General features: G+C 51.5%; 3 protein-coding genes across 5 annotated transcripts; 1 reads left to right on the top strand and 2 right to left on the bottom strand.

Annotated features, from left to right (window-relative positions):
• Nucleotides 1–28513: 28513 nt before the first annotated feature.
• Nucleotides 28514–36909, bottom strand: TSPAN17 (tetraspanin 17; the record flags this gene model as incomplete). Its single annotated transcript, XM_084243938.1, has 9 exons — nt 28514–28550; nt 29050–29111; nt 29192–29308; nt 29914–29961; nt 30583–30708; nt 32357–32527; nt 33320–33466; nt 33552–33602; nt 36823–36909. The coding sequence occupies 9 exons, from the start codon at nt 36907–36909 to the stop codon at nt 28514–28516; spliced, it is 846 nt and encodes a 281-aa protein (XP_084100064.1).
• A 4218-nt stretch (nt 36910–41127) lies between these two features.
• On the bottom strand, nt 41128–44168 carry EIF4E1B (eukaryotic translation initiation factor 4E family member 1B; the record flags this gene model as incomplete). The annotated part of the gene is made up of 7 exons (XM_084242371.1): nt 41128–41242; nt 41555–41694; nt 41840–41953; nt 42741–42804; nt 43448–43543; nt 43863–44059; nt 44151–44168. The coding sequence occupies 7 exons, from the start codon at nt 44166–44168 to the stop codon at nt 41128–41130; spliced, it is 744 nt and encodes a 247-aa protein (XP_084098497.1).
• Nucleotides 44169–58505: 14337 nt separating this feature from the next.
• Nucleotides 58506–66568, top strand: SNCB (synuclein beta; the record flags this gene model as incomplete). 3 transcript variants are annotated; one of them, XM_084243625.1, is made up of 5 exons in its annotated part: nt 58506–58626; nt 61395–61436; nt 61656–61774; nt 65528–65617; nt 65935–66568. In XM_084243625.1, the coding sequence occupies 5 exons, from the start codon at nt 58506–58508 to the stop codon at nt 65965–65967; spliced, it is 405 nt and encodes a 134-aa protein (XP_084099751.1). In that variant the 3' UTR covers nt 65968–66568. The 3 variants fall into 3 exon arrangements, with proteins under 3 accessions (XP_084099751.1, XP_084099752.1, XP_084099753.1); XM_084243626.1 differs by lacking the exon at nt 61395–61436; XM_084243627.1 differs by lacking the exon at nt 65528–65617.
• Nucleotides 66569–70855: the final 4287 nt, after the last annotated feature.

Here is a 70855-nt window from a genome sequence, read left to right as displayed (position 1 = left end):
GATGCTGGGCAAGAATCCAAACATATTATCCAAAGATCCCTTGCCTAGAAAACAGGGACAATTCTAGGAGTGTGGCAAGGCTGAGACACAATAATGACTATAAAACCCTTTATCTCAGGGGGGCCTCCCCGGTGGTGCAGCAGTTGAGTGCTAGGCTGCGAAGCTGCCCGCAGCCTCTGCAGCACTGGTTCCATCCCCCGCCAGCCCCGCTGCTCCCCTCAGCAGTGTATTTCGTCAGTCTATCTGTTCTGCTCCCCACTCTGGCTCTGGTGAATTCTCTCACCCTCCCACGCTTCTGACTGTACCCAGTGCTTGTATAAATAAATAAATAAATCTTAAAAAAAAAAAACAACAAAAAACCTTCATCTCAGGACCCAGGACATAGTAAGTGCTCAAGAAATGATAGCTACTCTTGGTGTTATTACTACATTTTTGTTGCAGGCAAAGTTTTCTAATGGCAAAATGTAGAGAAGGACTTTGACTATATTAAACAAAAGGAAAGGTATAGTTGGGGCTGCCAAAATCCACAGGTACTGGAGGTTCCTGTTCCTGAGGCACCCAGGTCTAGAGGGCCCAGAGACTGAAGACTGGGTTGAGGTTCACTATTGAGTCTTTCCCAAGCCCATTAGCTCTCCTAAGCTCCCACTGCAGGAGACCGGCTCCACTAATGTCTTCCCACAAAGATTGCGCTTACTGGGGACCTCTCCAGAGGAAAATGGGGGCTAATAAGCAAGAGTATGTAGAAATTCCCCCCCCAAAAAAAAAAAAAAAAAAAAAAAACTCTTCCCTCTTCCTGTAAGGGGGAAAAGGATGTCCTAAAGCTAATTCCATACAGGCTTTGTGGACTCCACCCCCACCCCAGGCCAAAGCCAAAGACACTGTGAACTTCAAATCCCATCACCGCCAAAGGGAAGGTGGCTGGGACCTGAGGGTGGGGTTAAGCAGCCAAGTTGGTATAAAGGCAGACACGTGGGCTTTGGAAGGGTCCCCCATTTTGACTCTCTGCCAGTTCGCAGCATCTGGCCAGCTCGGAGAGTGCTTTTTGGGTTTCCAGGTAGGCGGATCGGGTAGGACGCATTAAAGACTTTATTTCCCTATTTTCTCCCTGAGTTGTACATTTTCCTTATTTCCTTTTCCCTTGTAAATAAACCTTTTATTAACCTTTTGTGTATACCTGTAGTGGAGTATTAATAAGCTCCTTGTAAGCGCGTAGGTGAGGACCCACAGCCAGGCAACCCGTTCAATATCGGGGCTGCCCTATAACAGCTGGCGCCCAACGTGGTTTCCAAGCTCCACCCGTGGTTGACCAGCCCAAAGTAACCCGTTCAATATCGGGGCTGCCCTATAACATTCCCAGTTATAAAAGCACAGGTAATTAGCCTAAATCCTCTGTACCTTGGTTTTCTCACTTATGAAATAAAGCCAATAATCATCTGAACTGAAGATTTCATTCAATAATGTCAGAAAAAGGATTATGACTCAAGATCAGGCACTGAGCTAGTGCTCAATTATACTGCTTTATTGTCATTATTATTACTATTACATGTGGCTGATCATTCAATCCTCACAACCTGGGTGTTACTGAGCTAGAGAAGCTTTTAGAGCTGTGATAATGCAGCCAAGGCCATAGGTGGTGTTGCCACTAAAGCTGGCTTAATTCCCAACAAGACTTACCTGTCAAGGCGGGGCAGAGCGGACAGGGTACCATCAGCAGTGGAGAAAGCTCTCAGCATGTGTCCCTGAGGGGGATGGATGGGAGCCACACAGGGGCAGCGCTGGCCTGGCGGGTCTTGGGAGGGGTTGGGGAGAAGGGGCTTGTAATGAGGGGAGTGTAGAAGCCCCCTCCATCTGAGGTCCTGCATCTGGTGGAAACAGGGCTTTACTTGCTAGTGCAAAGTGTGTCTATCCTCAGCACAATCTGTCCTACTGCGTGCTTTTCTCATAAAAAGCATCAGTTATATGGATGAGGCTGTCAAATCTGCTTGGGAACCCACTCATGGACTGGGGGACAGGACAGGGACCCCTCAGCATCTGAGGCTCTGGCAGGAGAAGTCCTGGGCTCCTGGAGCACAGCTGGGTAGGGACCAGGGCTGGGCTGCCAGCAGGACAAATAGGGGCAGGGGAAACAAAGGGACCTGGTTGGGGCTGCTGTGGAGCAGGAGATGATGGCACTGTAGCTGGTGCCTTATTTTCTTTTCATTTTTTTCTCTTTTTTCTCCACTTAAGAAAAAGCTGTAACGAGACAGCCTATGGAACGGCAAGATTGATTGTGTCGTTCTGGCCTTTGAGGGAAGAAGGGGGGAAAAATCAAATTATTGGACAGGGTCCTTTTAAGGAGCTGCTGCTTTAATTTATTTTCTTATATTTTGTCAATAGCTGTTGTTTTTTTCTTAAACAAGTGCTGCACTTTATAAATGGATTTTGCTTGGGCAAAACAAACACAGGCGTTTCATACTTTTCCTTCCTTCTAAAACTTACTCAAAACCCCATGAGTGGCAAAGAGGGGTTCCTAGGGCCTGAGGGCCAGGGTAGCTCTAGAAAGACACCCAGTCCCCTGGTGGGGGCGCAGATGGTCACCTCCCAGCACACATTCTGGTTCTCAGGTTTAGTGAGGCTCCAGGCCCACCCCTCAGGATGACAACCTCATCCATATAACTGATGCTTTTTATGAGAAAAGCACACAGTAGGGCAGGGTGTGCTGAAGGTAGACACACTTTGTACAAGCAAGTAAAGCCCTGTTACCACTAGATGTATTTTTAAAAACACAGAGAGCCCTCCCACTTCCTTCAGCCGGACTGGGGTTGGCCCAGACTCTAGTTTATTTAAGCACAGGTGATTGAATACTACACCCCAGCTCCTCAGCTGCCTTCAGGCTCTCAGCCCCACCCACCTTAAGTACCTGGGACTCTTCCTGGGGTCTCCAGTCTGTCCTTCTGCTTCCTTGGCCTGCAGCACAGACTAACCCTGGATGGTTGTGACTGCTCTGGGCTCATTCATTCGCCTGCTCATTGAAAATGTATGTATTCAGCACCTTTGCATGCCAGGCACTGGACTTGGCATTACAATGAGTAATATGCAGAAATAAGAGAAAGGAAGAGAGAGTCCCTCCCTGCTGAAACCCACACGGCAGCTGAGGGTGGGGGAGGGGCCCTGACTTTCCGTCCTCTGCTGTATCATACCCTGAGCCCGGGTTTCAAACCCAGTCATCTCCTGGGGCTGAACGGCCCAGAGGTTGAGTTATGAGGCAGACAGGGTTGTGGTTAATGCCAGATCAGGCCCCTTCCACATGAGGCCCGCATATGGTGTGATATGACTGAGAAAGGCAGCTTAGTGTGGATCGACTAGTTTTTCCAGAAGCTGGAAATCCAGGTATGTATATGAAATCTCCTGGTTTTTCAGTGCAATTCTGTTTTTCTTTAAATCAGTCACCCTACGAGCACTCACAAAACCGGCCTGCCTTCCTGATGCCTGCCCGGCTTCCCCGCAGGCAGTGTTTGCCCCCTCTCAAACACTGCTGACACTCCCGCAGGGCCTGCCGAGGGGGAAGGGGCGTGGCTAAAATGCCCCCACCCTTCAAGGGGCCTCCCTAGGGGAAGAAGGGTGCTTGACCAGACCAGACATCCTGACCTGGAAGCAGGCTCCCGCATCCAGGGTTCTGGCTTGGCTCAGACACCTCCCTGGGACACCCCCACCCCTGGTCCCCACACCCTCAAGTTCAAGTCCAGGAGGCTGAGCCCAAGCCGCAAGGCGTCTCCCAGGAAGTCAGCTTCACCTCAGTTGCTCTGCGGACTTAAATAACAAATTGCAGCAGAGAGAAAAAAATTAAGCAATGCAGGGTGGGGAGGCGGGGGCTGGGGGCTGAGATGGAGCCTGACGAGGAGGCAATGAAGTGAAAAGGGGCTGGCAAGCCAGCGGGCCTCCACCCCTCTGCAGGGGCACTGGGCTGGTGGGTGGTGGGGTCTCTTCGCCGCCCCCCCCAGCTCCCGGCTCCCACAACTCCACCCTCCTCTCCACGACCCCGCCCCCAGCTTAGACCTGGAGCAGAGCTGCATTGCAGCCTCCAACTGTTGAAACCAAGAATCTACTTCTGTCCTGCAGCTACTTAAAGCAAGATGAAACTCCCTTCTCAGCCCTCCTCACCCCCTCACACTGCCTTGGTCAGCACACCCCCTGCACATTCCCTCAGTAGCAGCCTTGCTTCCTGAAGTCTTGGCACCCAGGACCTTCAGATTTATCTCCATCATGGTGCATCCTGAAAAGCAGGAGTGGAGGTGCCCCCCCACCTTCTGCTTTCTTCCTCACACCCCTTGCTCTCCCTTTATCTGTAATCCCCTCTTCTCTGAGTGTTACGGGGAGGGGAAAGGATGTCCTGAGCTAATTCCACACAGTCTTTGTGGACCCCACCCCCACTCCAGACGAAAGCCATCAAGACATTGGGAAAAACAAATCCCATCACCACCAAAGGGAAGGTTGCTGGGACCTGAGGGTGGAGTTAAGAAGACAGGTTTGGTATAAAAACCAGACACGTGGGCCTTGGGGTCTCTCTCCTCTAGGCTTCACGGCTCGTGGCTCGCGGCCAGCTCTCAGAGTGCCATTGGGATTCCAGGGCAGCGGAAAGGGTAGGACGCATTTAAGACTTTATTTCCCTCTTTTCTCCCTGAGTTGTACATTTACTTATTTCCCCTTCCCTTGTAAATAAACCTTTTATTAACCTTTTGTGTGTGCCTGCAGTAGAGTATTAGTAGGTCCTTTTTAAGCGCACAGGTGAGGCTCCACAGTCAGGCAACACGTTTTATATCGGGGCTGCCCTGTATCATGAGGATTATAGGGAACCCTGGATACCCCTAAGGCTCACCTTTCTGCCAACAGCAACAGGTCAGATCCTCCCAAACCCCCAGGGTTGGAGAGCCCTGGAGTGAGATAGGCGTGTTTCTGCCCCCTTCCAGTTGGGAGGGCTGGAGAAAAACCCCCTCACCCAGTGTGGAGTTGGGGGACCCAGGGCAGTGGGACTGTTCCTCACTTGTAAAGGGAGGCCTGGGGTTTAGTAAGGCTCACAGAGGCGCCCATCCACCCAGCCCTTCCACCAGCAAGACAAAAGAAACTCCTTTAGAAGGGCGTAGGGGGAAAAAAAAAGGGGGGGGGCTTAGGGCAGCTAGGCTTGGAGCAACTCAGAGGGCCACTGTGCCCCATGGAATGTTTGTCTTGGAGTAAGACCATCACCAGAGTGGCGTGGAATATGATTTGGGGAGCCCAGAGGCTGGAAAGGGACACATGATGGGAGATGAAGGCCAGACCAGGCAGGCTAAGGGGGCTCAGCAGGAGCCCATGTGCAGGCCAAGGGAACTCAGGGAATGTGGAGGCTGGAGGCTCACCCTCCACCCTGCCGTGGGCCCCTTCACCACCTTAATTGCACTCCTAGTGAGAAGGGAGAGGGCTTGAAAGTGACCAAGTGACAGAAGAGACTCAGAGTTAATGTGTTGTAGTAGTTGAGTGTGTTATAATGGGTGCTAAGATATAAGGTCAAGTTTAGAAAGCCTGGGAGCCAATTTTGCACCCCTGAGTTTCTAACACTGGAGACACTGCCCTGTGCTTGGCACAGAGTTCTCTATAAGTCTTTAGGGGGCAGGCAGGGACTCTACTTAGTGTCTGCTCCAGTCCAGGCTCTGTCCGGGTGCAGCAGTGAGCATACAACAGCAATCTGGACCCACAGGAACTGATACGGGAGAAGGGGGAAACCCCTAAGACAAAAAAGAAGGTAACCGGGAGAATCCATCTCGCATGGTGGTGAGTGCTGTTCAGAACAGTGAGCACGGACCCTGTGATAGACAGCCACTCAGGAGGGGGCCCAGGAGGGCTACTCTGCTCTGGGGCAGGAAACCAGGACTATGGAAGTGTTGCCTGACTGTGGGTCCTCACCCTCGCGCTTAAAGGGAACTTATTAATGCTAAGCTGTGGACACACACAAAAGGTTGATAAAAGGTTTATTTACAAGGGATGTGGAAATGGGGAAATGGATAACTCAGGGAGAAAAAGAGGGAAATAAGTTCGTAAATGCATCCTACCTGTTCCACTGATCTGGAATCCCAATAACCCTCCGAACTGGCGAAAAACCAAGTGAGGCCAAGAGAGCGCCTCCCCCACCCTCAGCCAAATGGCGGGTGAAATACTCAGAACAGAGTTGCTTAACTCCGCCCTCAGGTCCTTGCAACCTTCTCTTTGGTGGTCATGGGATTTGTAGTTCCCAGTGTCTTTAAGGGTGGAGTCCACAAAGCCTGTACGGAGTTTGCTCAGGACATCCTTTCCCCTAACAGAAGAAATAGAAGCTGAAGGTGAAGGTTAGTGCTGAGAAGGCACTCCAAGTGGAGGCAACAGCAGGGGCCAGAGGTCGGGCTAGGCTTACAGGAGAAACAGGGCCAGTAGGTGACAGGGTTGTGGGGTGGGGGGTGGACCCAGAAGGCCCGCGAGGGGTCTGCTCTTCATTCTCAGTGCCTTGGGAAGTGCAGCTTCGAGAAGATGAGGCCAGGAACACAGCTGATCTAGATTGCTCCTTTTAAAGGAAGTAAATCTGCAGTGAAGCACAAGCAGGCCGAGGGGTGGCCCGGCTCTTTTGGGCACCATCTGACTCAGCGTCCACACCAGCTATGTGGCTGCAGGCTTCACCTGCACAGATTTCCCAACACCAGTTAGCAAATCATCCAGGAACTGAATTTCCCAGGAGCCGAATGTCTCCAGTGTATGTCCTGGCTTCTTTCCTTTCTCCCCACTTGCCTGTCAGATTACACTTCCAGTTGTCCCATTACTATTTCTAGGCCTACATTCTCCCTCACCCTCAACCCTATTTGCCTTTTTCTGTCTTCTCCCCATTTTCTCCCATCAGCTTCCCCGCCCCCCCCCCATATTCAACATTTGTGCTTTCTCTCTAGGAATTGAATGAACACTTCCTCCCCCCACGCTGCATGCCAAAAACATACTTGCGCAGGTACCTCCCTGGTGGCACAGGCGGTTGAGCGCCGCGCTATGAGGCTGTCCGCAGCCTCTGCAGTGCGGGTTGGATCCTGGCCAGCCAGCGAGAATCCCACATGGCGAAGCAGACATCTCCTGTCTCGCCCGCTGCTCCCTTGGCAGTGTATTTCATCACTGTGCTGCTCCCGGCTCTGTCTCTGGTGAATCCTCTCACCCTCACATGCATCTGGCCTGTACCCCAGTTCTTGATTAGAAATAAAATCTTTAAAAAAAGCAAAAACAAAAACATGTGCTACTTCTACAACAGTTATCACAGAACTATCTCAGTTGCATGTCACAGAGACCCAAACCACATAGTCCTGGAATAGAATGGCTTGTGTAAGTGGCAAGTCCATGAGCAGGTCAAGTTTCAGACCAGGTGTGCAAACAGTGTTTCTAGGACTGTTCTGTATGGAATATTTGTCTCCCCCAAAACACACAATCATATTCTGGAGGCCCAGTCTCCACTGTGACTGTAGTTTGGAGATATGACCTTGATGGGGACAATTAAGGTTAAATGAGGTGATAAAGTTGGGTCCTAATCCACAGGATTAGCCTCCTTTTAAGAAGACACACCAGAGGGACCCTCCCTTCAATCCCCCCTCCCTCTCCTTTCTCTCCTGCCCTACCACATGAGGAGCCCACCTACAAGCCAAGAGAAGACGTTTCAGGATGAAACTACCTTGCCAGCACCTTGATCTTAGACTTCCCAGTCTCCAGTCTCCAGGGCTGTCAGACCTAAATGTTTGTGGTTGGAGTCACCATCCGTAGTATTTTGTTTCAGAAACCCAAGCTTAGACAGGAGGTGGGTTTTGTTGGCTAGACCCACCCACACCTGAAGCTAGCGATCAAGGTCAGCCCTACCAGACCAGCTAGGAGAGGAAGGCTGAGCACAGCACGGGGAGGGCATGGGTCAGGCAGAAACAGCAGCACCCGCTGTTCTGGGCAAGGAGCTGAGGATTCAGGTAGTTTAGAGACTTGCCAGGGATCAGGTCCCCAGGCCACTGGGTCTGCCCCACCCTGGGTCTACATAAGGACACCTTCTCCTACATCCCAGCAGCCTCCTCCAGAACCCTCCTATTACCAGTCAGGCCACCCAGGTCCCCTGCCCAAATTCCTCCCTCCTCATTGTAAGCCCCTGTCAGTCCCCTCACCAAACAGGACTCCAGGGGCCCTGGAAGATGGACGGCTCTGCTCTCCACTTTACCACTTTATTCCCCCAGAACCTGCATGCGCCAGATGGATGGGTCCTGAGGAGGCAGAGGGCACATTCAAGTCCACACCAGTGTCCATCTGCACGACCAGGGCTTAGAGGGATCCTTGCTTAGCTGCCTCTGACCCCTGGGGCATGCATTGTCCAGAATTAAGCTGTGGGTTGTGGGTATGAATATTCAGGCCACTAAACCCAAGTGTACCAAGATCACCACCATATATTCCAACTCTCTGTATTCTTCTTTATTCTGAACCCCCATTTTCTATTCAGCAGTAAATAAGTCTTGGTCAGTTCAACAATTTGGGTTTAAACTCAGTTGATTCAGAACCCCCCTTCCCCATCTCTTTGTCCCCAGATTCCAGAGAACAAGGATGATGTCACAACATAGGGGGGTAACAGATGGGTCACAGGTTGGTGTTGTCCCTACTGGCACCCCTTAAGACAAGCACGGGGACATCTGGTTCTTGGCTGTCACCTCCTTTCAGCACTGGCAGCTGATGAGGTGTCTGTGTCCCCATCTGGTCCCTGCTTGTAAGGGCCAAGTGGTTTTGGCCTCCCCTAATCACAACTGGGAGGCCCCTCTAGGACCTCCTGGAGAACTTGGCTGCTCCCTTCTGTGCTGTGGGACTGGAACACTCACTGGGTTGTCTTATGGGCTTGCTGCTGACCCCCCTCCCCACATCTTGTCTGCTGTCAACACCCCACACCCAGGAACCTCAGCCAGGAGATAGGGCTCAGTTGGCATCAGATCCCAACACTCCCTGGGGATTCACCCTCCCTACCCTCCCCGGTACACATAGGAAAGCCCCACAGACCCAGCTCATTCATTCTACTCCTTATTCAGGAACCTCAACCTCATCTCTAAGTGATGAGGACAAAAGACACGCTGGGCATTTACTGCTTATGATGAGACTTGGGGTTTTGAAAGCTCAGAGTTAAGATTTAGGTGCTGGGGGGGGCCTCCCCTGGTGGCGCAGCGGTTGAGCGCTGGACTGCGAAGTTGCCCGCAGCCTTTGCAGCACCGGTTCGATCCCCGGCTGCAGACGAGGGTCCCACATGGCACGCAGACCTCTCCTGCCGCCCGCTGCTCCCCTCAGCAGTGTACTTCAGTCCTTCTGCCTGTTCTGCTCCCCACTCTGGCTCTGGTGAATTCTCTCACCCTCCCGCTCTTCTGACTGTACCCAGTGCTTGTATAAATAAATAAATAAATCTTTAAAAAAAAAAAAAAGATTTAGCCGCTGAGGCCTCCCTGGTGGCACAAGGGGTTGAGCACAGCACTGTGAAGCTGTCCATAACCTCTGCAGCAAGGGTTCGGTCCAGGGAGCTACCCACATGGCACAGCAGACCTCTCCTGTCTCGCCCGCTGCTCCCCTCAGCAGTGTATTTCAGTCAGCCTACCTGTTCTACTCCCCACTCTATCTATGGTGAATCCTCTCACCCTCTGCACCACTGGCCTGTACCTCAGTTCTTGTATGCATAAGTAAATAAATCTTAAAAAAAAAAAAATTTAGCTGCTTTTTTCCCCATTCTGCTTCTCTATAGAGTTTGCATCCTGCCAGCAGAGGTCTGGCTGCTGTGGGTGGTGGGCAGTTTGCTGGGGTAAGAGGCTTTGCAGGCAATAGCAGCCCACACTGGGGAAGATCTCAATGTCACCCCATCCCAGGTGGGGGTGAAGCCACAACCACGGGGAGATAACGTCATTTTGGCATTTTGTACTTTTGGCATTTTGTACTGAGAGCTACACGTGGTGGGTGGAGGACAGCTGTAGGACCCTCCCTCTGGGGCAAGTCCATCAAGGCAATAAGATGCCCAGTGGGAGCTCCTGGCAGAGTCTAGAAGAGCTGTCCTGCCTGACATGCAGAAGCCATGCAGACCTGGAAATTGAAACCACCAGCCAGCAGTTGGTAAACGAGGCCCAGGGGCTAAGATCAGGCTGGAGATGCTGGCTGGGCCATGCCAGGATGGGTCTCTTGGGTTCTCTGTGTTTAAATACCTGTTGTTCTCCTTTGGCATTCAGGAAGCCTTTGTGCAGTCCCAGCAGAAACAAGGCTGTGCTCAGGGGACCCCAGATAAAGGACATTTGCGTGGGAGCCAGCACATAGAAAAGGACAGCACTTGCCCATCCCTGTGGGTGGGCAGCAGGAATCTGGGGGAGGGTGAGACTCAGGGAGCAGTGGCCCAGGTTTCATTAACGGTAGTCCCTTACAGGGGCTCCCCACTGGAAGGAAGGATTACAGACTCTAGACAAGAGACCCATTTGCCTAGTCACATCAGGGGGTATCATTTGGTCCCTGGTGGCCCCCCAAATCTGAGTCCCTCAAAAGTACTGATGTCACCTTAAAAGTATCTATCAGGTATCTTTTAGTTCCAAGTGACCGACGTCCCATTGTGACCATCTTAATCCCCAGAAAAATATGCTGACTCAGTTGATAGTTAAGAGGTAGCTGAGATGGCCATGGCAGCCTCTGCAAAGGTTAATTTTATATGTCTGCTTGATGGGGTCAAACATTATTCTTGGTATTTCTGTGAAGGGGTTTCTAAATGAGATTAATGTTTCAGTCGGTACCTTGAGTAAAGCAGATTGCCCTCCCCAGTGTAGGTGGGCAGTGTCCAACTGGCTGAAGGCTAATAAAACAAAAAGACTGGCCCTCCCCTGAGTAAGAGAGAAATCCTTCTCCCGCAACAATTTCAAACTGGGACATCAGTTTTCTTCGTGCCTGTTGACTCAAACTGAAATACCAGTTCAGCCCTGTCTTGAGCCCTGGTCTTTGGACTTGAACTGCCATGGCCACTCCTGGGTCTCCAGCTTCCACACTCATCCTGTAGTTCTTGGGACTTGTCAATCTTCATAATCATATGAACCGATTCCTTCAATATATATTCTATGTGTCAACTTGATGGGGCCACGGTGTCCAGATATTTAGTCAAACATTATTCTGGATGTTTCTGTGAAGGTGTTACTGGCTAAGAATAACATTAGCATGGGTAGACTTGAGTAAAGCAGTGTGCATGTAAACGCACATCCTATTGGATGTGTCTTTTGTTTCTCTGCATTGCCTTCACCAATACTGCCCCCTGGGGGGCCTTTGAGAGAAGGAGCCTCCAAGTTTGGATGAGGAAGTAATTGGAGAGGGCCTTTGCCCTTAACCCTTCTCCTCTTCGGTGGCCAGGCTCAGGCTGAGATGAAGCCAACTTGGAGAGAACAGAGCTGTGGATGGAGAGAGAGCCAGCCTTTCCCCTGGAGAAGCTCATGAAGGTCCTGGAGCCTGCAGCTGCATCAAGCTCATGCCACCAACTTCTGAAGTGGCCTCAAAAAGTATCTCCTACAAAATAGTTAGAGACAAAATGGACAATAACAAGTACTGGCAAGATACAGGACAAATCAGAACCTGCACAATGGTGGTCAGAATGGTAAAGGGTGCGGGCACTTTGGAAAACGGTCTAGGAGTTCTTCATACTCAGAGCTGCCGAAGGATCCAGCTATTCTGCTCCTAGGTACATACCCAAGAATAGTGGAAAATATGCCCATACTGAAACATCTACATGATTTTTGATAGCATTCATCATAATAATCTAAAAACAAGCGGAGACAACCCAAATATCTATCATGAATGAACAGATAAAAAAAGTATGGTCTGTCCTTGTGATGGAATATTATTCAGGCATGAAAACTAACACGTGCTCCAACATGGATGACCCTGGAAAACATTACACTAAGAGAAAGGAAACAGACCCATTAGGTCATATAGTGTAGGATTCCAGCCATATGACATGTCCAGGAGTGGGACATCTGCAGAGACAGAGTGTAGATTAGTGGTTGGCTAGAGTTGGGGAAATGGTGGGGACAGGGTGATGCTAGGGGTCTCTTTTGGAAATGATAAAAAAGTTCTAAATTGCCAGTGGTGACCATCGCATGTGTCTGTGAATATACTCTGTGGATGCTACACGTTAAGTAAATGAATTGTGTGCTTTGTGAATCTACAAAGCTGGGTTTTTTTAAGCAACTATTTCTTATAATCTTTGTAATGTGACTCCCTGTAGAATTCCAGAACTCAATTCTTTTTCCCAGGATAAAGAGCCTAGTTCCCAAAGACTGTTAACAGGTGGTGCCCTCTGGAGGGGGTTGCTGGTGAGGATAGATAGCCCTAGGGAAAATGCTAAAAATTATCACATTTTGAGGTGGAGACTCTGAGAAGAAATATAAGGGACTGCAGAAGCAGCCCCAAGGATTCAGTGTTTGGGATTCAGCGTTTGAATATTTGGATTCAGCATTTGAGCATTCAGTGTTAGGGATTCAGCATTTGTTTGGGATTCAGTGTTTTCAGATCTTCAGTGGTTCCAGGGTCAGTGATTTCAGCCCCCACCATGCCAATCTTCTAGAAGGCTGGTATGGGCCTCTGAAAGATGTGGAGAATACTCCAGCAGGCAGCCTCAGAGAGAAAAAGTTCAGAGGCTTTGCAAGTAACTGAGCGACTGAAATTGTTCCTGGTTTTGCTGCTGTTACAGCCTGGCGGGGAAGGTGAAGGCCCGGAGCCGGGCACCTTGCTGAGTTGCATGAGTGTGGCCATTTGTCGGGTCATTCAGCCACTGCAGCTGCTGTTTTGAGTGTCACTTGTGTGGTGCTGTGCTGGGGCATCTTGGCAGCTCCGGGAGCATCTCCTGTTGTGTCTTCAGTGGCGAGAAGATGCCATCTTAGATGCTTTTTGTTTAGAACTTGAAAACACTGGACACTGCTTCAGAAGAGGTAAATGGCCATTTTTGGCCTCAGTAACTCTTAGTCTTTCCCTAGTTTGTTAAATAAATCCCATTGTTATTGTTCTCTGAGCCTGAGTAGTCTTGCAATTGTGTGCACAGGTGAAGAACTCAGACAGTGACTAATAAACTATTTGTCAGTGTCTTTGGCCGGTTTTAGTGCCCCTTGCTGCCCTGTATCTGAAGAAGTTGGCTGGAACCCCACAGTGGCAACAGCAACATCGCCTGAAAATGCACATCCCTCTTTCACCTGCCAGAGTTCACTGCTTACCTGCCCTCACCTGGCACCTAGGAGGGGAGAAGGATTCCTGTGTGTTGCTCATTGTGAAAAGCTGGAAGACACCAGCACCCATCAAGAGGACATCAGTTCCTCTAACACAGTCTCATCCTGGAAGAGATACTCACAGGCCAGTTCTAGGAAGGATGGTGGCCCTCAAGGATCTACGTTCACAGAGCTTGAGAGCAATGCGTGTAAGAAACAAGAAACTGCACGATCCAGGATCACACAATTTAAGAATGGAAAAATTCACAGGCGTACTACCTCTTTTAAGGTACCTTTATATCTTTGCAAAATCAAGAAGAAAAAAATAATTTTAATAGTGGCTGCATCTGGGGAAGGCGGGCAGGGGTGAGGCGGGGACTGGTGGTCACCAGGGGCTCTACCTGCAATGTACTAATTGTTTCAAAAGGAGAATGGATTCTTGTATGACATGTGTAATTTATTATTACTGAAGAAAGACAAAGAACTACAGCTGGGCCACATGCCCCTGGTGTCAGCCTTCTCCAGGCTCTGCCAGCCCCCACTGCTCCTACCTTGTCCCCCCAGCCCGCAGGCCTGCCCTAGCCCCACCCCTCTCCCAGACCCAGAGCCTGATGCTGTTAGATCTTCCACTTAAAACACCTCTTCTGCATAGCACTGGGGAGTTTCTTATTCCCTTTCAGATGTAACTGTCTGTCACCAATAATAATCTTTTTTGATTTCATTTCCTTCAGCTCCTGCCAGCCACTCCAAGAGCCAGCTTCCCATTCCTGTGCCCTCCCAGCCTCAAGTCAGGGGGAAAAATACATTTTTGCCTTTACTATGATGTATGCGATCCCATAAAATAGTGAAACAGATATGAAAGGTTGAGAGAAGGTAGATAAATGGCTCCTATTATTCTACCAATCAAATGAAATACCTCTCCACATCCTCATTTGAATGATAATAAAACTCACAGAGGCTGCTGCTTTGCTGTTGTCATCGCTGGCAGCTGCTCCAGCCATGGAGCTACAGGCCAAGGTAACCTTGGGGTGTCCTCAGCAGCCGGCAGCCGGAAGGGCCTGCAACCCTCACTCCTTGCCCTTCCCCCACCCATAGCTTCCCCTACTCCCACCCTCATCCTTCTTTCCCTGCAGGGCAGCTCACCTACCAGGCAGTGGACAGCCATGCACCTGTAGCCCAGTCCCCTGCTCCCTCTAAGCCCCATAGTGTTCAGACAAGGAGTCCCAAAATGAAAAGCCAGAGTCCCGCTGGAAATGCCCTCCTTCTGTGACATTGTCTTCCACCACCTCCAGGCTTCTACCCTAAATATCTCCCCTTCAAAGGCCCTGACCTCCTAGCTAGGCTAACCACCCATCCTGGGCATTCCCTGGCACTGACCACACGCATCAGAGTCGGGCCTGTAGCCTTTCTCCTGTTCTGTCTCCAGTCCTGGCAGACATGGATCAGTGAAAGAATAGATGGGAACCCCTTCCTAAGGGTGGCCACTCTGTGGGTGCAGGAGAAGCCACCTCTCCTTCTGAGCTTGCAACACCAAAGCCTTCTGTGCACTTTCAGGGCCTCCCACAATCCTTGTCAACAACTAGGGGACACCTGTGGCTTCTGCCTTCCCTGATTTCCCCCAATCTTCAGAGAGCAGCACCTGAGACAACCCTTTCCCACCACAGGCAGTCCTGGTGAGGTGTCAGTCATAAGACCTACTGAGTTCTATCTTGCTGAGTCCTAAGCCAGATCCACGAAGCCAGGCAGAACTGTCCCCATGTTCTCACTACTCAGATCCCTAGCCCTGCCCTGATTTCTTCCCTTGCCTTCCTATAGATTCCCCTTTGCTTAAGAAAGTCAGTTTCTGGGCCAAGGACTGACCAAGGTCTGGAAAATGGCTTGAGTTGGCCTCCAGGACATTGGGGCACCCCAAAACCCCCAAACCTGCCCACTCTAAATAGGTTCTGCCATCTACTGCATCAAGTCAAAACATACTCTAGTGCAAAACACCTTGAATAGAAAGGAATTTTAATACAATTAGTGTGTAATACAGAAAAGACAAAGAATAAAGCTTCCAAAGCAAGCACCTGAAGTCACCCATACCCTCATGAGTAATTGCCCAGCCAAACAAGGTTGGCCCTAAGCAGGGCCACTAAGGCCCAAAAGCCTGCCACAAGTCTAAGGCCCCTTCCAGTGGGGATCCATAGCAAAGGGCAGACAGCCAGACTTATCAGAAATAGACAAATCTGGAAGGAAAAGAGCAAAATCAAGACAAAAGCTGCCACTGTTAACCTCCCCATGGGTCTCTCACCCACATCTGTTTCAGCCAGTCCAGGACCAAGAAGCAAGCACAGCTTCTTCATGTGTCTCTCTGCTCCACGTACCTCCTCCAGGGCTCCACCTGGCTCTCCATCCTCTCGTGGTCTCTTCTCTGGTCCTCCCCAGTCTCCTCTCCAGCTTCTTCTTCTCTTCCCTGCTCGGCTCCACCCTCCCTTGGGTGGGGCAGGGAACCTGGAACCTCCCAGTTCCTGGGCACCACCCCGTTACAATCTCATTCAGCCATCCCCACCCCAATTAGGGCAGAAGCCCCTCTGATATTCCTTCCTGATCTCCCCAGCAACACAGATAGTGCAGGCCATAGGTTGTGGTCAAGGACGATGTCAGAAATGGGTCCAGGTGCCCATTTCAGAGACGAGGAAGATGAGTCCCAGAGGGTGTCTGACAAATCAGGACCCAAACAGAAATCTTCTCAGCCTAAGCCTGGCACCCCTCCTTCTGCGCTGGTACCTGACTCTCCCTCTCCTGCATTTCCTCAAGCCCAGGTAAAGGCAGAGGAAGAGTTTCCCAAGGGACAAGCCCCTGCTGTGGCCTCAGGTCCATGACGGTGGGAAATAGCAAAGTCCAGGATGCCAGGTTAACTGATTGCAAACAAAGAAAGCTCCCAGAATGCACTGGAAGTTTTCTAGTCAACTGACTAATTAACAGCAGTTGGAACATCTAGGTCTGCAGAGAGCCAAGAGCGAGGCAGTCCTTCTGTCATGCCTCCCTCTGCTTAGGGCTCAGAGCCCCAGGACAGAGATGCCCACCCTGTCCTCCTTTGCCACGATCAGACCTTGATGGACCATCCCCACCAGACAGCACATGATGGAGGAGGAGGATCCCCAAAACAAGAATCCAGAACTATCACCTCTCACAAGGGGTGTGGACTCAGCAATGGAAGACTCACATACCAACAAGCCTGGCTACCTGGTCTCTGTCACTTCTGGTTCTGGTTCTTTTGGCCTCCCAAGGGCTGCTTTGGGCCTGGCCCCAGTTGCTCAGCTTTCCCGCAGGGTTCAGGTTAAGATCATGGACTTGGGAAGCAAGGGCTCCTTGGAGGGGACTGAAACTACACGTCTTACAGCTGGGAACCCTAAGGCCCATGGGGAGATGATGGCAGAGCCAAGCTCCTTCCCATCTTGGCACAAGCCAATCTGAAGGGGGGCCTTTAGGCCCCCACAGGGGAAGAGGCAATGTGGCTGGGGAATGGGTGCAGTGAGTCACTCTTAAGGTTGAATATGAGGCTGCTTCTCAGAGGCTATTATAAAGATTCAACAGCTCTGACATTTATTTGCTCCTATGAAAATACTTGGAATGGAAATGAAAACATATGTCCACATAAAGACTTGTCCATGAAAGTTCATGGCAGCGCTATTCATAATCACCCAAAACTGGGTACAATCCAAATGCGCCAGCAACTGGTGAATGAATAAAGAAGCGGAGGGGCACACCATGGCATAGTACTCAGCAGTAAAAAGAAGCTATGCCGACAGGCCCAACGACATGCACGACTCTCAAAAGCATCATGCAAGGCAGCAGAGCCAGACTAAGGAGCGGCATCTGTGGGCTGCAGCTTGGGCTGCAGCTTTGTCGGCACTTGCCGTTCGTTGTAGTTCTGTCTTAGGAAGTCTCAGCAGACACTGCCTTTGCAGATACTGAACCATCGCTGGGCCACTACAGGGCTGGAGTCCTGTAAGCCTCTGCGACATTTTCATCAACAGATCAATAGATAACTTCATGGTATATGCGTTTCTGTTTAAAGACACCTTATTTAAAATACACTGCGGATTCATTAACATTGACCTCATGGCCAGCAGCACTGTAACGTGGGCCTGCAGGAAGCTCATCTAAGATGATTTTTTCCATGAGGCAACCCCAGCCTTCCTGCATTTAGGACACGGTGCTGGCTGCATTCAGCGCCATGCTAGGGGGCATCTTAAATAGCAAAAGCACCAACAAAAAAGCACAAAGGTGAATCCCCCACCCCCTGGAAGTCACACTAAATAGACTGCAAAAGGGACACTGGTTGACCATATGAGATTGAATCAAGGTGTGTTGGGCCTCAACAGGGGGACGAGCTCATCAGTCTAATTAATTGTTGTGTTGCTCTGAGTCTGTCTAGGAACAAGCAGGAAAGCACAATGTGTGTTTAGCAAGTAGGCAAGTTCACAAATATGGAATCTGCAAATACTGAGGACTGATTATATATGAAACTCTAGAGGGCAAAATCTAACCCACAGTGACAGAAAGCAGATCAGCAGCTGTTGGGCAGCAGCCATCAGGCAGAGCTGAGACTAGAAGGAAGGGCCGCAGGGTAACCTTGGGCTCCCGGAAATGGCACCTGGATTTTCTCTGGGGAAGTTTCCTCTTGATCCATGTTCTTCAAGGAGAGGAACAGGACCCTGGATTAGCATTTGCTCTCTTGATTGTGGTGGGAATTATGTGGGGAAATCCATCTGTAAAACTCATTGAAATATGCACTTACAATGGGTATGTTTTATATATACTTCAATGATGTTGATTTTACAAAAACAACTTACCATGATGTCTGACCATTCTTCCAATCCCTCTGGGCTTTGTGGGGGGCAGGGGGTAAGGGGGTAGCCACCTTGAAAGTATCAATACAGGATGAAGGAAGTAGCCAGCTTGGACTCCATTTATTTGGAAGCTGTTTATATACCCCACATCCTCCATAGGTGACATGTATGACTAAGACCTTCAGTGTCTTCCACCCAGAAATTCTCATTCTCACAGTGTCAGCCATAACTCTTGGCTGCAGGTGACCCAAAACCAACTCAAACCGGTTTAGACCAAAAATGGGACAGGGGCTATTTATTTGCTCACGTCACTGGAAAGAGCAGGAAAGTTGAGTCATCAGACATGACTAGATCCAGGGGTTCCAGTGTGGTCACCAGGCTAAAACTGGTCACGCTCTCCAGATTTCTCTGTGTCAGTTTTACTCAGGGACCATGAGCAGGAACAGACCTGCAGCCCCAGAATTCCAAGGAGAGGGAATTTTTGTCTTAGCAAAGACTCAAGGGCAGGAGTCTTTTGTCAAAACCCATGGTCAAAGGGATGTAATATTCTTGGGTCCTGTCTTGCTCACCTTGAAGAACATGAACCAAAGGTGGAGGTGGAATCTCCCCCAAAGAAAATCCAGGTACCATTTCTGGAATATAAGGAAAGAGATGGAGACCAGGTAGAGATCTTCTCAGTCCCACACACCTCCACACCCAGTTCACTTTGAGTCAGGGCTATTTTTCCTGAGGATGTCATTGGTACATCAAGAACCTGAATCTGCTGGGGCATTGGTGGGAAGTAGGAATTAAACTCAGTGTCCTAAAATTTCATGGAAAACAGCAGAAAATTCCAACTCTAAATATCTCAGGAGAAAAAGTAAAATGATTTCCTGCAGTTCATACCTCTTATCCCTGCAGCTCCCACCTGATTTTTGGTCCTACCTCCCTGTTCTCAGTGCAGAATCCAGGGGTCACAGATTTCTCCTGCCACAAAGATGCCACTGACCTAAAATTCTTGTCCCTGTTTGGGAAGCAACATCAATTATTGCAAAAACCAAATATTTTCCTAACACTCCAAGAGCTCTCTCTCATTTGGTTCTGTCTGGTCTCAGGAAACTGTGCTTCCATCCTTTTTTATTTATTTATTTATTTTTTCATAAGACCATGATCATGGCTCCTTGAGCACTGGTGGATTCCCTCAGACTGTTGCCATTAAAGAATCAGTTCTACCTACACCACTTTTATTTTTTTTTTTTTTAAAAATATGGAACGCTTCACGAATTTGCGTGTCATCCTTGCGCAGGGGCCATGCTAATCTTCTCTGTATCGTTCCAATTTTAGTATATGTGCTGCCGAAGCGAGCACCCTACACCACTTTTAAGAACCTTTTTTGAGGACACTGAACTTCCCTTCAACTTAATAAAAATATATTAAGTCTGCATTTAATTGGAAACAAAATGAAAGACATTGTTTATGGCCTTGGTCTTTTTCTAATCTTTGTATATCTTATTTATTTTCTTGTGTTATTGCATTGGCAGGGTCTCCACTATAATCCTGAATGGTAGCACTGAAAGTCAGCACCCTTTGCCTATTTCTACTAATGTTTCAACATTAAGTTGTTCTACATGTCTGGTAGAGGCCCTTTACTCAGCTTTGAAAAAAATCCCTTTTATTTCTAGTAGCTAAGAAGTTCTGATTTTTTAAAAAGTCATAAATCAATGTTGACATTTGGCAAATGTTTTTTTCTAGATCATATGTTACTGGGATCTGGAACCCAAAAGCTAGCCACAGTGAGTTTTACTAAAGGGTAATAGAGGAAGGGGGGAAGGTGAATGGACAGTCAGGGAAATGAAGAAACATTTGAGTACACCCTTCAGGGATATGAGGAAACTGGCCAGGCACCGATGAGGGGAAGTTGCAGTATGCATTGAGTGGGGGAACAATATAAGCAAGGGTATGGGTTGTGGCTATGTCTTCAGAGAAGACAGATTATTACACTAATCTAGAGTGGTCTTTCCATGTGAGCTCCCTCCCCTGTTTATAAACACCAGCCCACTGTGGGCCCAGAACATGCCTCAGCCCTACAGGAAGGCTAACGGGTATTTGACAGTGAAGTCAGCACATATGGCAAAAATCAAGAGAACAGTCTAGATTACCCTTGGAAATTGCTTAAATTGCCCATAAAAAACATACGTGGGTTTTATGTCTAAAACCCTGTATGAATTCTAGAATACTCCTGCTTGTCTGCCAGGCTAACTCCAACACATTTCTGCGTTAAGCTTTATCCTAAAACATTAAGGCTCATTAATGGATTTGTTGGTTGCTGGGAAGATTGCCTGAGTTGTGTCTCAAATGAGCCAGAGGTTCAACAATGCAGTTGAACACATGAAGCAAGGACTGGACACCTTCACAAGGTCAGGCTGAGGCAGGTCCAGTCACCTCTGGGTGACCAGAGGGTGGCAGGACTCTTCCCAAGTCCAGCTGACCCAGTAAGACCTTACTCTGTGTCTTTGTGTGTGGTGAATACCACCTCAGGAAAGAGTCAGGTCCATGATGATCCCACACACCCAACAACTGAGCTTCTGGCCTTGACTGTGACCATTCTTGCTTTATTGCTACCCATTTCTCAACTCATCTCTTCATCACAGCCCTTCACAGCCCTCACCCCCTTCAGTCACACTGGCCCCCTCTCATTCCTCAAATGGCCCAAACTCATTCCCACCCCAGGACCTTTGCACTGCCTGTTCTCCTTGCCAGGAATGCTTTGTCTATTGCCATTTGGTTCACATGTTGCCTCCTTGGTGAGTCTTCCTGGGCCCCTTCCAAAAGTAGCACCTCCATTCAGACATTCCTATCACATAATTCTGCTTATTTTCTTCTGCGCATTTATCACCTCTTATTACAATATCATCTTCAAGATTCCTTTTCCTAATTCCTGCCTATCTCCCTATGCAAACATACACTCGTGAGAAGATCTTGACGGTCTTGGACACCTTGCAATTCCCCCGTGCCTAGCACACAGAAAGCACTTAGAACACTCGTAGACTAACTGTACAGTGAAATCGTTGTTCCTGTTTGGCCCCAAGGCTACCCAAGCCAACTTTGGAGTGTCTCCGTCCTGTCACTCATGACTAGTGAGAGACGCTAACTGCCTTTCCCTGCGGCTCCAAAGCTCTTAGCCTTCCTGGGATGGTACCTCCAGCAGGCAGCTGAATTCTAGACCCACTCTCCCAACTACCCCTGCCCCACAGTCCCAGTTGGAGGCCAGATGGCAGCCTGGGGGGCACAGGCAGAGAAAATTTCCAACTCCCCTGCTGAAACACAGGCCTGCTCAGTGCATTTCCTTCTCCTCTGCATCTCCGCCTGTGTGGGCCCCCGGGTGAGCAACCCTAGGAGGCACCTCCCGCCCCATTCGTCCCCATTAGCCGCTGTCCACACTGGGCCGGAGGGAGATCAATTACCAGCACTGGCCACTGAACCGTGCTAATGAGGATGTACGCTCCCCTGGCTGGTGGCAGGCACCGGAGGGAGGAACAGGGGAGGCAGAGGGGAGGGGAAGGGCCATGGGGGCTGCCTCACTAAAGGCTTGGCAGGGAGCATATCCTCTCTGGGGACTCTGGAGGGACACCTTGTGGGGTATAGACAACCCCCTTCTCACCCCTGCCCCCCCACCCCAGGATCAGACGTTTAGTTCAAGCTGTGCCAGGGAGGAGGAAATAGCCTGGTTGAGGATTAAGGAAGCAGGAAGCAGGAGCAACATAGTTGAGAAGAGGGACTGCCTCCATAGGCCCTCCTCCCACACCCCTGAACCTTTGCTCAGGTCCCCTCTGCCAAGGATGCCCTCCAGGCATCACCCCACACCCCAGAGGCCAGCTGGGACATCTTCACCTGCAAGGCTCCTGGGCCAACTCCACAGTCACTCCAGACAAAAAAAAAAAACACTCCAGTCTCTCGGACATTGCTCAGTGTAATTCTGATTGTATCAGATTGTACCAATCTGTACAGAAGGACGTGTCTACTTCTCTCATCAGGCAGCGCAAAGGAAAATCACAAGGAGCCATCATTCTTTTCTTTCAGATTGAAAAAGGTGACTCCAGCTGCAGGAGCTGGAGGGCAGGCGCCACCTGCGTCATCACCATCCCTGCGACTTCTTCAGAGGGCAATTTGGCAATAGCCATGCCAATTAAAAATGCACATGCCCTTTAACCCGGCAATTCTCTTAAAATATTTATCCTTCCAGATCTGTGCCCAAAGAGAAGAGAATTAGGATTTTCACAGCCTAGAAACTAACTACATGTCCATCAGGAGGGACCTGGAGCCCCTCCCTGGGCCCCCACATCCTCCTTGGCCTCCTGGCCTGTGGAGTACTTATTGTAAGGTCGAGGTGGGGGCAGAGATGGGGTTCAGAGGGGGGGACTTGAAACTGCTGCCACCTGCATCCCCGGAGCCAGCTCTGCCTGGTTTGCACGGGCCCTGACAAGCTGTGTTGAAAGAACAACCAGTTCTGAGAGAAAAAACTTCTTTGAAAAGCAACTTCGACTCAGCATTCTCCACCTACCTCCAAAGCCAGACCCCGCCCTATAAAAGCTTGCCCTTATCCCCCAACGGGTGAGCCTTCTCTGATCCCCGTGTGGGGTCGGCGAACTTCGCCCCAGAAGCCCAACAAATTTCTTGCCTGTGAGAAACTTATCCTGGCTCTCCTTTTCTTTACTGCGCCAATCCTTTCACTTATCTTGGAGTTGTTTGGGAGCGTAGGCCAGTTCATATACATAAGGTGCTAAGAGGTGCACCCAGCTCAGAGCAAGTGTAAGTTCTAGCTATTAATATGGGTTTGCTGTTGTGAAAAAGAATTGGTGGCTCTATACATACTGATATGTAATTATCTCCCAGAAATGCTGGTCAGTGAAAAATGCAGACTAAAAAGTGTGGGGAGAGACGTCTGGTCTGTGCTGTGTGCATTGGCTCCTGGCTGGCTGTGTTTCTGGAGCTATTGAATGCACAGGCCATTTCCGAGGAGGGGCAGAAGAGACCCGAGACCAGAGTGCGAGAGAATTTGTACGTATCCATCCATGCAGTGTGCGTGATTCACCACATGCCTGCACCATGAATTCAAACCAATAAATCGGTAGTGATTTGGCTGGCTGCCTCTCCCACCACACCTCAAGCCCCCTCGACAGGAGACAGGAAGTATGTTGGAGCCACTGCCCAATTCCTGGCACACAGGGGTACTTGGCAAATGTAGGCTACTGGGTGAGTTGCTGGAATTCCATGTGGCCCCTCTGCCAGGACCCCACCCCACCCCAGCTGTGATTCCCAAGAGTCTGCCACAGACTGGAGGTGGGGCACGCTGGAGCAGCCTGGGATGGTCTGGTCTGGGAAGGTAATAGGCCTGGTGAGCTAATTCACAGAGAGGATCCTCCCTGGAAGCAGGACCCAGCTGTTCAAGGGTGTCCAGGCCTCCTGTCAAGGCTAGGCCCTTGGGCTGCTGCTGAGGCCCCTCTATATTCGGGTGCTAAAGTTCCCCTCTGCATGACTGTACAAGGGACCACGGAGGTATCACCATGGCAACAGCCTTCACAGTGCCAAGAGGCTGCTAGTGTGGCTTTCACGCCTCTGAGGGGTTGAGTTCCAGGCCTCAGAGGTGTGGTAATGCTGCTCATCAGGCCAGTGCCAGGTGAGGCGTGGAAATGAGACCCCTCGGCCCAGGAAGGGACCCTTCTCCCCAGTAGGTCTTGCCTCCTGCCCAGCAAAGCCTGGTCTGTTTCAGCTGAAACCCAAGAGAGGGGGCTTAACTATGCCTCTAAGCAGAGCCTGGGGTTAGGAAGGACCCCAAAGGCAGAACAGCTGCACTGTCTGCCAGGCATTGCATAAGGCCAGGGAGGCAAAACTCAGCATACCCCTGAGGGGAAACACCCTGAGGTCGCACAAAATGAAGTAGTTTTACACGCATAAATGTGACTAGGTCTTCAAAACAAGCACGGCAAGATGGGGTGGAATCCTGCCACTTCAGATACAAAAAATGATACTGAACACTGCACACAGGCATGACATTAGTGCCAAGGCTGCAGGCTAAGTTGTGGATGGTACCGTGGCAGGAGGGGGACGGCATTTGATCCATCTTTATATCACCTTTAAAGTAATATCTTTAAGTTCTGTTGTACCTGCACTATCAAAATAATTGAAAATTTAAATTAAAAATCTTTGCTCCATCGATTTCTGGACCTACTAAACATAGAGCTTCCATATGATCCAGCAATTCCACTCCTAGGTATTTACCCAAAGGACACAGAAACATCAATTCCAAAGAACACCGGCACCCCTATGTTTATAGCAGCACTATTTACACTAGCTAAGCTTTGGAAACAGCCCAAATGCCCAAAAATAGATGACTGGATCAAGAAGATGTGGTACATATACACCGTGGAATATTACTCAGCATTCAAAAAAGATAAACACATGCAGTTTGCAGCAACATGGATGGCGCTGGAAGGGATCATGCTCAGCGAAATAAGCCAAAAAGAAAAATACCGGATGGTCTCACTCATAGCAGGAATCTAGAAAACTTAAATAAGGGACCAGGAAAATGAATATAAGAAAGTGAAAATCAAAATCAACAAAAACTATGAACCAGAGACACTTTTTTTTGGGGGGGGGGGCGGGAGGGGAGGGATTGGGGTCAGAATGGGGCGTTTGCAATTGTATGGGGGAATATAAAAATAAAATTTATTATTTAAAAAAAAAATCTTTGCTCCATCTCTCTTTCTCAGCCAGGTTCCCTCTGACCATCCCATATCCTACAGAGGCCCCCCTGTTATGCCCCCCTGTCATGCTCCCAACGCCCCTTATTCCAGCTATTTCCATAGCACTCATACCTGTCCCAGTTGAGGGCTCATCCCTGTGCTGAGTTTGTCTCTGCTTCCCTGGGCCTAGGTTGTAACTCCAACCTCTGAGACAAATTCAGTCTTTAGAGAGCACCAGAGCTAAAATGATCTTATGTTTTTTAACAGTTAAAAATCAAAAGAGAAATGGGCCTCCATGGTGATGCAAGGTATTAAGACACAACCTATGAAGCTATCTGCAGCCAAGGCAGCATAAGTTCGATCCCTGGCCAGGGAGATACCCACATGGCGGGGCAGACCTCTCCTGTCTCGCCTGCTGCTCCCCTCAGCAGTGTACTTCGGTCAATTTGCCTGTTCTGTTCCCCACTCTGTCTCTGGTGAATCCTCTCACGCCCCACACCTCTGGCTTGTACCCCAGTTCTTTCATGCATAAATAAATAAACCTTTAAAAAATAAAAAGAGAAATCCCATTTTGTGATCCATGAACATTAGGTGAAATTCAAGTTTCAATGTGCAGAAAATTTTATTGGAACACTGCCCTGCCCACTTGCTGCTCTAAAGACCCCCAAAGCCTGAAATATTCACCGAGGTCCTTTGCAGACAAAGCCTGCCCACCCTTGGTCTGGACTGAGCACCAGGAGGGTAGGGACGTGGTTTTGTTCCTTCATGTAACCCCAAATGCCTATGACAGTGGCACATAGTAGATGTTCAGTGAATCAGGTTGAATGAGTGAGTGGAAGGGAATGTGGAGGAGTGTGTGCATTGGCCTCTGGGAGCCCCTAGAAGAGAGAGGGCAGAGGGAGCAAGGCCTGGATTGGGCACCGATATAGTCTGAGCTTCCAGGTCCTAGACAGGTGGATGGTCTCTCCATCACAGGGGCCTCCCCCAACACCCCCCACATTCATAGCCCCTCCCTCTGATTCCTCCCCTCCTGCTGCCTACATGGACTGCACTTTGGTGCCCTCTGGTGGTCTCCAGGAATGACTCCCTCCAGGCTTGTACTACTTTAACCTCCCAGCCATCACCCGAGATGGAACCGAGGCTAGATCTCCTTAACTAACTCATCTGACCATCTCCTCACCCACAGATCCAGGGACTCACCTGCTAGGTTTTCTTGGTCCCTTCTGATTTTCCCCTATGACCCGCTCTCTGGTGTAGCCTGATGTCACACGCTGCCCTCCTGCAAGCCTCTCTTGTTAGAATGAGCAGCCAGGGTTCCTGGGGCTGGGGGAGAAGGCTCTCAGGCTGCCAGACAATGCCTATTCCTGTCAGTGTGCACCCCTCCCTGATAGGGTTGAAAGGTGACCTTGGTCTCCAAGCCCATGGATGCACCAGAGGAACTGGCAGGGGATGGACTTAGAAGCTTCCTGGTATTTCTACACATCTGGAGAGGTTTCCATCTGGGCAAAGACTCCTCTCAGTACAATTACTGTCCCATGTTCTACTCTGTGAAATAGGTCGTTTGTCTCTAGCCAGCTTGAAATACCACCTAGGAGTGATCATCCTGTGCTTACACCAGGTACACATTGCATTGCTGGTGGTTGCTCTGCCTCTGCCAAGAGACTATGGCCTCTGAGGCCTGGGGCAAATCTGAGCTGCCTCAATAATCCGTCTCCAGCCAGGGACTTCTGAGTGAATGACAGTGGGTGGGGATTAGTGGATGGATGAGTATGTGGATGGAGGGGTGGTAGGTGGGTGCACAGGAAGTGGATAGATGAATGGGTGGACGGGTAAGTGGAAAGGTAGACTGAAGTGAACTTTGGGGAACTCTGGGTCCCCAGCCAGGGCCACAACCTCTCCTACCAGTCATTCCTAGCTCATCTCATCAACCCTATTCCCAAACATTCTGCTCCCACCACTTTCTTCTACCCCTTGCCCACTCACACTTGAGCAACTTGTCTCATCAGGAAAGAATCTTCACCACACAGGGTATGAAGTTTGGGGGCAAATGAAAGGTGTTAGAAAACACAAAACACGCACACACTACCATGAGCTGCATTGGTTGTAGTGGGTATAGACCACAAACAGCCTGTGCCCGTCAGGGGCCCCAGCTTTTGTCTGGAAGCCATGGTGCTGGGTGTGTGCCTCACACCCTGCTCACTAGAGGCAGTTCCTAGCACCACTGAATAGCACAGCAACCAGGTCCTGGTGGGAATTATTGCAGCACAGGGGCCAAAGCTGGTCCCCAGGCCTTTCATTTCATTGACAGCATTTTAAAATCTTTCATTAATTACCAACAACTTAAAAATCGGATTGTGCAGGAAAATCTGGATGTCTGGATTCCCCAGATTTCTAGAATTAGATTTGCATTCCCCCATTACAGAAATGAGCTACAATTCACTGACAGCTGCCAACTTTAGATGGGGCTCTGTGCTTTGCCATAGTCCCCACCATGCCCTATTTTCTCTCAAAGCCAATTGTCATTTTTCAACTTGATAGTGCAAGTAGTTCTTTCTTCACAAAGCAGTGTCTGTGGCCTGCCTTTAGTTAACAGTAGGAAAGTCAAAATGGCACTTTATTGTAAAGGCCTTACAACCCAAAGTCCTACTTTATTAATTTATATAACCTACCTGGCCCAAAGCACATCAGTTTGAGATCTATGAACCAACACAAAGCCCTCCTTTCATCCACACAGGACAGTCCAGGGAGGGCAGAGCAGAGTCACTCCACACTCCCTCCCTGCTTCGTGCAGCTAAAAGGAAGAACTTGGCAACTCTGAGCCAGGCTGCTCCTTTCAAAATCAGAAAATGCAAGACACATGTACACCGTGAGCTTCATTTATTGTAGCATGTATAAATCACCATGGCCGGCGCCTGTGAGGGATCCCAGGGCACTGCCCAGCCTGTGTCCTTGAATTCCCCAAAGCACTAGTAAGCAAGGTGCACACACCAGGCACACAGCTGTACCAGCGGTACAGGGGTGAGGTTGCTGGAGCAAAGCAGCCAGCCAGAGAATGTTGTGCCGGCACGCCCTCTGGTGGGCATGAGGCAGCTCTGCAGGCCACTGGGGTGATTTTGAAATTGATCCCAAATGAGCCCAGGAGTCAACCACTGATGGCCCTCCAAACCGTATTTTCCCAGCTCCATGAAGGCCAAAGCTTGGATTCCAGTGGCTTCCTTCCAAAACCCTCCTGCCCTCCATCCCTTCCCTTGGCCACTTTCCTGGGCACCCTGGTATCCATCTTAGTCCCCAACAAGGCCAGACCCTGCCCAGGCCATGGTCTTTTGAATGCCTCCTCTCCACTTCATACCCTCGTGCTTCACCCCAGGCTTGGCCCCCAGCAGCCTTGAGAGTTTGCAGGAATAACCCTACAGAGGTGGGGGAGCTCAACTCCCAGTCTACAAGGGTCAGGCAGGGCACTTGGGTGAGCAGAAAGGGGAAGTGCAGGTCCCAGGAGAAGTTGCCACAGAAGAGCCGCTGTGGTCACATGGCCATTCTTCATGAGAAGCCGGGGACTGGACTTTTATGTGAAATATGCCAAGTTTTAAAGGTTGGCTCCAATGAATACACCACTCAGACCAAAGAAAGCACGCTGGCAAGGTGGGTCTGAGCCGGGGCCTTGGGTGGAGAGCTCTGCTGAGGCCCTGCAGCTGCCAGAACCTCCGAGATGGTGGGTTCAAGGTTTTGTTTATTTGAGTAGTTTGTAGCCATCATCATGTTTGATCCTGAGAGGCAAGCAAGGGAGAGAAAATTCTTGGACCCATTTTAGAGTCTGGGACATGGAGGCTGATGTGGGCTCCTAGAAGGCTCAAGGTCACAGCTAGTAGAGAAGTGAGCTCTAAGGCTGCAGGAGGCAGTGTCCAGGGCAACAATCCCAGAACCTGCCCCGCACAGCCATGGACAGACAAGTGTGTCCCAGCCTGGGCCATGGGCACTCCCGCTTCACCTGGCCTATATCCCTTTAGCTGTGCCCTTCCTAGTCCCATGGAGAGCCCGCCACTCCCCCCACCTCCACCCTCCTTGCACACAGCTCTAGGATGGGCTGCCCAGGCAGAGCTACACGGCTTTCTCCATGGGTACATAGCACACCCATACATAAGCTCCACATGGGGCTCAGGTCCAAGCAGAAACGCTCCTGCAGCCTTGCCCATCAGACACAGTTGGGGGAGGGGGGGGTCCCTGGGTAGGCCAGGCAGGTGGCCATGGCCAGCGTGGCAGCCTCACCAGTTGGCCTTCACTGCTTTGATGTCACTCACGAGGTTCTGGGCCAAGCAGATACCAAAGATCTGTAAGACAGATGGTAGGTGAGGGGAGGCATCTGGAGGGGCAGAAAGGCCAGTGCACAGGTAGGGGCAACCAGCAGTACCTGGAGGAGGGCGATGCCAACAAAGACGCCGGCCACCACGATCAGGTTGTCCTGCAGCCACTTCTCAAACTGGCCCACACAGCCTTTGGTGTGGATTGAGTCCTGCTGTTCCAGCTCCTGGGGACACAGAGGCCAGTCTGTGTCACACTGGCCTTGTCATCTCAGGTCTAAGCAGAAACGCTCCTGCAGTCTTGCCCATCAGACACAGTGGGTTGACAAGCTCACCTCCCCCAATCGCATTCCTGAGCGTGCGTGTCCTCCCACCTTGAACACCTGGCTCCTTAACGTGGGGGGGCATTGCACAAAATGCCCTCTCTTCCATGAAGCCTTCCCTGACTGCCCAACCCCAATCATATCCACTCCTTTTATTTTCTTCCAGGTCTAAGCTGAAATTATCATTTTACTGATCACATTAATTTATCCATGTCTTTCTCCCTCCACTAGAACGGGAACTCCTTAAGATCTGTCTGCCTGTCTAATTAGCATGAACCTGATGTTTCTGCCAACTCAGAGCACCCAGTGGGAGCTCAACAAAGAGTTGGAATGAGCAAACACACAGGAGACGATGCACAGGGATCCACCGTCCCCCACATTTGGCAGTACAAAGTGTACATGCCTGGATACTTTCCAGGACTTGGCAGCCCTCCCCTCAGAATGGTTGGGGCCTTCAGGAGCTATGAGAGGATCCCATTGCCCCAGCTATCCTGTCCCAGTCCCCTTACCAGTTTGAGTCGGACATCATAGCCACACTGGGTGTTGAGGACATCTTCCTGAGGAGACACAAAACAAGCAACTCAGTGCAGGGCCACCCACAGGGCCAGGTGCCCAGCACAGCATCAGTACTTCTGGGGGAAGCAGATGGAACCGGGGTTTCTGATGCAGGTCCCCTCCTCTTAAATAAGGATCCCTAAGGACTGACTGCCTCTTTCCCCGACACCCTCTCCACCAGGGAGCACACAGCTGCAAACATAATCCTGAGCTGCCTCCTGCTTAAGAATCCTGCAATCTTGTGTTTTTACAAGAACAGGCAGAACCTGGCCCACGATGTCCCAGGTGAACTGTGACTGTGAGAAGCTTCTACTCTGAGGTAAATCATAAAGGGGCGAAAATCCCCAAACCTACCCCGGTGCAGTGGCCCAGGGGTGTGGCGGCAGGCTGGCTCCTGACAGACAGGTTTTGCTGCCAAGGTACAGCCCCCACCACAATAAGCCTCAGTTCTGCCCACAGACACAAACTGCTCCCCTAGGAGGGGTTCTCCATGTAAACTGACCTTTGCCCCATCCATAGCCCCAGAGAGAGGCCAAGCCACAATGGCCCTATAGTGAGTTGTTCCCAGAACAACCTGGCTGCACAACGCACAGCCCCTGCCCTCCCCATCAGGCCTCACATACCTTAGGGTCCCTGACACAGCAGGAGAAAGGCACCCCGCAGCGCTCCCTGCTTGGGTTCAAGTCAGTGCAGTTGAAATAGATATTGAGGTTCCAGTCATTGGGCCCTCGGGCTCCACAGCAAGACCACTAGGGAGTGGGAGGAGAGCCCCCAGTAAGCCAGGCCCACCCAGGCAGCATCCTGTTTGGGGTGGGTCTGAGCTTGCAGGGCTGGGAGGAGGTCTAGAGGCAGCTAGACCAGTGGACACACCGCCCCACACACCCCGGAGACTTGGGGCCATGATGGCAGCTTTAGGCTCCTGCCTTGGATGATGGGAGTAAGGGGTACAAGGAAGGGGCTCCTGAGCTTCTCAGGCCAAGAAAGGCTGGAAAAGGGAAGGAGGGGACAAAAGGTTGGTGTAGGGTCGGTAGCACCCTGAGGAGCTGAGGTCAAGCCAACCCCTGAGGGGGAATCACCACTGAACCCCAGGTCTGTGCCAGGTCTCCCCACACTTGCCCCAGATTTTCTGATGACCTCCTTTCTTCCTCTCTGCAGGGACAGGAGGGTACTCCGGTCACCCTCACAATGGTCCCACTCCACTTCATACAGGCTGCTGTCAGCATCTGCATCCCTAAGACCCCTTCCCAGAACGTCATGGGCTACTCCCCAGGTAGGACCCTGATGAGCAGCGCAGGCTGCAGAGAAGCAGGAAGCTCAGGATGGAGCAGGGGACAGGGGCACACAGCCTTCACTCACTGACACAGCACAGGCCGCTGAAAAGTCATCCTTGAGGGGCCAGCTCAGTGGCACCAGGATGTGATCAGCTCAGCAGCACACAGGTGGGCTCATGGGCCCAGTGGGAGTGAGGTATGGCCAGCGGCTCTGGGCGGACGCTGCCCAGCCACCACCCGACGTCTGCCTGTTCCACATCGGTGCTCCCTCTCCTTCAAGACCACCCCCCAGAGGCCTTCTCCTTCCCCATGACAGCTCTTCCCACAATGGGTAACTTTACACACGTTTCTTTGTTTTGCTTGTTTATCATCCATCTTTCCTCCCAGCCTGCCATCCACACAAGGACTGGCCCCAGTTTTTGTCACCTTGAATCCCCAGCACCTGTCCCAGAGCTTGTGTGTGTTTAATAAACAAATCAATCCCATCCTGGGCGCCTGGCTACACTTCTGCCTCTGCTCTGGTTGAGAGCGTCACCTCCAGACCTTAGCACCGAAGGGGGGTGGGCAACACCAAAGGTCCGTGACTGAGCGTGCGTGTCAGTGTGCGAGCAGAAGTGCACAGGGTTTCATGCCCTGCTCAGGCTGTTTCTTCACAGGGATCAGGTTTGCAAATCTGAGAGCAGGGCTTCTGTCAGGGGCTTTTAACATGTTAAGGCCAAATAACAGCAACAAGAGAAGGCGGCCAATGGGTAGAATAAGATACAGAGATGTGGGGACAGCCACATCTGTTGCAGGGAACAGAGAGCCCCTGTACCGGCAAAGAGGGCAGTGGCAATGCCAGCCCCTGTTGATTCTGCGGACCCATGGTTTAGTAGGAGAAATCTATATTTCTATGTCAAATATCCTCACTTAAGTGTGTTAGGAGCTGCTGGGGCCTCTAGTCTGTTTTCCCATCCTGGGCCCCTGCAGCTTCCCCCCCAGACAGGGAGGCCCCTGGCCCTCTTCCCTGGGACCTGCCAGGCCTGGGTGAGCCAGGGAATGGTCCCGGCACACAGGGGACTTGCTCACTCCCTTAGCTGCCTGTAGGTACCTCCTACAGCTTGCCCATGATGGATACTGGACTCACGTATTCCTGAGCAAAGTCAATGAGGTTCTGGAGGTCAATGTCATCCCGATAGGCTTTGACATTGTTGTTGATGAAGAGGTTGAGCTGGTCTCGAATCCAGTCCTTGAAGACAAAGGCCAGGATCCCTGTTGCCAGCTCCAGGAAAAAGATGAGGCCAAGGAACACGGAGAACTAGGGTTGGGGGCACACAGCGGTAGGGAGTCAAGAGATGCAGGGCCTGAAGGTGTCCCAGAATCAAGCTCCCATCCCTACCCTAATGTAAGATGGCCCAGAGTCCCCATTTCTATTGTGTTCATATTATTTCTTATGATGCAAAAGAGCACCATCCTTACCTATCTACCAGTTCCCCTGTCTCTAGCCACCACCCCTTCACATACACCTTCAATTGCAGTGGTTTACAGGGAGCCAGCTCCGACTCTTCCAGATAAAGTGCTGAGACTGCACCAGGAGCTCACCAGTCCCAGCTCTATCTCCTCCTCCACACCCCAGACTACAGGCATGGGTCCAAAGATGGCCAATTAGAACTGAGGAGATACAATTAAAGGTCACTGGCAGTACAATCGGGAGGGAGCTTCAGCTTTTTCCAGTAGTTCCCGGGAGGGCAGCATGAAGGCAGCACCCAACTACTCCTGGGCACCCTTCCACCCCATGGGGAACAGAACCAACCCAAAGAGAAAGAGCTGAGAAACAGACACCAGGTCAGGTGACAGTGATGGCCCTGAATCCAAACATGCCTGAAGCCATCATATTTCTGGGCTTCTTTGTGAACCCAATAAATACCCTTTTCTGCTTAGGCCACTGAGTTTGTCATTGAGAGCAAAAATGATGTTATAAGTACAGATAACATGAAGCTGATGATTACTGCATTACTAAGCACAGACTATATCAAGTGATGCAAGAAGTGAAGGGGAGGAGGTTGGGTTCCCAAGCAGATCTAGATGGGGGCGCTTAGGGGGTACTCACAAACTTGAGCAGGAAGGTGTTCTCCCGGAGGGCTCCAATGCAGCCGGCAAAGCCCAGCACCGACATGACACCTCCGACCACCACAAACAGCCACACGGGGTCCAGACCGCCCAGATCTGTCAGTGCTGAGATGTTGGAGAGAACACCCTGTGGGGTGGGGGTAGCAGAGGCAATTGTGGGTGGAGGGCTGACTATCCTACCATCTTGACCCACAGGCAGCCCTACCCCTTACCTTCTCACCCCAGGCCCAGAGACCGATGGCCAGGAACAGGGCTCCCAGCACCTGCAAGAGCATCAGCAGAGTTGAGGGCTGGGGCACTTGCATAAGACCCTCCTCAGTCTTCCCCACCCCAGCTCAAATCCTCCCCCTCCCCCGCACTGAGTTTTCAGGAAGCCAGGGGAAGAGAGAGGAAGAGGGGTAGGGTTGTAAATGAGATCCTGGGACTTTCCACCTTGCAAAGAATACATCTCAGTGCTTCTTCCCCCTGGGACCTCATCTGGAAGACTGAACCCTCCCTAGTCCCAGGCTGGACATCAGAGATCTCTTCCTAAAAATCAGAAGCAGAGCAAGAGCAGCAGAGATGTTTCCACTGAGCGGCAGCAGTAGCATCCTGAACCTCTACACCCTTGACAGGCCAGTGCTGGGGTTCTGGGCCCTAGCCTACTCTCTGCCCCTTCCCTAGTCTGGCCATCCTGCTGCCCTGCACCTCTGTGACTGCCATCTACCCCACACTCTCAACCTCTATCCACCAGAATTCATTTTCGTAGCTCAAACCAAAGCCCCTCGATGACAAGGAATCCCAACACAGAGCAGGGCCCAGATCAGAGACCCCAGCCTGAACCAATGGCTATGCCTGGAAAACATGTGGCCACAGCTCTGCCTAGGCTTTCTGAACCCCCTCACCAGCCCTACTGCCCCACTGAGCGCACTGAGGACCAGACCAGCTGCATGACCAGGGCAGCCTCTTGGACATCTAGAGTGCACCCTCCTGCCTAGCCTAGGACTACCACCCCTCAGACCTCTCCCCTTCAGCACACAGCCAAGGTCAACTCCACTCCAGACCAAATTCCTTTCAATCCTCCCCTCCCACTGCTCCCACTGGCCCAAGCTCTACCCATTGCTATACTCTTTCTCTAAAAAAGTCTTTTCGCTCCCCAGGCAGTGTCTGGGATGTGAAACCAAATATCACTCCTGACTCAGCCCACCTGACTACGCTTTCTCCCTCCGGAACCCCTCATGGTTAATTCAGTGCCATTCCTCCTCTGTCACTTCTCAGCCTCCCTAGGAGGAGCCTCTGTTCCACCTGCCTCATGCACTTGACCTCCTGAGATTCCATCTCCAACATATGCCCTTCTTCCTCCTCACTCTCATTTTCCATCTCCCAGATGCCCCCCGCCCCAGACCTCTTCCTGACCCATACCCCTACATCTGCCTGCCTGCTGCAGAAACACCTCCATGTCTCAGGCTCTCTTCTAAATGCTCAGTTCCAAACCAATGAACAGGATTAGCTGACAGCCCTCATGGAGCATACCCTCCAGTGGCGGAAGTCCACTGTGAGCAGTCAAGGTAATTTCAGATCCCAAGATCTTTTACAGAAAGTCAAACAGGTGATGCAGGGGGAGTGACTGGGGACACTGGGGGCATTCTTCGAAGAGGGCGTTAGGGAAAGTAGTGACAATTCAGCTGAGATCTGAATGATGAAAAGGTGCAGTGAGAAGAGAATTCCAGGTGAAGGGACCTCAGGCAAAGGCCCCGAGAAAGGAGCATGTTTGGCAAGGGACAAAATGAAAAGTGGCAGGGGCACACTCCACCGGGTACAGAGACCTCAGGCAGAAATCTCGACCATATCCTAGTGAGAAACCACTAGAAGGTTCTGACCGGGAAAACAGCAATGTCCATTCCACATCCACTTTACCCTTATTACCAAAAAGTCTCGGGGCCAATTTCATAGGTGCCTCCCTCAGACTACCTTGACCCAAATCTTAAACCTTTCCTCCACCCCCAAGTGGTCCAGTGTTGTCAATTCAGCCCCCTCACTCCTCCTGGAACGTTCCTCCCCTTTTGCACCCTTCCATCACCACAAAGTTGCAGCAGCTCTCCACCCTTAGAGACCCTACCTCCAAATCCTGCCCCGGCCTCCCCATCCCAGCCAAACAAATGTGCCTCTAAAACAAAAGCCAGATCAGATCCACCTCCCTGCATTGAAGCCCTCACTGCCCTCAGGTAAAAGTAAAACTCAAGCTCTGGGCCCACAACCCCCTTCAAGCTGGTGGGGAAGGGGAGTAAAGGGGAGGGGCTGTGACAAGCTGAGTCCCTCAAGCTAGTCTTCCATTGGCATTAGGGGGCTCCCTCAGCTTAAAGCTCTGCCTCACTGACACCCTTTGCGCTTGGACAGTCAGTCACCTCTGCTTTGCACTTAGTGTGACTCTAAGTTAAATGACTTAACCTCTCTGTGCCTCTTCCCTCATCACTGAAATTTAGAGAATAAATTGCGAGAAGACAGTAAGTTAGAATTCATTTAACCTGCCTAACAACCCCAGGGGCAGGTTGCTTTATAGCCCCAACACCATCACTACCACTATCAGGCAAGGAAGCTGAAGCTCAGATTAGTCACTTGTGTACTAACTCACAGCCCAGGCCTCCAAATTTTCAGATCAGTGCTCTATGCACATTACCCACACCCTGGTGAGCAAAGCACTCACTGCTGTGGCCAAAGGACAACCCCCACTGCTGCAAGCAGCATGTGGGCAGAGGGCAGTCTCCCCAATCCTGTTGAAGGAAACTGAATGAACCTGGCATTTGGAGTAGATTGCAGAGGCAGCAGCCCGGGAGACGTGGGAGGGGGGAGGGAGCAGGGAAAGATGACTTGGCAGGGCTCAGGAGCACAGATGCCATCCTAGGAGGGGCACCAGCAGCTTCCTTCACCAAGCAGGGACAGCCCAGCCCTGGAGCCTCCGTTCTGTTAGCTGTGAAATGGTGAATTCCGTTCCCCAGGGTCAGTTCCGGGAGCCCCTCCTCCTCGTTCCCACCCTGGGCAATAGGCCGGTGCCTCTGGGCAAACCTCTCAGTGGGAGGCTTCCTCCCTCCCGGCCCTTCCCTTCCCGAAAACTCTCCCCAGGGGCTAAACAAGGGGTGGGGCTCCATGCGCACCCACACCCCAGGGTCAGAGGGGGCTGGGTGTGATAGGGTCGACCCATACCGAGCACACCCCTGTGGCCTGCAAGGAAACACCGTCCCTTTCTCCATCGGGCCATGAGAAAACAGAGGGGACTCCCCATTCCCTCCCTACACCCGCGGGGGCTGGGACCCGCCCCCTGCAACCCCGGCCTCTCTGGCCTCATCACGGTTCCGAGGGGGGGGGGGATGTGGCGCGGGGGGTGGGAGAAAGGTGTGAGGGGACGGCCTTAAGCCCAATGACAAGGGGTGGTCTTCACCAAGGAGGGGACAGAACCGCCATCTCCGCCACCCCCACCACAGGGCCCGGAACCCACCCCGCGCTCACCCAGAAGACAATGTTGAAGCCAAACAGGAAGTATTTCCCGCAGCAGCCGACCTCGGGTTCCTGGAAGTGCTGATGCTTGCCGGGCATGATGAGCCGCCGCCCACCGGCCCGGTGACCGGAGCCGGAGACCGGGCTCGGCCCTCCGCGGGCGGCCCTGGGCTGGAGCCGGCCGGGGCCTAGCCCGGCGGCTGCGGCTTCATGGCCGCAGCCACACAGCGCGTAGGTCGGACCCGCCGACCCCGCCCGCCCCGTAGGAACCGCCCCCGGCGCCGGGACCGCCCAGCCACTCGCCCCGCAGGGTCCCCTCGGCGCCCCTCGGCCTCTAGGCCTGACTCCGCCCCCTTCGTAGGCTCCGCCCCCCGACGACTCAAGCCCTCCAAGCCCCGCCCCCGAATCGGGATTTCGCCCCCGGCACCACCCCCAGCCCCCACTCATTCCCCTTTAGGCTGCGTCCACAGGGGCTCCGCCTCTGAGCCAAGCTCCGCCCCAGGCCTGACCCCCGGCAGGCCCCTCCCCATGATGCTCCGCCCCCGCCTTAGGCTCCGCCCCACGCGCCACCGCCCACTCCCCAGGGTGCTTTGACTCTTCTGAGATACTGCCAGAAGCTCAGCAAAACGCAGAGGCGAAGAACCCCCAGATCCCCGATCCCGCCAGGCTCTACCAGCAACCGCCAAACAGGGCCTTGCTGTCGAGGCCCATCTCTTGAGAGGAGGCAAACTGTGCTGGTGAGCGGATGAGGATGGTGCCAGGATTGTGGTTTTAACACAGGTGCAGTGTTCTGGTTGAGCCCATCATACGTGCGTTTCACTCGATGGGAATTCAACTCTACCTATACAGGTTCAGACCCTAGCCAAAGGAGTACCGCGCCTCCTGCTCCCTGTTCTGTCCATGTGCCAGGGTCATGCAGCCCACCACCTGGCTAACCCCTTTTAGTGGTGGACACCTCTAAGTCCTACCCCTCCCTCACCATGCCAGCTTGGGCCCTGACGGGGCTTCTTGGTACCTGGGAGTCTCACATGAGCCCTTACAAAGCAGGACAGTAGATCAAGGAGGGAGTGGGGGACAGGGGGAACCTGAATAGTACTCAACTTAAAAACCCTCCTTAAAAATCATTCCAGTTTTCGGGCCTCCCCGGTGGCGCAGCGGTTGAGCGCTGGGTTGCGAAACTGCGCGCGGCCTCTGCGCCGCCGGTTCGATCCCCGGCTGCTCCCCGGCCACCAGAGGAGGGTCCCACATGGCGTGCAGACCTCTCCTGCCGCCCGCTGCTCCCCTCAGCAGAGTACTTCGGTCCTTCTGCCTGCTCTGCTCCCCGCTCTGGCTCTGGTGAATTCTCTCACCCTCCCGCGCTTCTGACTGTACCCAGTGCATGTATAAACAAAACAAACAAACAAACCAGCAAACAAATAAATAAAAGCATGCCTCTATAAAAAAAAAAAAATCATTCCAGTTTTCACCAAAAACCCCGCCCGAATAGCCAAAGCTCTCCTGAAATAAAAAGAAGGGAATGGAGGCATCACACGCCCAGACTTCAAACTATACTACAAAGCCATAATCATCAAAACTACATGGTATTGGAACAAGGACAGACACTCAGACCAATGGAATCTGTGGACTTCTAGTGAGTCCAAACCTGGGACATGACAGTGAGGGAAATCAGACATGGGGGACTGTCATGTCCAGCATGCAGTAAATCTTTATTGTCTTAGTGCTCATTATATACTATTTTAATTGCAGCAGGTGTAACATCAAAGCATACCATATAACGATAACATGTATGAGTGATTAGTCTATTTTCTTACTATTATCTATTTACTTCAGACAGTAGGGTACCAGGTGGTTAGTTCTCACGCACATAATCTTATCGCCCCCTAGCCAGAGCCTGGGAAGTTCGCTCATTATTTTTGTTATTCTCAAACTGTGGAGATGTACGCAGGTCACTTCCAGGCTCTCAACACCAAGTCCTGTCACCCAGAGGTTTTCCTCCGAGATGCATGTGTTTTCACATGCCTTAAAGACTTGGGTCAAGGCCCTTCTGCTCACTGTGCAGGGTCTCTCCATTTTGTTATTTTCAAACCGTGGAGATGTAGAAGCCTGACTCCACGCAGGTCACTTTCCAGGCCCTCAATACCAAGTCCTGTCACTCAGAGGTTTTCCTCCGAGACACATGTGTTTTCACATGCCCTAGGGACGCGGGTCAAAGCCCTTCTTCTCACTACGCGGGGTGGCCACCTCCAACAGGAATCGAATAGAAAATCCAGAAATAAACCCACAGATTTACCGTCAACTAATCTTTGACAAAGGAGCAAAGGATATGCATTGGAGTAAAGAAAGTTTGTTCAATAAATGGTGCTGGGAAAACTGGGTCGCTACATGCAAAAGAATGAAGCTTGACTACTACCTAACACCATGCACAAAAACCAACTCAAAATGGATTAAAGAACTAGACATAAGACCTGAAACCATAAAATACATGAAGGAAATATAGGCGAAACACTACATGACATGCACCTCAAAGACATCTTTACAGACACATCACCCAAAGCAGTGATAGTGAAGGCAAAGATAAACAGCTGGGACTACATCAAATTAAAGAGCTTCTGCAAAGCAAAAGAGACAATAACCAAAACAAAGAGAAACCCCACCGACTGGGAGAACATTTTTGCACACAACACTGATGATAAAGGACTGATCACAAATATCTACAAAGAGCTGATGAGACTCAACAAAAACAAAGAAAATAATCCAATCAAAAAATGAGCAGAAGAGCTAGAAGAAACTTCTTTGAAGAGGAAATGCAAATGGCCAACAGGCATATGAAAAAATGTTCAACATCACTTGTAATCAGGGAAATGCAAATCAAAACTACCATGAGATACCATCTCACACCAGTGAGAATGGCACATATTAAAAAAACTAGCAACAACAAATGTTGGCGAGGTTGTGGAGAAAAAGGAACTCTCCTGCACTGCTGGTGGGAGTGCAAACTGGTCCAACCACTATGGAGAGCTGTGTGGAGATTTCTGGACCTACTAAACATAGAGCTTCCATATGATCCAGCAATTCCACTCCTAGGTATTCACCCAAAGGACACAGAAACATCAATTCCAAAGAACACCTGCACCCCTATGTTTATAGCAGCACTGTTTACAATAGCTAAGCTTTGAAAACAACCCAAATGCCCAAAAATAGATGACTGGATCAAAAAGATGTGGTACATATACACCGTGGAATATTACTCAGCATTCAAAAAAGATAAACACATGCAATTTGCAGCAACATGGATGGAGCTGGAAGGGATCATGCTCAGCGAAATAAGCCAGAAAGAAAAAGAAAAATACTGGATGGTCTCACTCATAGCAGGAATCTAGAAAACTTAAATAAGGGACCAGGAAAAAGAATAACTATAAGAAAGAAAATATCAAAATCAACAAACAACTATGAACCAGAGACATTCTATGGGGTTGGGGGGTGGGGAAAGGAGGGCTTGGGGTCAAAATAAGGGGGTTGTAATTGTATGGGGAATATAATAAAAAATAAAATTTAAATAAAATGTGAAAAAAAAACCACTCCAGTTTTATTCAAAAGTATTTATTTAGAACAGATCAGAAAGGGCTTATTAAACTTCATCTTCACATTAACCCGCCTCCGGCAGAACCAGGGTGAGGCCTGACTAGCCCCGCTCTCAACTGAGCCAAGGCCCTCATCTACCCACCTCCACTTCAGCCCCCGGCAAGGCCCAGACATCCCTGTACACAGCTGAGGAAAGGAGTGTTCTCACTTTCCCACATCTCCCCATATAGGATGATGATGTTCTGTCTCTAACCTTCCAGCCCTTGGGATGGGAAAAGAAAGGAGAGGAGGGGGACCCAAGGACCCGGAGACCCACCCACAGGGCGGGAAGGTACAGGAAACAGGGTGAGCTCCAAGACTGCACATCTCATGAGACGACTCACAAAGGTCTTTAAGCAGAATGACGACCAAGAGGAGCAGAACCCACTCCATCCCTGACCCCATCCAGTTCTGTGTCAGTGATCTCAAAACCCATCCCTTCCCAAAATGGAAATCTGGCCCTCAGGCCACCTAACCCTCTTACCAGGTGAGCAAAGAATAAGTGTGGAATCATAGAATTCTCTCGTCTCATCTTCCTACTTTCCCTAGTGATTCACCCCACCCTAGGGTGGAACCAGGGACTGTAAGAGCCAGGCTATCTGCCCCCCAGTCCCGCCTAGGATGGATGGTGCAGTCCAGTCCCTCAACACACACACACACACACACACAAAGAACAGTGAGAAACTCAGGGGCCCCTCACACCACAAACTTGTTCTTGGCTAGGGAGTTGCTCTTGGTGGCCGTGTCTGCGTGGGCCTGGTAGCCGATGATGGTCTTTGTGGAGAGGCCTAGATGGTCTTTATAGACACGCCTGGGTGGGGAGTAGAGAGGAAATGAGACAGCTGATCAGCGGGGGTCCTCAACAGGACCAGGGACCCTGGGTCCTTTACCCAGATCTCCTACCCAGTTCTAGCCATAGTCACTCCCGCTTTGTATCTTAACCAAAATACCACTGTTTAATGCCAAAAAGTTCTGCTAGAAGTTGGAATCTGATACCAAACCCTTTATACAGGTGCATAAGAGAGAAGAGGCAACATGAAGAGTTCCAGAGATTTCTACAGCCAAGTCACCCTCCACTCACCTTCTCTCCCAGCCCCCACCCGGTGCCAGAGGTACCCCTCACCCAATATGCAGCACGCCGGCCTGGTTCTCAGCCTCCCTCGTCCACACAGCAATCTTGTCCCCCTTGGTGCGAATGTTGATGACCGCCCCACAAACGTCCTGGCTGTACTCCTCAAAGCTCTCCCCGATCAGACACAGCAACTGGGGCCCAAAGGGGGGCATGGCAAGAGCTCCAGCCAGGGCACAGGGACTGGCCCACCAGCCTTGAGACCACTGCCATAAAGGGGCCCACCACAGCCCAGCCCCTTTCCTGCGGGGCCCACCTACCCCTGGCTCCCCCACTCACGGTCTCCAGCCACAGGTGGTCCAGCTCGATGTGGCGCTGCTGCTTGGCCAGGCTGACCAGCCAGCGGCCACCCCGCTTGTTCTTGCTGTCTTCCCACATGGGCTCAATGCCATCCTGGGGGACAGGAGGACAATCTACTGCCTCCCTTTGTTCAAAGAGCAGTGGGGGCCTACATGCCCTCCCTGGTCCTGCTCCAATCCCTCAATAGGCCTCCACAGGCCAGGTTCTCTCTTGCCTCTGTCCCCTCTGTACAAGTAGGTTCCACCACAAGGTACAGTTCCCCAGACCCTATTCTGAGATGTCACAGACCCATGAGCCTCAACATTTGTCACTTTTTATAGTCTTGCAGGAGTGTGTCCTTTACTGAACCAAGTTCCTTGAGACAAGAGTTCAACGGAAGTGATTAAGGAAGCCTCTGGACAGACCAAGCCTGGACATAGCAGCTGTGTAGGTGCAGCTGGGTGCATACACATCACCCAGAGAGATAGTGCAACACCAACGCCAGGGGCCCGTGTGCCCACCACAGGGTCAGCAAGTTCAGGGATGGGTCTGGACATTGCTGAGTATGCTTGTGCAATTCTGATGCATGTCCCTAGTTACAGAGCCAGGCCAGAAACCTAGGCTCCTTCCTTGACCCCCTTTTCCAGTAATCCCTCAACCTTCAACCCCTTCCAGATCCTTAAATGTCCTTCAAGGTGAAATTCAGTTCTGACACTTTGTCTAAGCTTCTGCATAGCCTGTCCTCCTGTCAGAAATCACACAGCTCTGAGGGAAGCTGTCCATGGTGCCCCACCCCCAAACCACCTGTCAGGAAAAGATGCAGCAGCAGCTGGGAAGAATCAAGCCTTCAGCGCCCCGTGGAGGCAGGGCAGGGGCGGGGGCACACAGAAGCAGAGCTTACCTTGAACAGGGCATAATCGCAGCCTGAAGAGAGCTTACTGGCCAGCTTGATATGGCTGTATATCCTGGAAAGAGGCCACCAGCCCAGGGTGAACATCTGCACATTTTAGGGCCTACTTCCAAATGGCATCACCCCTCAACTTTTTAGCAGCCTCCCACTGCTTTCCACCCACCTCAGACCTCCAAGCGTCTGTCACACTGAGCCCAGCTGAATTTCCATTCCTACTTCACAGACCCTCCCATTCCACCTTCTCCCTTGAGCCTTCCCTGACCATCGGAACCCTGAGAGGATTTTAGACCCCCATGAGGGGTTTGCCTCTGGAGCCCCAGGTGAGGGTTCTTCCAGCACTTTTCAGATTCCCTTCCTTGACCACCAGGGACACTCTGAAGCCATCTAATCCTCACTTTATGCTGAGACCAACTCAAAGAGGAGAAGCAGTTTGCCGGGGATCACGAAGCCATGGAGCAGCAGAGTCAAGATCAAGGTCTTGCTTCTCCCAAATCTGTAAGCCCCCAGAAGACTTCAAGGGGACCCATGACCCCTCACCTCAGACAGAGCCTACCAAGCCCCAATCTCAGCAAATGCTAAAAGAACTAAGAAAGGGCTGGGAAAACTGTGTCAGGAGCAGCCCTCTGGAGGGAGCCCACTGGGAAGGACCTCCAGCTCACAGCCTCCAGGCCCCAGCCTTTTGAGGGCCAGACACTCACGCCCAGAAGTCCTCTACGGTGTCAAATTTGGTGACCAGGTGCAGGTTTTCCCTCCAGGCCCGGGTGCGGTCATTCTTGGAGAACCACAGAGCCCACCTGGGAAGCGGTGGCAAACAGGAAGAAGAGGGTCTCCAGGCCCACCCCTGACACCACCTGGGCTGGCAGCCAGGGCCCTCCCTTCCAAAGACACACTGGGAAGTGGAATTTGGGAGCACAGGACACCCCCTCTTCCCCGCAAGTTGACTAGAGTCCTTTATCCTGAAGGACCAGTGTTTAACCTGGACTCTCAGCTGAGTTAAGGCCAGAAGGGCAAACAAAGACACAGTCTTAGGCCAACTCTGGCCTTTTTGGAAGGAGAGCCAGGGCCTAGAGAAGAAGGGGCCATCCAAGGCCACAAGGCAGGGGCCTGCCATACCTGGTCAGCAGTGGGTGCAGCTCCAGCTTGATTCCTGAGGGCCCCTCATCTCGGGCCTTCCTCAGGGACGGTGGATCCCAGGGAGAGTTTGCAGCCTGGGAGTCCTCTACTATGGACGCCCCCGCAACTGCCTGCTCTTCCTTTTCCTCTTTCTCCTCTTCCTTGCAGTCTTGGATTTTACCCTCAGCCTCCCTGACCTGACCAAAAAAAGAAGCGAGGTGGGGTTGCTGGGATCCTACCACCCTAGCCCTGTCCCTCACTACAGGAGAGGTAGGTAGGTGGTCTTACAGGGCTGGCGGCAGCCATGCTGGAGCTCCAAGGGAACCAACCTCCAAAGGGGCACCCAGCTGTAGGCTTTTAACCCTGGGCAGGGGAAGGGGGAGGAGTCAGCACAATGGTGGGGGCCCCGCTCAGAAGGGCCTACATTTGTCCTTCCATCAGCAAGCATTCAGTGAGCGCCATCTGCATGCAGGTCCAGGGCCGGGAACTCCGTTGTGGCCAGGCAGACCCAGCCCATGTCCACTGGGCTCTTGGTCATGTGCAGGCAGAGATGCCAAGGTCAGGGTCATTACATCCCACTGAGAGTGGACCCTAAATTTAGGACTGTCCCAGAGATGGCGGAAGTAGTGACTCTGACATAGCCAGGTTGTGGCAGGTCAGAGACCTTACACATTGTAGGGTAAGGTAAAAAACCAGGCTTTTCTGCCCTCCCGCCATCAGGATAGATGAGGGAACCCTGTGGTCCTGAATGCATGCCTGATGGCGGGCACCTGAAGTGGGTACACCTGGGCTAAGACTGTGCTTTTTAAGGGCGGTGTCACGGGGACGCCAGTAGAAGCCGAAAGAAGAAGCCCAAAGCAGAGAACGCCAGAGAGCCCAGATAGAGTGAAGATTTGCTGGGGGCTGGGAGGACTGCCAGCCTCCCAGCCCCCCAGCACCCCTGCCTGCCACGTACCCGCTGAACCCCAATAAAAGACCTGTAAAACCACTGAGGACTCTGACTCCTCCTTTACCCGGTCTGCATGGATCTGAAAAGCTGCTCTGCCCTTACACACATACTCTGTAGTATTGCCTTGCTTGTCTCTATTGCCATTTATCCCCTCAATTTGTCATCCATTGTCATCTGCCACAGGCAATATCTGGTCTCTAGAAGCACTTGGGTTTAAGAGACAGAGACTTTATATTAAAAATTCACTTTTCTGGTTTCTCTTGAAAAGTTGGGAAGGTCTGGCCACACTGAGTCTTCTACCTCACAGGCCCACTATCCACTTTGGCCAAGGCTGCCTGTTGGAAGGGCAGATGAGCTTCCACACATCCTTCTGGGCCCCTGCACACGTGTTTCTACTCTCCTGACCCACCTGAGTGTTCTTGCCTGGGCACTAATGACAAGGGGCATACAACCTGGGTGGAAATTCTCCTTGCCCTCACCTTGGCCATTGAATCTTGGTTTCCAATCTGTAAAATGGAAATGTTAATGATTCTCAACTCAGAAGCTCATTGTATTAAATTACACAAAACAGGTAAGCCCACAAACAAGGCCTGGTTCATCAGGAGTCCATAGGAATAAGTTGAGAGCTGCTCGGTGTGGGGGAGGGGCGGACTAAGGGGAAGCTCTGACTCTGACTAACCCCCTCGACCTAGCTGGACAGCTGCCTTTCTAGCAGGGGCTGAAGCCTCCCCAAGTTTCTTAAAATTTCTTACCTTCCCTTAGGCTACTTTTAGGATCCCAGATCTCCCAGTCCATTACCCTCCTGCCGTCCAGGGCAGGACAGCTCACTCCACTTGGAGGCTGACAGTCAATATTTATTTGTTCAACCTATATCCCTGTAGGGTAAGGAAAAAATGTCAGGCTTTTCTGCCCTCCCGCCATCAGGATAGATGATGGATCCTTGTCCTGAATGCATGCCTGATGGCGGGCACCTGGAGTAGGGTGTGGGCATAGGTAGATGGGATTCACCTGGGCTAAGACTGGGCTTTTAAGTGTGGCACCAGTAGAAGCTGAAAGAGAAGCCAAGAAAGAAGCAAAGAAGCAGAAGCAGAGATCACCGGAGAGCCCAGATAGAATGAGGATTTGCTGGGGGCTGGGAGGACTGCCAGCCTCCCGGCCCCCCAGCACCCTTGCCTGTTGTGTACTGGGTAAATCCCAATAAAAGACCTGCAAAAACCACTGAGGACTCTGACTCCTCCTTTACCCAGTCTTCTGGGTCATAGAAAACCTTCACTGTGTCATTCTTGACTTCACAATCCCCTAAGCTCCAGATGTAAGTCAGGCACACAGGAATGGGGAGCAGAAAGGAGCAAAAAATTAATGCCCCTGTGCTCTGGTCTACCAGGAGAGCCAGACACCGGATCATCTCACAAGACCAGTGTAATCAGAAATGCAGTTCTCTGAAGGCAAAGAATTCGCACTTGGAAGAAGAGAAAGTCCTGACCCAAACTGAGTATGTTGAGCAATAGTTCTCAAGTGCGTGAATCAGAACCACCTGTGGGGCTTGTTAAACACAGACTGCCAGCTCCTAAATTTCTGATTCCTTAACTTTGGGTTTGATCCTGAGACTTGGCATTTCCACTGACGCTGGGCAGGGACCCCATTTCAAGAACCACGACTTATAGGCAGCTCATGAAAGAGGTGACATTTGAGCTGAGACCTAAGTTAATGAGGTGGGTGGAGGGGGGCATCTCAGGGAGTGGGAGCAGCATGTGCAAAGGCACTTGGGCCATTAACAGGCAGACTGAGGGACACCCCAGGGACCCCAAACTTGTAGGATCTAAAGTAATTTTGCCAGCTGCCACATCAAAATAAAGCTTACTCTTAGGAAGAAAGATCTTTTGTAGAATGATTGTGCATAGAGAGGGAAGAAGTGAAAGGATGTAGTTTCCCAATAAAACACCCGAAGTTACCCATCGCCTCGTGGGTAAATGCCCAGCCAAACAGGCTTGGCCCCAAGCAGGGCCACTGAGGCCCGAAGTCTTGCCACAAGTCTCAGGCACCTTCTGGAGGAGAACCATAGAAAAGGGGCAGAAGGGGCCAGGTAAGTCTGGGATGAAAGAAGCAAAATCAAAATACCAATCAAATTAAAGTTTTCTGTTTTCATCCTCCCCACAGGTTTCTCACCCACGTCTCTTGCAAATGCCCTGACTCCAACTGTCTCCTCCGAGTTTCCCAAGTCCCTGGTGCAAGTCCAAGGCCCAGAAGCAAAGGCACCCTCCTTCACATGTCTCTCTGTTTCATGTGTCTCTCCCCATCTGTGTCTCTCCTTCCTGAGTCTCCTTTGTGTCAACTCCAAGTCTTCCATATCCTCAGCTGGCCACTCAGCCCCTCCACTCGGGAAGGTGGGGCAGGGAACCTTCCTTTTTATGAAGATTCCTCTGTTGCAGAGCAATGGGTACATGGGGCACTGTAGGAAGAGAAGAGTGGCCTGTGTAGTTGGCACCCAGAGTGGAGGGATGTTAGGAGAGTGGAGAACCACTGAGTGTTCAAGTGTGTACAAATGGATTGGGAAAAATCAGATGGACTTTCCAGCAAGTTCTCTGGAATGCCGTGTATGAAACAGATGCTGAGTGTCACGAGTGAGTGGGAGGAGATCTATTAGGATGCTAATGTTGTCCAGGTGACAGATGGGGCGGGAAGGAAGGTGGAGAGAAAATGATGGATTTCAGGGGTTTTTAGAAGGAAGACTCAGTGGTATCTGATGATGGATGGTTCTGGAGAGGTGAAACTTGGTGTCCCAGCTAACCACTGCTGTAGAATAAACCACCTCAAGCTTAAGTGACTTAAAGCAACAACAGTCTGATTTTGCTCACAGATCTGTAGTTTGGGCAGCAGTGGGTAGGGACAGCTCATTTCTCACTGTGGGCTGAGGTGACTCACATGTTGAGCAGAGTGATTTGCTTCCTCTGGGACAGTGGTGTTGGCTGTCAGCTGGAACCTCAGGTGGGGGTGTCAACTGAGACAACTCTACGAGGCCTCGGCCTCTTCTTGCAACCGTTTGGCTCCCTCACAGCCTGATGGCTGGGTTCCCAGAGCACACATCCCAGGAGACAGGAAGCAGAAGCTGCCAGTTTCTTAAGGCCTCGCCCTGAAATCTGGCCCAGCATCAGGTCCACTATGTTCTCTCAGAGGCCCACGGCCCAAGTTCAGGGACAGGGACCTAGGCCCACTTCTCAACTGGAGGAATGTCCAGGAATGTTGGACAGTGGAAGCACTGGAGAAGGCCTGAGGAGAGACCAGGAACCTAGATTTGCTGGAGGGAAAGAGAGAAAGGACCCTCTCCAAGTGCCAGACTTAGTCTAAGCTGCCTTAGGCCCCCAGCCCAGAGCCTGGCATGGAATGACCCTACCAGCCACAGCCCCCTTACCTACCAGCTTCTGGATCTCCTGGAGTCTGGAGTTGGGTGACTAAGGAAAAACTTTAAGAGCAACCTCCTCAACCCTCCTGGGGTCCTAGCCCCAAACCCCAAGACACTCCCAAGTCAGACTGTAGGGGACATCTTCACAATGGGGTTGAACAAGTAGGGCTCTTAGCTCCCCAAACTGCCATCCTCTTCCTAAAATATCTTGAATCCTCTCACTCCCCATTGGCTCCAACCTAGGCAAATTCAATCCCTCCTAACACTCTCCTGGCTGCCATGCCTACCTTCCTATAAGACATTCTCCAGAGGGAATCACTTAAAATATTAATTTGACCCCTTAATGCCTCTGTTTAAAACCCTCCAGGACACCTATGTTGTGATCCAAAGTCCTGGTATGGGGCCTTCAAGTTCCTACAAAATCCAGCCTCACAGTGATTCTCCAACACACCAGGTTGCTTCCTGCCTCAGGGACTTTGCACTAGTTCTTTCCTCCCTAACCCTTTATATGACTGACTTGTCTTCCTTTTCCTTCAGGGCTCAAAATTTCCCTTCTCAAAGAAGCCCTCCCTGAACACGTCTAGGAAGGAGACCATTCTCTCCCAATTTTATTTAACTCATCCCCCTGTTAGCACTTAGCACCACTTATTCATTCATTCTGCTATTTATTCAGTAAACACTCACATAGCATTACTTTGTACCAGTCATTGTTTGGGGCACTGGGGAAAACAGATGTGAACATTGATGGTATGGTACATCCTCTTTGCTGAAGAAGGACCCAGGACTAAACCTTGGACCTCATTTCTACTCTGACAATACTTGCTGCTTCATGATCTCATCCATTACATGTCATATATAAAATATACCTCTGGTGCCGACCTTAATCCAGGAAAGCATAGCCGACTGTGTGCTCACAGCTCCACCTGGGTGTCTATGGTGCTCAGGCTTATTGCACCTGAAGCCAAATTCCTGACCTTCCCCTGGACCTATAACTGACCTCCCCCTATTCCCAGATCAACCTTTCAGTGTCCAAAATTCTGGGATAATCTGGATGTCTCTCTTTCTGACTCATCAGCACATTCTATCTTTAGATCTACCTTCCAAATATATCCAGGACCCAGCCTCTTCTCTCTGTCTCCATTGCCACCATACTAGCCTAAGCAAGCAACTGTCATCTTCTCTGTTAACAAATCCTCAAATAACGTTTTATAATTCAAAGGCCTCCCTGGTGGTGCAAGGGGTTATGATGCAACCTATGAGGCTGCCCACAGCCACTGCAGCGCGGGTTCCATCCACGGCCAGAGAGCTACCCACATGGTGCAGCAGACCTCTCCCAACTCACCTGCTGCTCCCCTCAGCAGTGTATTTCAGTCAATCCACCTCTTCTGCTTCCTACTCTGTCTCTGGTGAATCCTCTCACCCCCCACACCTCTGGCCTGAACTCCAGTTCTTTTATGCATAAATAAATAAATCTTTTTAAAAAGTAACAGCTTTAAATTTTTTTTTTTCATTCAACACCGTTTTGTTGTAATGTTGATGAAAAAAAAAAATCAATTCCTAGCCAGGGTCACTGTCTATGTAGAGTTTGCACCTTCTCCCCATGTCGGCGTGTTTTCTCTGGGGTCTCCAGTTCCCTCCCACATCCTGAGGAGGTGGACATGATGCTCACTGGCGCGTCTCAGTTGTCCCAGTTGAAGTGGGAGTGGGTGTGATGTGCCCTATGATGGAAGGGCATCCTGTCTAGGGCTGTGTCCGGCCTTGATCCCCGAGCTGCAGGGACAGGCTCCAGCACAGGAATTCCTGAAAAGGAATAAGGAGGGCTTAAAAATGAGTGAATGCAAATTATTGTTTCCTAATAGATATATTTTGGGTCTTTATATATAGACATATGAGGGTGTGTAGGTGACCAGAAATAAGTGGTAGGAACATCAGTTAGCCTACATCATTTCACTTAGACTCAGTTTCCACAAACCTACCAATCGTGTTAAATGAGGACTTAATGCAGTGATAACATCTGAACTTGTCTCCAGCTTTGACCCTGTTTCCCAGGAACAAACTACTCCCTAACAGTGACCTTGAAAATGTAAGTTAAATCACTTTTCTCCTCTGCTGCGGCACAAGGGTCTGGATCATCTCTCAGCACTCCCCTCCAGCAACCCTTCCCCTCCCTCGTCTGCTCCAGCAACACTGGCGTCTCCCATCTTAGGGCTTTACACTGACTGTTTCCACGATTCCTAACTCAAGTGGGGCCTTCCCTGCCCACTGTATTTATGTGTCAAAGCCTCTCATGTCCTTTGTCTATTTTGCTTTCCCTCCTAGCATTTATCACCTACTGCCACTCCACATATTTTACTAACCTTACTTTACTTATCATCTGCCCTCATCATCCCGGTGGTCTATTTCATTCATTGCTGTGTCCTCCAGTACTTAGAACGGTTCCCCTCACTGTGATGGTTCAATTTATGGTTTTTTGACTTAATGATAATGTGAAAGCAATTTGCATTCACATTCAATAGAAACCATACATTGAGTTTTGAATGTTGATCTTTTCCTGGGTCAAAGAGGTGGTGTGGTCCTCACTCGTGATATGGTGCTGGGCAAGGGCAGCTGGGCAGCCGTCCCAGTCAGCCCCAGGATCATGTGGGAAACGACACCCTCAGGCTGCTTTTCACTTTCAACACAATAGTCAATAACGTATGTGACCTATTCCACACTTAATTATAAAATAAGCTTTGTGTTATATGATTTTGCCCAGCTGTAGGCTAATGTTATTATTCTGAGCAGGTTGAGGGCAGGAGAGGCTAAGCTAAGGTATTTGATAGCTTAGCAGTATTCAATGCATTTTTGACTTATGATATTTTTAACTTACAATGGACTTACCAAGGTGGAACCCTGTCATAAGTCCAGGAAGATCTGTACTCAAGGTTCAGAGGGAAAAGGAATAGTAGACCCTTAATCTAGCAAGGTGAGTGTGGCTGATTCTGACAGGAGCAACACAAACTAAGGCATCCTAGTTTGTTACTGGTTTATTGCCTGTCAGTTCCTCCGAGAACATTCTAGAATATTTTAGAGAGCAGGGTATTGTTCCTCCGCAAGTTCTTGTTTTCTGCTGAATCTCCAGCACTTAAGGAAAACAGATTGAAAACAATTGCTGCTAATGAGTGACTCTCTGGCTGGGTATCTTCTGTAAAGTGGGATGAAAAATGCCTTAAGGCCTTGTTTGTCGGGTTTAATGATAGAATGGATAGAATGGATGTAGTAGTCACTGGTTCGTACACAGTAGGTATTTGATAAATACCATGCATTCCTCTCTCCTGTTCTCAGTCCTGCCTGCCTGTCCTTCTCCCTGCCCTGAGTCCTCTGGACAGCAAGAAGATTGACACATGTTTAATCACACTGCCAGGCACCACACAGAGTTATAAAGCACAACTGGATTCTTGCAGAACCCAGGCAGGTCTGGGATCCCCAGAATCCTCTGAAGAGAAAGCCTTCTGCTGTAGCTGCTCCAGGTGCTCCAGGTGCTCCAGCTACAAGTTTCTCCCAACTCCTCCTCCACATTCTCCCACACTTCTCCCCAGAAGCTTCACTTGCCTTTCTCCTAGACATTCTAGGAAGGAGAGAGGGAAGAGAAGAATGGAGAAGCCCATTTTCCCAGGGGAGTGAGAACGGAAACAAGGAGAGGTCCCCGAGAACTCATTGATTGATGGTGTGGCCAGAAAGAGACACGGGGGCCTGGGCTTTACCATCCTGGGCCCCAAAGGGGGACCAGCAGTATGACATGGGGTAAAGAATCCACTGTCCTGGAAAATCACAACCCAATAACTGTGCCACTTTCTTCTGGGGACAGCACATATGGAAAGAATGTAGCAAACATTAGCAATTACTGAATCTAGGTGAGGGGCATCTGCATAGTCACTGTACTGGCATTATCAATTTTCTGGAAGTTTTGTTCATGTTCATGGTACTATTCTTGTAACTTCTCTCTAGGTTCGAAGCTTTTCAAAATACAAAATTTGGGAGAAGATAGAAACAGTGACAGAGATACTAGTGACCCACTCAGTGACCTTTCTCTCCCCCCCCCCCTTTTTTTAACATTTTATTTATTTTTTTAAAGATTTATTTATTTATTTATACAAGCACTGGGTACAGTCAGAAGCGTGGGAAGGTGAGAGGATTCACCAGAGCCAGAGCAGGGTACAGAACAGGCAGACTGATGAAATACACTGCTGAGGGGAGTAGCGGGCGCTTCAGGAGAGGTCTGCATGCCATGAGGGACCCTCACCCGGTGGCTGGGGACCGAACCCGGCACTGCAGAGGCTGCGGGCAGCTTCACAGCCCAGCGCTCAACTGTTGTGCCACCGCCACCGGGGAGGCCCACCTTTTTTTTTTTTTAACATTTTAAAAAGACAGATTTATTAGGAAACGGAGAAAGAAATAAGAGAGGTGCCTGCATAGTCACAGTCAGGCAAGAGAGCTGCCCATTGATTCATGGAAGTATATACCCAGCTAATGGACCACAGTTCTCCAAGCTCCCTATAGCTCATGGAAGCCAACAAGAGATGTGCAGAAGTAGTTGGCTTCTCAGGAAACTCTTTAAGAAAGAGACAGAGAAGTGGCAGGTGCTCCTTTTGCCCTGCTTCCCTCTTCCTGCTTTCTGCATAGATATGATGGCTGGAGCTGCAGCAGCCACCTTGGACCATGAGGTGACCTTGAAGGTGGAATCCCCATACCTAGAACAGTAGAGCAGGAAAATAGGAGTATGGGTCAGTGATGACTGTAAAGCCATCACACCAACTGCAGACTGCCACTGCTGGATTCTTTAAGTAAAAACAAAACACCTGCTTTAATTAAGCTTTTATACAATCAGCCAAATGAACTTCCTCCCTGATTCAGAATTCAACCTGTTTTCTGTTTCCTCGACACTCTGGACATTTCCTTCTTTCAAAACCCAGCTCAACTGTTACTTCCTCCTGGAAGCTTTTCCCTGAATGCTCCTACCCCACAGCCTCCTATGCTGCTCTTAAGTGCCCTAAAAGCCCACTTTCTGCCAATCCAAGAACTCTTCACTACTCATTGCTTTGGGCTCTTTATCCAGTTGTCCTCTAATGCCCTTGGTTCTCTGCTACCACTATCCATCTTCTCCTCCTATCCCAATGCTGCTCCCTCCTGGTCTTTCCCAGGTCCTCTGGTAACCACCATGCATGAAGGATGCAATGTCTCAGGATTCTGTTCTGGACCCTTTTGTCTTTTCTCTCTCCATGTTGCCCTGGGCAATCACACATCACTGTGGCTTTAGCCACCACCTCTGTGCTGATGACTTAAAATCCAGTGACCTACTGGGCTGTCTTGAACCTGAGCAATTATTAGTTTCAGGAGTTTTGTGAGCTAGTTGTTAAAGTCATTTATTAAACATTAAAAATAGTATAAATGTATGATTATATAAATTATACTAAGAACAAAGACATTATATACTCAAAACAAAACTTTCTAATTATATTACTAGTATCTATGCCCCTAAGATTATTTCTATCTATTTTGTCTGGATGATAAGAATACTTTATAAAGATTGCTACTAGCCATTATTTCTCAATTCTCTGCTCAGTGACATCACACAAACAGCTTGAAATCAACCACGGTGGGAGAATTTATACCATGAGTACAGGCAAACTCTGCAGATGGAGGTGTTTCCCTGCTTAGAGAGCCACATGTTGAAAAATTTCCCAGTATATCATTGAAATCTTGCCAATCTTGGACTGGCAAATCTGTACCAGAAGCCAACCTGCATGACTCCTTGAGCTCCGGGCGCAGGTATTCTATTTGCTAGATGCCTCTCCAGCTGTCTAACAGGCTTGGCACTTTCCTCACACACCAAACAAGCTCAGTGTCATCTCTGCAACACTGACCAACCTCCTGATGCCTATTTCATTTGCAGCAAGGCCATTCACCCTGTTGACTAAGAAAGAACAATCTCTAACACCCAATAAGTTACTTCCTAAATGATTCCCAAATCTCTCCATCCAGTCCTTTTCCAGCCTCACCCCAGCTTCTGTTTAGACTTTGTTGTCCTTCTTGTGGATTCTGCCCAGCCTCTTCACTGATCTCGCTGCTTGTCCCCTTCCAACCCACCTCCATTTGTCCCCATATAATGCAAATCTAAGGGCCTCCCTGGTGGCTCAAGGGGTTAAGCACAGCACTGTGAAGCTATCTGAAGCCTCTGCAGGCTGACTTCGATCCCCATCCAGCCAGGGAGCTACCCACATGGCGCAGCAGACCTCTCCTGTCTCACCTGCTGCTCCCCTCAGCAGTGTATTTCTGTCTGCCTATTCTATTTTCCCCTCTATCTCTGGTGAATCCTCTCACCCCCCACATTTCTGGCCTGTACCCCAGTTCTTGTACTCATAAATAAATAAAATATTTTTTAAAAATGCAAATCTGAGTCCTGGGGAGATATCATGGACAGCATGATGACTATAAAATCTTTCAGTGACTTCCTAGTTCCTACAAAAGGAAGTAGAGACACCCTTCACATTGTTTTTCTCTCCTCTCCTGCCTCCTTCTCTGTCCTTTTTCATCACTTACTCTAACATTCAGGAGTTCTTAGTTGTGAGCCACAGAAATCACTTCTGGTTAACTTAAGCAGGCAAGGAATTAATTAACCATTATTGGATATCTTGGAAACTCTTTGAAAGGACAAAGAATCTTCCTTGGAGACCACACAGCCTGAAATGATGCTTCAAATAACACTGTCGAGCAGGCCCAGGAGACTCCCCTGATGTGGCTGCCAAGTATGAATGGTGCAACCCTGTCCTGCCAGATGCTCCCCGAACCAGCACCATTGCAGCCCATGGTCCTGGCAGGGCCTGCCCTCACTGCCACTGCCACCTGTCCTCACCAGAGCAGACTCTGTCTAGTGCCTGCTCCCTCTGCCACTACCTTTGGGTTCAAAGCCCAGGAGTAGAGTGTCTAGGAATGAGGTCTCACGTCCAGGTGGTAAGGAAGTCTGGGAAAGCATTGCCAGCTCCTGGATAGGGACATGGGCTCTGTCTCAAAAGGCGGGGGATCCCCCAAATACACGAAGGGAGCAACTCCAATGCTGAGAAGCCAACAACAATGACCGGTGTCCCCAGGATAGCATTTAAATTTATACTAGTAAAATACTATGCAAGGTAAAACACAAGAATACCTCATTTTATTGTCCTTCGCCTTATTGTGCTTCACAGACACTGCATTTTTTACATATTAAAAGTTTGTGGTCACCCCACATTGACCAAGTCTACAGGTGACATGTTTCCAACAGCCTGTGCCCACTTTGTATTTCGTTGTCACATTTGGTAAGGTCTGCATGTTGTTTTTAGAAACACTGCTGCTGCACATGTAGTAGACTACAATACATTCTAAATGTGACTTTTATATGCTCTGGGAAACCAGAAAAGGCCTGTGACTCTTTCATGGCGATAGCTGCTTGATTGTGGTGATCTGGAACCGAACTGAGGTCTTCCTGAATTAAATGGCCTAAGAAGGGAGGATATGAAATGTGAAAACCTCACAGTCCCATTTGCTAGAGGTAACTACTGTTGAGGGTTTTTTTAATCCCTACAGAAGTGTTCTGTGTATATTCAGCTATAAACATTACATGTATGTGTTTGTATATAAGGTGTCTATATAATGTATATAGTATATGTTAAGTATGTGTGTGCCTATCTGTATTTCCTATGTATCAAAATTAGCCAGTTCCACACATTACAGTTTGGCATCTGCTTCTCTCACTTAAACACCATCTCTTGACACACTCCTATGTCAGCAGCATGCATCTAGCTCGTCCTTCCTAATGCCAGCACAGCAGTGCACTGGGGAGACCACAATTAACCAGCTGGCCCTCTACAAATGGACATTTAGATCATTTTCAGCATGTTTGTTTGTTTTTGTTGTTACTGTTTTTGTTGTTGCTGCAATAAGCCATGTTGCAGTGAACACCTTGTGCAAATGTCTTTGTGTGCTCATACAAGTAGAGATCTGAGTGATAAATTCCTGAAAGTGGAGCTGTTGGCTCAAAAGGAGCATGCATTTATGTTTTTGGTGAACATTGCCAAATTGCTTTCCAAAAAACACATGCCAATTTGCAGCTCTATCAGTGGCCTGCAAACAGTTTTTTCCAGGTCCTATACGTGTAGCTGCTGGACACACCCTCCCCTAGTGGCCTGTCACATACACTACATTTCCAGCCCCAGTGCCTTTGCCCATGCTATACCTAAAGCCAGGAATCCCCTTCTTCCCTGTCTACCAGATGGACTCTCACCTGTCCCACAAGGCCCAGCTCAGATGTTGCCTCCTCTATACAGCCTTCCTTGACTCCCACTAAGCTGTCAGAGTCTCTTCCTCTGGTATCCTACAACTTCTTGGGCATAATTCTGCCATAGCACCAGCTGAAGACCCATGTGTGTGTGACATTATGGAGTCATTTTAACAATCTTCACCCAAACCACACATAAAATAATGTTCTTATCTACCTCCTTCTGCCCTCCTGGCTTTCCAGCTGCACTGCCTTTTATTTGTCCCTAAGCACTGTCCTGTCTCAGGGCCTTTGCACTTGCAATTCCCACTTTATGAAGCTTGCCTAGACCCCACCTTCCCTGGGGTCTAGTTTCCTACTCACCTCTTCACAGAGGCCTTCGCTGACCACTGTCTCAGACAGCTCTCTTCTCAGGTACATGCCCAATTTATTATTTTCCTAACAGCCCTCAAACAGAAATGACCTTGTTTAATTTAAGTGTTGACACGTTTATTTTATGTTCTGTGCCTTGTCTCTACACACACACACACACACACATACACACACACACACACACACACACACGGGGGTGGGGGGGAGAGAGAGAGAGAGAGAGAGAGAGAGAGAGAGAGTTATAACTCCCTAAGAGCAGGACCTTGTTTTCCTTTTCCACTGCCTGACACTGTCTCAGCGCTCAATAAACATTCGTCTAACTAACCATTCATATTTTACGGAAGCGAAAATTCAGAAAAGAGAGTCGAGTACCCCAAGGTACCCCTGAGATTCGATCCACCTGAACCCCAAAGCCAGCTGCAGTTCTTCTTTCCTACTGTTAGCACGCCGCACTGTCTCCCCCACCAGACTAGGCTCTTGGGAGCAGAGCGTGAGTCTGACGCTCGGGGTCCCCAGCGGCGCGGCGCTCGCCCGCCCCTTGAGGCTCGCAGGATCCGCGAAGATGTCACCCTCCCCGCCCCCTGTCAGTCAGGCCGAGGGGGCGGCGCGGCCGCCAGGGGGGGGCGCCGAGCTCAGAGCTGCCGCAGCACCAGAGCCAGAGCAAGCGAGCTAGCCAGGCGCAAGGCGCGAACGGTGGCTGGCGACGCACCCAAGGCCCGGGCACCGCTGCGCCCCGGTTTAGGGCCGGCGCCCCGTCTGCTGTAGTCCGACCAGAGCGCCTGGCCACTGCCGGATCCTCTGACGACCTTGAGCCCACCCCTCCCGGCCTAGCCGAGCCCCAGCGTCCTCCCGCTGCAGCCGCAGCCGCAGCCTCAGCACAACTCCATCCCCAGCCCGGGCCGCGCATCCAGGTGAGGCGGCCGTGCCGCCGGGCTCCAGGGGCCGGGGAGAGTCTGGGAACTGAGTGAGGTGGAAAAGGGTTGGAGATGGAGAGAAGACCGGGTGGGTTAGGGAAGGGGTTGGGCATGGAGAGGGTACTCTAGGATGGGGGAGAAAAAGGAGAAGGGGCCGAAGGCGGAGATGGGGAAGGGGCTGGAGAACCCAGAGAGGGCGAGGGCGCCGGGGGTGCGTGTCAGTGTGCGCCCTGGGGTCTGCGAGTCTGCTGCTCTGTATCTGCAACAGCCTGGATGGCCGAGTGGACGTGCTCCCGCGCCCGTGTGCCCAAGGGTCCGTGTGCGTTTGATCGTCTGTGTGTCCTGGGTGTGCATGTGAGCGTATCCGTGGAGTATGTTTATGTGCATGTCAGTGTGACTCTCGCGTGTGCACGGGCAGGCTCCGGGGCTTCGCGCCGAGCCCGGCGCTCTGGTTCCGCAGGGCAGCAGGTTGCAGGGCCCGGGATAACCGAGGTGGGGGCCCCTCCCGCGTCCCGGGGTTTCAAGGACGCCAGGACTCACCGCGGCCCTGTGGCCTCGCTCTGGGGAGCTGGGACAGCGGGAGTGGGCTCTGGCCCAGGAGGGCGCCGCGGTCTCAAGATCGAGGGGAGGGGGCACCCTTGTCCCTCTGGAAAGGATGGGGTGAGGGTGCGAGACCAGCGCACCGGTGCCCTGTGTTCGCCCTTCCCAGGCCGCCAGGATGGACATGTTCATGAAGGGCCTATCCATGGCCAAGGAGGGCGTCGTGGCCGCGGCGGAGAAAACCAAGCAGGGGGTCACCGAGGCCGCTGAGAAGACCAAGGAGGGCGTCCTCTACGTCGGTGGGCGAGGGGCGGGGCTTCCAGGGCTGCAGGGTTTCGGAGCCCCCAGAGGGTGTGGGACCCCTCCCCCAGGGTCCTTAGAGGGAGGGCGCTGGAGTCAGGGCAGGAGAATGTGAGTCAGCAGATGGGGCCGGGTCAGCAGATGTCACTGGGGAGAAAGCCAGGGCAGCGTGGGTCCGCAACGAGGCGGCGGGGTGGGGAGAGTGAGGCTTAGCTAGCAGACCAGGGGGCAATCCAGTGTCCCACGCAGATGGACACCTTTTCCTTATTCTCATCATGGGTAACTAGTGTTGAGTCTTTCGTCCACCTGCCTAGTACTGTGTGAAATGTCGTAAGGAACATCACCTCATCTAAAGCCCCCAGCCCATTCCACAGATCAGACAAACTGGGGCTCCCAAAAGTTTAACTACCTTGCCCAAGGTCACTCAGCTGGTAGAGCCTGAGGCTGGAGTTTGAGCCAAGCTTTTGGACTCCCACCCCTCCCCTTGCTGCTGACCCCCCAACTCCTGCAATACTTGAGCTCCCTCCCAGCCCATTACTCCCCAAGATTCCCAGCTTCCCAATGCCTGTGGTTCCACCATCTCCATCTCTCCTCTGGGTCCACCCTTCTTGCAGTTGCTAGCTGGTGTCAGGAGAAAGGCCACGCAGTTAACATCTCTCACCCTAACTGTGAAAGGAGAGGGAGCCTACAGAGTCATTTGCATAAAGGGAGAAAAGGCCCCAGAAACTGACATTTACTCAACACTTGTGGTTACTCTGGGCTTTCTAGTGTGCGAGGCTTAGAACTATCCCCTCTGCAGGCTGAAGAAGGCTGCAAAACTTGCTCAGATTTGTGGCAGACTTGGGATTGTAGTTACTTCACTTACTATGTGCAGGGACGCAAAGGTGCCTTCTCTCCTGATGCTGAAACAGAGTATCCCAGTAACCGCTTTGCCATCAGTGGCTGGGTCAGGGCCACTTTGGTAGGGCAGTCAGAATGGGTGGCATTTGAGCTAAGCCTGGAAGAATAAGGAGCCAAGTAGATGTGGGGTAGGCAGAAAAGGTAGGAGCAAAGGCTCTGGAATGGACTGAAAGAAACCGGGCTGGAGAGCAGAGGGTGGGAAGCCGTGGTAGGAGATGAGATCAGAAAGGTAGGAAGGGCCCAGTGCATGCAGGAAACCTTATGGGCCAGGGCAAAGCATTATAACTGCGTGTGAGGGACAGAGGCTCTGTCTTCAGTTTATGGGGCCCCTCAGGGAGATATTGGAGCCACCAGGTGAGGGTAGCTGGAGCTAAGACAGAGGTGTGGGAGATGGGCAAAGACTTGAGCCCATCCCTATTGGACTCAAGCTCTCGCCTCCTTCCTGTCTCTTTCCCCAGCCCTTTTGCTCTCCCTGTCTCAGACTCTGTTCCTCTCCTGCCTCTTAGATTGGTATCTCATCCTCTAGCCAGGATCCCTCAATGGCTCCCCAGTTCCCACATGTTGATACCTCAACTCCCTATAACCTAGTAGTCAACGCCCTTCCTTGCCCTGCCTCGGTCTACATTTCCACCTTTGTTTCCTGCCATTCCTATGGCTCTGGGCACACGGATTTACCTGGATATACTTCTTGCGGGCACCTTTTTGTGCATGTCTGCGTGGTTTCCTCTGCCCGGAACACCCTCCCCAGACCCTTTCTAGCTCTCCTTGCGTGAGCAAATGCCCCATCCCCTGTCACATACTCCTGGAGCCTGGGAGTCCCCGCAACTAGAGGTCCTAGCCACCGAATCTCCTTTTCTCTTATCTCCACCAGTGAGCCATTGACCCAGCCTGCCACACCACAGGTGCCAACAAATGTTCATGGGAGGAATGAACAGGTGCACCTCCTGCCGGCTCCTCTGCCTGAGTGCAGTTAGCCTGGGAATCCTGTCTTCCCATACCAGCCATCAGTGAAAGAAGGAGGGAGACCCCTCCTCCTACAGACTAGCCGCAGCCTGCTCAGACACCCATTTCTGGGTCTATCAGCTGTTCTTCAGTTTCTAAAGGCTCCAGATGGGAGACTCCCTACTCTCCTGAGGTCCCCTGTGCTCCTCCTCAGGTCAGGCCCCCTTGCTTTTCCCAGCAGCTCCACATTTTGATGTGACCAAGCCACTAGCCTCTGGGAAGGCCAGCAGTGTGGGTGGATCACATCACCCCATGCCCATCCTGCACCTAAGACCCAACCCACTTCAACCAGAAAGGAGGCTCTGTACCCTTACTATGAAAAAAGAATCTTTAGAAGAAATGGGGTGAAGGATGGTGGGATGTGGGTGCCAGGTGAAACTTTCCAAATACACAGACTTTTTGCCACCAATTTGCTCCCAACTGGGCTTCATACAGTAGTAGCTGGAGTTTTGGAATTCAAAAGGCGTGATCTCTAATGCCATTCCAGTCACTTACCAGTTGTAAGACGCTAACGGAGCTTCTCTTTCTATCTATGAAATAGCAGCCACCTCCCAGGCTGGGGAAAGGATTAAATGAAATGGCACAAGTGGGGTGCTTTGAACAGTGCTGGTGCTCAAACAGCACCCACAGAGGGGTGGGTGCAGGTATCCTATCAGCTTAGGTGGTGGAAGAGAATGGGAAGTCCTAAGGAAGAAAGTTGGGGGGGGGGATCTGTTTGGTGATGAGCAGGGTTTATGGGATTCTGAGGCCCAGGAGGCAGTGATGGGCCCAGGAGGGCTGCTGCTGCTGGGCCTCTGCTGCTTTATCACCACCGTGCTTGCTGGAGTCTCTGTGCCCTCAACTCATGTGCTCCTTCTGCCTGCAGGAAGCAAGACCCGAGAAGGGGTGGTACAAGGAGTGGCCTCAGGTACCAGCCCAACCCTGCCACAGCCCCCTTTCACTCCTCATGCCTGTGATCTGGTCAGGATTGAGGGTGGGGGGAGGAGTGGAAGTGGCAACTCCCAAAGCTGCCTGAGTTGGGGTGCTACACAAGGAAAGTAGACCCTGGGACAGCACTACGGAGGGAGGCCTCTATATACCCTTCACCCTGGCCCCCACCCCTCCCTTAATCCTCTCTGTGCTCTAGTGGCTGAGAAAACCAAGGAGCAGGCCTCCCATCTGGGAGGGGCTGTGTTCTCTGGGGCTGGGAACATCGCAGCAGCTACAGGCCTGGTGAAGAAGGAAGAATTCCCCACTGATCTCAAGGTGAGCAATCATCCCATCATGCTCATGTGCAGATGTCCAGGACCCCCATATACCTACCAACAGGCTCCCGGGTCCCCCAGCCATCTTGGGACACAAGCCACCTTGCCTTACATTCTGCTGACTTAGCTCTAAAGAAGACTGACTAAGAGCATAACACACCCAGTCAGAGTGACCCAGATCTGGTTGTATTCGTGCATCCTGCTTATGAGTGTGTCCCAGACCACTTCTGGCCACATCTGTGTGTGTGTCACCTATTGTTCATTCAGTTCATTCAACAAGTATTTGTGCCAGGAGGAAAATGTTCTAGGGGTTACTGCAGTAAATTGATGTCCCCATTGATGTTGTTGACGCTGTAGTGGGAGATGATAATCAAGAAAAAGCCAACCAGTAAGCATGATTTGAGATGGTGGGAAGTACTATGAAGAAAAGTCAAGGGTGAAGGGGTAGAGAATCAAGCTTCTTTAGCTAGGAGGGCTTCTCTGAAGAAGTGACATTTGAGCTGACACACCAGGGATGAGGCAAGCCATGTGGGAAGTATATATTGAGCAGGAATAGCAAGTGCAAAGGCCCTGAGGTGGACATGAGCAGGTGTGAGCCACGGGGGAGCAGTGGATTGAGTGTCACAGATTGTATAAGCAAATCCCCATGGGGAAGTGGAGGTGGCTAACCATGTGTGCCTGAAGATAGACACCTCCACTAGGACATATTTAGGGGAAGAGCTGTGAGCTCTGGAGCTCCACAGAGCTGAATTTGAATCTCAGCTTCATTATTTCCTGATGGTGTGGCTCTGAGCCCATTCTTTTCCTGTAAGACAGGAACTGGTCATGTAGGACTTTTCAGTAGATTAGCGATAGTATAGATTAGAGGTTATCAAAACCTAAGTGATTAAGAGTCACCAGGAGGCCAGGTTAAAATATAGACTCTTGGTCCCATCCCTGGAATTTCAGATTCAGTAGGTCTTCCGTGGGGCCCAAGAGTTTGCATTTCTAACAGGTACCTAGGTGATGCTGATGTTGCAGTTCCAGGGACCTCACTTTGAGGACACTGATGTAATGAGCTTGGCTGTCATGCAGCGAGTGCTCAGTGAGATAAGGTGACCCATGATTACGCAAGTGGTCCGTGTCTGCCCCTAGGGGCTCGTAAGACCACTGATGTGCTTGGAAGTGTGCCTCCCTAATGGGACATGCTGAGGAGCTGTAGATCTGTGTGGAGTTTCCTCCTGTGGGATGATCCGTGTCTGCCCACAGACAAGTGCAGTCTGGCTTGGTAGCTGGGGGCAGGGCTGCTTGTTTAGCATTTGGTTTGAGAGGTCAGTCCCCATTCCGTGTCTCCATCAGACTTTGGGCCCCCACACCCACCCCACCCTCTATTCAGACATTTTGCACAGTTGGTTCCTTCCCCTATCAGAAGTCTGAGACCTGACTCTGGAATTTCTGGTTCAAGTTCTTCCCTCTGTAATTTTCCAGCTGTCTGGCTTCCCATTTCATAACAATCTGTTTCCAGTGAACACTTTCATCCATTGACCTCTTGCACAGGCAGGCGCCATTCTAGACATTTACACGGAGTAACTAATTCATTGAGTCTTCACCATGTCCCTATGAAGAAGGCACCACAACTAGCCATCTTGCAGATGAAGGAAATGAGGCTCAGAGCAGTGAAGTAACAAGCCAAAGATTCCAGTTCCTGCAGACTCAGCTGCTTGTGCTTAGAAGCTTAGGCCCATGGCAAGGGAGTTGCTTGGTGCCCATGCGGGGCCAGTCCCTGTGCTGGGGGCTTGAGGCTTAGAGAGGGGCAGCTCTGGGCCTTCCCTGTCAGCCCTGAGGCTGTCTGCCATGGCCTTCACACAGAACCATTCTCCTAGGCCACCTTCCTTCTACCTGCACTTGTTGACACCTCAAGCTCCCTCTCTCAAGGGAGCTCAAGATCATAGATTTATAATCCAAACAACAGCCCTTTGGGGCCACTGGGCATGGGGGAGCCCACGCCAGCCCCAGGTACACATTTCATTTCCGATGTATATACCTGCCAGCCTACCCACGGACATTACCATGGGATTGTCCCATACTCCTACAAAGCAGAGAGCACTGCCAAAGACAGCAATTGGAAGGGAAGTACCAACTGCTGTGAGTGGTCAGCCTGGGATGTTTCTTAAGGCAACGTTTTCATGAATTACAACACACACTCAGAAAGCACCATAGAAATCCATGAAATCCTCCAAAGGGAACTCTCCATGGAACTAGATCCTCATCAAAACATACAACACCAGCCCCTCAGAAGTCCACCCTAGACCCCCTTCCCATCCCTCTGCCCAGGCCAAGGTGAATGATGGGTCTGGACACATAATTTAAGGGGACCCATTCTGGGGTCTCATGGCCTGGCCCTTCCATCTTGGTGCTGCTTCCCCCTTCTAAGGGTTACTGCTCCTCTAATTTTGTCACCACCAATGATTTAAGTGGCTTTTAACTTAACATAAATGTCATCATCAGATACATGCACTCCTGCTACTAGCTTCTTTCACTCAAGAAAGTGTGAGATTGGCACTGTTGACCTTCTGTGCTGCATTCATCCTGTGGCCACCATGACGCACACCTATAGTCTACTGCTGTTGGACATTGGAATTGTTTCCAAACCATGTGCCCAACCTGGGATTTTTAACACTATCTTTCCTGGGTTCTGGTCACCTGGATAACTTTAGAAAAGTAGCATTTCCCCACCTCCTAGGTTTTGATGTACACTAGGGGAAATGAGCTGTAAACTCACGTGTCCACCGAGACAGGTAATGTGAAGGCACTGAAGCTGCCTGGATGGGCTGGGTCAGCTAGAGCATAGATCAGCAGGCCTCAGTGACAGCCCTCCAGAGTCCCGGGGTCCTTATCTCTGCCCAGTAAGGACAGTAGTTTCTTGTGAAGGTGAGGGAGGTGGTACGCCCCCTTCCTGCAGTTTCTCCCAGGGACCCATGCATGTGCCTGCCTGCATGTGGCTTTATGCAACCTTACATGGACCCCAGGTGACTGTGTGTGCCCGTGTGTGCATCCAACTCAGTCCCATGTTTGTGCACAAAGTCCCCCGCAGGTGCCTGGCCATGTGTCCTACAGCCCCCTCACTTGCATGCTTGCTGGGCTACACCCGCTGGGCAGCAGATGCAGGGGGGGAGGGGAGAGTCTTAGCTCACACATCCAAGCAACACTATGAGCTGTTGCTTCCAGCTTATCTTAAAATAGCAACAGCTGAAGAAACCAGGCCACACAGGGCCCTGGGGGAGGGATGGATGGAAGGTGGCGGGGGAATGGCTCAGAGCCCCTACCCAACCCTGTCCCTGAGCCTCATTCTCCCTTCAGCCCAAAGGAGCCTCCAGAGTTGTCTCTGGGGTCCACATGCTCCACACAGAGCCTGACACAAGGGGAGGAGAGAAGGGTAAATGGGTGACTGAGTGTCCTGCCTACCTCTCCACCCCATCTAGTCCAAATCACGGAAATGCAGGGGGCTGCCAGGTGCTGGGGAGAAGAGTGTGGAAAGCCCTGCTCCCCCTCCACACCCAGATTCAAGCTGTGATGATGGGGGGGGGGTGTTGGATTTTACCCTTCCATCTTCATCCTACTGCCAAGGCACTTCAAATAAACAATTTAATTAAAAATTCTGGTTGCATTGCCAACAGAGCATAGTTTTTCTCCAATCCGCCAAAAGCTTCCCAGGGTAGGAATTTGAGGACATAACCAGCTGCCCTCACCGGCCCTGTCCCTTCTTTGTCCATAGCCAGAGGAAGTGGCCCAAGAAGCTGCTGAGGAGCCATTGATCGAGCCCATGATGGAGCCAGAAGGGGAGAGCTATGAGGAACCACCCCAGGTGAGGGGCATTAGGGCTGGGTGGGGCTTTGGGCATCCCAGAAGATTGCTGCTATCCACAACTGGGTGGGAGTTCCCTGATAGGATAGGGTTGGACCAAGCAACTTCAGGTTCCCCTTATTAGAACTCAGGCCCCAGGAACTGGCAGCTGGGGGAGAAGATAGATGGGGCTAGCACCAGATACCCCTGCCCAGGGGGAGGGGCATGCACTTTTCCTCCCTGGGGGGTTGGAGTATCAGGGCCAGGGCCTGGCCACTTGGTTTCCAACCCCATCCTCTTTTGCTCTTCTCCACTCCACCCCCTATCCCTCTTATGCAGGAGGAGTATCAGGAGTATGAGCCAGAGGCGTAAGGGCCCAGGATGGCCCCCCCACCAGCAGCACAATCCTTTCCCTGTCCCCTAACCTACCCCCCAGAGCCAGGGCTGTCCTTCTACCCCATCCCCACAAATACGAGATCTTCCTTCGCCCCGAGGAACCTCCTTGAGGCTTGTGTTAGTGTCTGTCCATCTGTCTGTCCTCACCTTAGTACAACCCTGGGGCGTGACCAGGGCAAGGGGCTGGAGCCAAAGCTGGGAGCCTGGCCACACCTCTGTTGCCCCCTCCCTGCCCCATCTGGTCCAGTGTCTGCGAGGATGTAGCATGTTTTATGTGTTTTTAAATGAAGATCGGAAAGCGACGTCTCTCCATACCCACCCCGATGGAGGCTCTCCGAGGGGCTCCCGGGCAGCCCCAGAGCCCTCCACCCCATTCCCATATTGACCCCAAGAACCCTTTTTTTTTTTTAAACCAAAACCAGGAGCCAGGCTGTGCCATTACCCCTCCCCCAGCCTGCCCCGTTCGAGCGCGGGCCTTGCGTGTTGTGATTGTGGCATGGAGAGTTCCCCACCCCGTGTGAGCGTGTCCAGGGTGGGCGGGCCCGGCCGCCCCCCGCGTGTCCTTGAATAAAGCCAATCTGTCTGTAGCCGGCGCCGCAGGGGCAGGGTGGGGCTGGGTGTCCCGTGCGGGCCACCACCGATGAGCTTCCAGGTCCCAGCCTGTTCTTTGGAGCCTGGAACACTCAATCCCAGTACAAGACTGACCACCCGGGGTCTCAGCTTCTCCAGTCTCCTACCCTCGGGGGGGATGACCTGGTGGGAGTGGGTGCCCCCAAAACCGGACAAGCAGTTGGCGGGAGGCAGGAAGGTGGCGCCACCTGCTGGACTCTAAAGCGCCCGCTGGGGTGCAGGTTCAAGGGGGACCCTGCGCCGCCCTAAGGCAGAATAGAAGGGCTCAGAACTCACACGCAGCGCAAGCGCGCGTGGCTGCACGCGCGTGGCTCTCAGCGCACACATCATGGTCATGAGCGCCAGCCCCGTATCAGCACCCGGCACACGCACACGTGCAGACATGAATGCACGCACACTGGCCGGCGCCTGCAGGCGGGCGCGCGCGCTCAGAGTTGCACACGCGCCGCAGTGAAGCCCTAGGACAACAGCAGCGCGGGCACTGGAAGACGCTGTCCGTGCAGGACGCCTTCGCGCGCGCACACCCTGCGCACACCTTCCCGACGCAGGAAAACCCAGCCCCGGGGAGGGAAAATGGAAGGCGGCAAAGCTCCCGCAACCAGCGCACCAGCCCTTCCAGAAATGCGCTCGAAGGTTTGTCCCCTTCGGCTGGGGTGGGCGAGGGTCCGCATTTATCTGGGCAGTCGGCCAGGGGCCTCGAGCGGATCAGGATAGGCACTAGGGGGCCCCCAACGCCGTCTGGAAGCGGGGAGCGGGGGCGGAGACGCCGCGGCTCTTCGAGAGGCCCCGCCTCGGTCGGATGAAGGCGCTGCTCCTATTCGCGCAGAAGGGCCGCCCGGGCGCCACACCACGCCCCACCGGTGCCGCGCGCCCGCCCGCCTTTGCCGCAGCGCCCCTCGGAAGCCCGGAGGCCCCGCCCCCGCCGCTGCGGAAACCCCGCTTTGCTCGCCGCAGGGGTCCCTCCAACCTCGCCCGGGCGAGCTCCACCGCTTTTCTGCTTCGGTCCCACCTCCTTTCTGACAAAGCCCAGCGTCTGCCTCCAGCCCTCGGGCGGGAAGGAGCCGGCTCCCTTCGGCCCGTCGCCCGAGCGCTAGCGCCGCCGCCTTCCCCGCTGCAGAGGGGCGGGAGGTCCGGCCTTGAACGCTGCGGGACACTGGTCCCCTCGGGTCCCCTAATCCTGCGGTGTAGGAACCTTTATTTCCCGGAGTAGGAGACAGCTGGCAGGCGTGTGTGTAGGGAGAAAAACCCGATGTCTTGTATTCTCCCTGACTCAAGGAACGAGTGTGCCAGGATCTTCAGATCCCTTGTGGCTGAATTAAGACTCTATTTACAACCCGCAGGGCGCGGGGATTGCATACTCGTGGCCCTCGGGTTGAATTTCACCGAGAGAGTTGTTTAATTTTGCCAGGATGAGGTTTAATTTTTTTTTTCATTGATTCCACTTGGCGACAATCCCTTTCCCTCACTATTGTATTCCACCCGTCCACCTTACTCATTCTCATGCACTGCCTGGCCACTAAAGAATTTGAGTTTGCCACCTCACCTCCAGCTACCAGCACCTGATCCCCCGGTTTGCTACTCAAACCAGGTTTACCATCTGGTGGGCGAGGAGCCTTATTCTTCCTTCCTGTGTGCCAAGCCACACGCCTGGTTTTCTGCTCAGAGACCAATGTTCTCATCTCCAAGGGATCACTTTAAATGCATTTGAGGCACAGGTCCAGAAGCGTCAGCGGGAGATGCCAGCCCTGAGTCAGAAGGAGGCCGACCAGGTGCTGGTGCCAGAACATACAGCCCCAGGGCTCCTCCCTCTGGCAGGACCCAAGGGATCCTCACGTGCCCAGTATGTCCCAGGCACCAGACCCTCTCCTTTGATGCCACTTGAAACTGCCTTCAATGCTTCCTTGTTTTTAGCCCCAGTTTGTGAAAGAGAGACTAGACACCAGAGAGGTGAGATTACCTGCCTAAGTCATGTGACCGGCAAGTGGTAATGGCCACATTCATCCCCAAGCCCATCTTCTTTGGAATTTTCCAAAAGGGGCTTGCTCAAAGGGAAGACAAACAAACAAACAAACAAAAAAACAAGCAAAAAAAGCAAACAAACAAAACACCAAAAACCCAACAGCAGGAAATGATAGAGGCAGCAGATTGGCATGCACAGAACTTGTGCAACTTCACAGACTTTACAAGTGAGCTGGGGGAGAGGCAGGCTGTGTGTGCCCACTTACCTTACTATGTTAGTATCTGTGTTCATGGGGGTTGCCCACATGTGTGCAACACATTCTCTGATGAAACTCGCATCCCATGTATCAACAAATACTTGGAACAAGATACTTTTGAGTTTTATGAACATGAAACAAGGTGAGGTAACAAGGAGGAGGTGATGGCCAGCATTAAATCGGGGTGACCAGGTCAGGCATCTGAGACCAGGCTGGAGCTGAAATCTGAATGATGAGCAGGTGGCTGGGAAGACATGGGGAGAGCAATAGAGCAAGCCAGAGCGCAAGGGTTACAGAGGAACCCCCCACCTCTGCACCAGGTGTGTGGTCAGAGAGGCTGAGCATGGCCAGGCCACCCAGATCCGTGGGCCCAGCCCTGCCTCTCCTGGCTCACACCTTTCCTTCCTCCTTGCTCTTTCCTCCATCTGGACAGTGCTCGGCTCTGCCTGCTGAAATGTGTCCCTCTTCAGAGCTTTCCCTAGTCCCTCCATCAGAAGTGAAGCCGCCTCTCCGCCCCCTGCCCCATGCTGCTCAGCTGTGCACACAGAGACCCCTACCCCACTCAGGTCAGTGCTCTGTCTGGCTAACCCAGATCCAGCTGTCTCCCCCTGATGAAGGGCTGGGGGCTGTCCCTGTGTCCACACCATCTGCTATCTCCCTCCCAGCCTCCCTACCCCCACCTCCCTGGTAATGTGGCTCCACAGCTTTCTCTGGAACTTTATTTTTGTTTTCTCCTTTCCCTATTTATAGCTCTCTCCCCTCAGAGCCATCCCTGCATCCATCCTGTTGCCTAGAAACCAGCTCTGGGCTGAGGGTGGGGGAAGGCCAGGCCAGCCCAGGCAAGGGAAGAAAGAGCTGTCACCCACTCCCCCTCTCAACACCACCCCCAGGCTCCCAGAAGCCCACCCCACTCTCTTCCCAGCACCCCAATGTGTTTTTTGAAATATAAAGCAAAATGTATGAAAAACAACAGCCTTGGGGAGTCCTTCACAGCTTCTAAAGGGCAGGAAGCATGTGATTTCCCTCAGGCCTCTCCGTAGCCTACCCTGCGGGAAGCCTGGACCCAGTTTTTCAGATGAGGACTCTGAGGCTCGTGAAGGAAAGGTCCCACGGTTAGAGTCTTCTCTCTATAGACTCCTCGGCTCCCAACTTGTGGTAGAGTAAAGGGAAACATTTTGTCATGACCCTGCTAGTCCCCATCCCGCAACCTTGTCTCTACCATACCCTCTGCTGTGCCACTCCACCCTGCCCTTTGGTGCCCCATCAATGGTGCAACTGCGGCCCCAAGTCCCTGGAGTGCCATCGTGCCTTCACCATGGCCTTCCATGCCAAACCGTGTTCCCCACTCCATGCCCACCAGGCCTAACTGCATCTCAACTCCAGCCCTCAGGCAGGCAGCGCAGCTAGCTTCCTCAGTCTGTCATATCAATGGTGTGACCTTGGATAATATACATAAAAGTGTATTATCGGGGCCAGTAAGAATTGAATGTGGTAATGATAAGGAAGTGATTTGAAAGCTGTAAATTACAATAGTTTGCGAGTGATCAGTTGGAATAGTTAATGTTATCAGGCCAAGAGGGGGAGCAGGGAGCCACAGCAAGTCCTGGGGTCACAGAGGGAGCCCTTGTGCCATCTCTGCAGAGGATCCCTTTGCCTGGTAGAACGAGGGGCATTGCCTGAGAGCATCTGCAGGCAGAAGGGAGGGGAGGGGACAGAGGCACTCCAGTGACTGACTCTTCCTCCTCGAGCACTCCATCACCTCACTGCCCTTGCTCCCTATGCCCCCACCCCAAGGCCTACCTCTGCCTTCAAAATAGGATCTCTAAGCAGAATGGGGGAGAGGGCTGCCAAGGAGCAGCTGGGCCATGATTCAGCCTGAGTCACCCATCCAAATCCCAGGGCCGCCCCCAGCTGGACCAGGGCCTGCAGCTGCTAGGGAGAGGGACATGTGGAGAGCGAGGGAGGGGACCTGTTGGGTAGCAGGCTGTGCTCATATGTGCCCAGGCCAGGGGCCCTCA

This window comes from Talpa europaea (genome assembly GCF_964194135.1).
Source record: "Talpa europaea genome assembly, chromosome: 9".
In the NCBI taxonomy this organism is placed as follows: Eukaryota; Metazoa; Chordata; class Mammalia; order Eulipotyphla; family Talpidae; genus Talpa; species Talpa europaea.
The sequence above is the reverse complement of the archived record's forward strand: the minus strand, read 5'-3'. Positions and strand labels throughout refer to the sequence as shown.